A 60,847-nucleotide genomic window follows, 5' to 3' on the forward strand; every position below is an offset into this window, starting at 1 on the left:
TGCGGAAGCAAAAAAAGAAATAAAGGGACAAATGGATTTTGATGATGATTGTTTATCAGATGACAACGAGCTTTCAGATTCTGAAGGAGAGAATGTGAAATTAGATCGATCAGAAGGGCTAGGAAAATCCAGGAGATGTGAGGAAGATAGTTCTCTATTACAGATTCTTGACTCATGGTACGGCAGCAAGGATGATACTGGTAGCAATAGTCAATCAGAGAAGGTCGAGGAGGTTGTGGATTGTTCCAGAATTGGTTCGGAGTCTTCAAGTTCGTCTGGGGCTGAGATGAAGATCAAAGCCTCTGTGGCAAACAGTGGGCACAAAATAAAGCCAATGAAGAAATATTCTTTTGTTTCAGATCCAGTAGGTGATGACAAGGAAAAACTAATTGATAACATACTGGGTAGCTTGAAAAAGTCGGCTGAGACGAAAATGCAGAGTTGAGGGTTGAATGTTCTGGAAGAATAAATAAATAGTTACCATTCCCTCGGTTCGACAATTCAAAATTAAAGGGGACTAGGATACCCATCAGTTTGATGGTTTGATCAGATGAAGAATGATAATTTGAATCTCCAATCATCTTGTAAACTTGGAAACTCTACTGAGCCTCCTGTTTTGCCTTGCAACCTTTCTAGTTCTCCATTTGATTAATTTTCCCCCAGAGGTGGGTCCACAGCATAAATCATAGCAAGAATTTTCAAATTCAAAGTTTTGTTCTTTTCAAATGTACTATAGGGCCTGTTATGGTCATGTCATATTAATTCATCCCATGATCCTTGCTCTCATCTATTCCAATCCCATGTTTTTGTTTTCACCGTCGCCAGGAGGATCTTTTTACTGATTCTGCCAGCATGGCTTGAATTGGGGTGCAGTTCATTTTTGCTCTAGTTTTTGTTTACAGTATTAGAATGCCTTATAGCCTAAATGTGTTCCTTGTAGATTATGGTCGTACCTTTCTCCAAGGAATTTATCTACAAAGAACCAGAAAGGGACAAATGAATAAGAGAAATGTAAAGTTTTTGGTGTATGTATTTGTCGGAATAAACATCCTAACGATGATAATGGGGTCCTTATTACTCCTTAGTAGTGTTTCTATCATATCCATTTTACTTGTTTCATGTTATTTCTAGCATTGCTTTGTTCTTGTACAGATTGTTATCTAAATTGGCAGATACTCTGTATAACTTCTTATTTGCAAGGGGTTTTCCCTTTTCCTTCCTTAACTTATAAGAAAAAGGTTATTTGATAATTATTACCTGAACTGAGTATTTACCATGCTCTAGCTTCTTCATCTTAAACAAGAAACACCAAGGTAAATGGAGGTTCCAGAATTTCGTGGTTGATTGTTGAACTCTTAAGAGCTTGTTTGTAGTAATGCTTTTTTTTGGTAGTTCATTAAAAGCTTATTATTGAGTGGACACCTCTTTCTCAATCATGTTAGTTTTTGTCAATGAGACCACAATGACCATGGGAAAAAATTTCTCTTTCTCAGAGAGGAGTTGGTTGGGGATATGGATTGGTAATTTGATATATGTGTTTTAAAAGGTGAAGGAATGAAGCAATGCATTAAGATCACCAATGTAGAGAGACATTAAGAACCTTGTGATCAGTAATACTGGATGGTGGTAACCTTGCGACTCAATGTTCCATGGTGCAATATATAGATGGTGGCCTACTACTTTTTTATTGCATCAATTTAAAATATCTCAAAAATAAGAAATCCAAAAGGGCGTTGATGGTGGTGGCGGTGACGGCGGTGAGAGTCTGTGTGAGATCATAAGAAAAGAAGAAAGGTGATATTTTATTTTTAACATGAAATTACTGTTTTGCCCATCAAATATACCTCGGCTCAATCAATTTTAATTTCAAAATCAAAATGACTTCTCACCTATTTCAGAATTTTTATTCAATTTGATTTCTAGTTCAGTGAAATAAAATGTAAAATCAAACAAAATAATTTCTGAAATAGAAATCATACCAAACCGGGCATTAAGTATGGAATTATCGTTTCTTTTTCTTTCTAAGCAATTGAATTACGAGCACTATAAGAGAGACGAGGAACGATCCCGCGAAGAGACTGGGACACAACGGCAGTTTTCGCGATTTACACTTCTCTGTTTGAGTCGATCTGTCGCAGACTCTTTTCATCGGTTCTGCCTTCGAAGATTCTTCTTTATCTGCTTCCTCCAATTCAACTTCCTCCAACGGAGGTTCTCGCGAGTGCCACTCCTCTGTTTGAGTCGATCTGTCGCATACGCTTTTCTTCGGCTCTGCCTTAGGAGATTCTTCTTTATCTGCTTCCTCTGATTGCCACTTCTCTGTTTGAGTCGATCTGTCGCATACGCTTTTCTTCGGCTCTGCCGTTGGAGATTTTTCTTTTTCTGCTTTCTCCGATTCAATTTCCTCCTCTCGGACCTCTGGTACTTCTTCATGCGCTTCCTCTGCTACGCCGAGTTCGTGATCTTCAATTTCTTGAGCTACTGGTTGATCTAGATCAGGAGTCTCTGGTGGTCCGATTTCTGGATCTCGATGCTCTTCTTTTAGTTCTGGCTTGGGTTCTGCAGCAGGAACTTGAATTATCTCTTTTTGAGGAAGCTCTTCATTTCCAATCTGTCGAGTTTGAGGCGTCTCTGGAGTTTGTGGTTCATGAAGTCGTTGTTCCGGTTCTGTAGTATCTGGAGCGAGATCGTGTTCATGAGCTTCACATTCTGGTGCCTTGACTTCATGAATTTCGTGTTCCTTCCTCTCTTCTGGTTGTACTGTAGGAAGGTCTTCGCGTACCATCTCTTCCGACGGCAGTGAATCTGGTGCTTTTGATTGGTTGAGCTCTCCATCTAATTCAACTTTGAGTTCCTTCCTCTCTTCTGGTTGTACTGTAGGAAGGTCTTCGCGTACCATCTCTTCCGACGGCAGTGAATCTGGAGCGTTTGATTGGTTGAGCTCTTCATCTGATTCAACTTTGAGTTCCTCTGGTCTGACGACCTCTTCTCTATTATCAGGTAATGCTGTAGCAGGAACTTCTATGGTCGCTGGTGAGGTAAGTTCGGATGATTCTTCTTCATGTGAGATTTTTGGTGATTCTGATGAAATTTCTCCAATCCGATCGTCTTCTGTTTCTGACTGAAGCTTCTCTTGAACATCATCCCTTTCAGATGTCTCTCCATCAATATGTTCTCGCTTCATTTCCTCAATCTTAAACCCTCGAATTCCTGTGGTCTTCTTCGTCTCAGGAGTTTGTGGTTCATGAAGTCCTTTTGTAGTATCTGGAGTGAGATCGTGTTCATGCGGTTCACATTCTGGTGCCTTAACTTCGGGAATTTCGTGTTCCTCGGTCTCTTCTGGCTGTACTGTAGGAAACTCTTCGCGTGCCATCTCTTCCGACGGCAGTGAATCTGATGCTGTTGATTGGTTGAGCTCTCCATCTAATTCAACTTTGAGTTCCTTCCTCTGTTCTGGTTGTACTGTAGGAAGGTCTTCGCGTACCATCTCTTCCGACAGCAGTGAATCTGGAGCGTTTGATTGGTTGAGCTCTTCGTCTGATTCAACTTTGAGTTCCTCTGGTCTGACGACCTCTTCTCTATTATCAGGTAATGCTGTAGCAGGAACTTCTATGGTCGCTGGTGAGGTAAGTTCGGATGATTCTTCTTCATGTGAGATTTTGGGTGATTCTGATGAAATTTCTCCAATCCGATCATCTTCTGTTTCTGGCTGAAGCTTCTCTTGAACATCATCCCTTTCATATGTGTCTCCATCAACATATTCTCGCTTCATTTCCTCAATTTTAAACCCTCGAATTCCTGTGGTCTTCTTCGTCTCAGGAGTTTGTGGTTCATGAAGCCCTTCTGTAGCATCTGGAGTGAGATCGTGTTCATGCGGTTCAAATTCTGTTGCCTTAACTTCGGGAATTTCGTGTTCCTCGGTCTCTTCTGGTTGTACTGTAGGAAGCTCTTGGCGTACCATCTCCTCTTCCCACGACAGTGAATCTGGTACGTGTGATTGGTTGAGTTCTCCATCTGATTCCATTTTGAGTTCCTCGGTCTCTTCTGGTTGTACTGTAGGAAGCTCTTCGCGTACCAGCTCTCCATTTGATTCAACTTTGAGTTCCTCTGGTCTAACGATCTCTTCTCCATTACCAGGTAATGCTGTACCAGGAACTTCAATGGTCGCTGCTGAGGTAAGTTCTGATGATCCTTCTTCAAGTGAGATTTTAGGTGATTCTGATGTATATTCTCCAATCGGATCGTCTTTTTCTGTTTCTGGCTTAAGCTCCTTTTGAACATCATCCCTTTCAGATGTCTCTCCATCAAAATGTTCGTGCTTCATTTCCTCAATTTCAATCCCTCGAAATCCTGTGGTCTTCTTAGTCTCGGGAGTCTGTGGTTCATGAAGACCTATAGTAACTGGAGTGAGATCATGTTCATGCGGTTCACATTCTGGTGCCTTAATTTTGGGAATTTCGTGTTCCTCGGTCTCTTCTGGTTGTACTGTAGGAAGCTCTTCACGTTCCATCTCTTCCAATGGCAGTGAGTCTGGTGCATTTGATTGGTTGAGCTCTTCATCTGATTCAACTTTGAGTTCCTCAGTCTCTTCTGGCTGTATTGTAGGAAGGTCTTCGCTTACCATCTCTTCCAATGGCAGTGAATCTGGTGCGGTTGATTGGTTGAGCTCTCCAACTGATTCAACTTTGAGTTCCTCTGTCTCTTCTGGTTGTACTGTAGGAAGGTCTTCCCGTGCCATCTCTTCCAAGGACAGTGAATCTGGTGCATTTGATTGGTTTAGCTCTCCATCTGATTCAACTTTGAGTTCCTCTGGTCTAACGACCTGTTCTCTATTATCAGGTAATGCTGTAGCAGGAACTTCAATGGTCGCTGATGAGGTAAGTCCTGGTGATTCTTCTTCATGTGAGATTTTAGGTGATTCTGATGTAATTTCTCCAATTGGATCGTCTTTTTCAGTTTCTGGCTTAAGATCGTCTTGAACATCATCCCTTTCAGATGTCTCTCCATCAGAATTTTCTTGCTTCACTTCCTCAATTTCAATCCCTCGAATTCCTCTGGTCTTCTTTGGCATTACAATTGTTAAAATTGAGTCTTCCTCGTTGAACTTGGCTTTGATTTGATCCAGAATTATGCCATCAGGGATCCAAAAGGCCTTGCGGAATTCCCTGATCTCTGCTTCCTTCTTATACATTATCCATTTCACCATCACCATCTCCTGAATGGACTTCTCTCCGCTTATTGCGATCTGATTTCCGTCTTCATTTATCGCGATCTTGATTCTTTCTCGCTTGAAGCCTGCATTGGTTTTAATTTTGAGCTAGGAAACTAACTCACACAGGCACCCACAACAATACAGGAAACGGGAAGGGTGACAGATTTATATGGATTGGGATTTCTCATACCTTTGAGGTGGGCAGTGAGGACGAACATGGTCTCTGTTTCTCTAGAAAGGAAGAGAGGACCGGCGCGATCTTTGATAATTCGGATTTCGGAGGTGAGATCATCTCTGGTTCTGGTGATTTTGAGTCCCAATTCCAACTCCATCGATGATTTCTCCCAGCCTTCCTTGAGGTTGAGCGGATCAAATGGAGATGAGGAGAGAATGGATAATAGATGCCTAGAAGTAGGGCTTAAATCTTAAGAGAGACTGCTAGATGCTTGGATACTAAACGTATCCATTGCTTCATTTTCTGGACTCTGGATAGCGGCTCTCGATTAAAGCGGGTAGGTGCCTTTTTTTTCGATTACTTATTTCCTAGAAAAAATCCCACCAATGTATGGATTGGTAAAAGGTATTATAAGGACAATCTCCTAAGAACGGTGAGATTCAGGTTTAGAATCAATACTATAACTATTTTCCAGGTTTGTTCCAACTAGAGATAAAAGATACCTTCTCCGGCCAGAGAGTCCACCAGTCCCTGTATCGCTGGATTTTCCCTGAGAATCCCGGCGAGAACGAACACCAGACCTTCTCACTTTGCCGCTGGCTTAAGTCTGCTGTTGATTTCCACTTTTACCTTTTTCTCTTCCCTTGTTACTTTGTTAGAGAAGCTCTGTGTGTCCGTGATACGAAATCCTCCTGATACTGCAACTGTGTTTTTTTTTTTTGTTGAAATTTTGGTTCCTTTTTGCTCAGAAACAAAATCAACGGTTGTCCTTGGTTCTCACATAAAAACTGATGTGCGGGCACATACAAGGAAAGTTTAAACAACTCTCAGTTCTCTTCTTTACTAAGATGTGGTTTCAGCTAGGAATGGGTCAGAGAAAGAAAGCAATCGGATCCATTATTTTCTAGAGTTTTAAAGCATTGGTGTTGGCCGTACCCACAGTAATGCCAGCCGGGCCCCAGCCCCAATTTATGCAATGGATCGGCCAGTCCAGATTCAAATCAAGCTTAAGACCGAATCACTTTTCTGCACTCTTTTGGGAGGGTGAAAAAATAGTCTACAGAGGCCATGCAATGGTTAGTCGAAAGTGTTAAACCCAGCAAAGAAGTACTACTGCTATGGGAGTGGGGGGCGGTAGGGAGTTAAAAAAAAACATAAAGAGAATACTCCAACGAAAGCTGTATCTTTAGCTGAAGCTTGTAATTCCAGGTTCATGATCAAATGAAATTGTAAGGTGTTTGTGTAGGTCTAAATTCTAAAATGAAAGGAGGTTTGGGTTTTAGAGATTCCGCAATTTAAAATAAGGCATTACAGGGGAAATTGGCATGGAGATTATGGAAATTTCCAACAAGCAACTGGGCAATTTTTATGAAGCAGGCGTATTTTCCTAAATCTGACTTCTTGCAAGCTCGATTGTGATCCAATCTTTCCTGGGGATGGCGGATTATTATCGAAGGCCCCAAAGTCTTCCTCAAAGGAGTTATTTGGATTGTGGGTACTGGGGTGTGTATCAACATCTGGGACGACTAATGGATACCTTCAAAACCTAATGTCAGACTCAAACATCCTCCTCTTTGCATTCCTCATGTTTTGCAGGTATCCGAGTTGATCGATGTTGACAATCGGACTTGGCGCTCCGACTTGGTTAGACCTTCTCTTCCATCATGAAGACTACTTCAACCTTCAACACTTACGACAAAAAAATTCATTCCCGACTCATGTTCCTTGCTAGTAATTTGAAGGAGTGTTCCTTCACTTTCATTCCAAGAGAGATTAACAGCATGGCTGAGTCGGCTGACTCTCTTGCTCGGAGGGCATTGTCTCTTACATGTGAGATAAATTGGTCAATTTTCATTCCTTGGTTCGCAGAAATTTGTAACTCATATTCCATGGGTTGGACAGGTCTTAATAAATAAGTCTACTTTGTATCAAAAAAAAAAAAAAAAAAAGGTAATGTAGGATCTCGGAGTGATGTACCATGGATTAAAAATTCGAATTGGAATCAGTAGAATCACCGATTCTGATAAATGCCGATTCTCATAAACCATTTTAGAATCAGTCATGAAAATACTTTGTTCTTCACTTTTTTTTTTCTTTTTTAAGGTAAAGCTTCTTTGAATTTTAAAAAAAAACCCCAAAATCTTAATGTTTGTTTCTTCTTTGTGATTTCATTCTCTAGGATTTTGATAGATTATAATCAGAATGAAATTCCAATTAGAATCCATAGAGACTGGTAGTGGTGGTCCCTTGTCTTGGATGGCATTCTCAATAGCGGAAAACGGTACCACTATATGCCACTCAATGTGTCCAGTGCATGCAGCACCTAACCCTCATAACACTTGAATCCTTCCAATTAACGGTTAAGGACTTAAGGGTCTTCTCACTAAGACCTAACCCAGAAACCATGACAGTATACTGCTACTGGTAACAGTAAAGCTGAGTCTAAAGACATTCAGAAAAGAGAAGGAAGAAAGAAAGAAAGTGGGTACAAGGCGGGCTTAGAATTTAGAACAGAAGAAAGATGAAAAAATGCTTGCAATGATTACAAGATAGGGAGACTGGGGCACACAACTTTAGCTTTTCTTTCCCAAATCCCCGTCCCCCCATCAAAGCTAATCAAGCACAGAGACTATAAGTTCTACTTAATTTCTCATTAATGGAGTACAATACATCATAAGCTCTCCTAAACTATCACATAATTGATTACAGTGGGGGAAGGGGGGGGACTAAAGCAGTTTTAAACAGAGCCCCACCTCTGTCTAATCTCTCTCTGTCTGTCTCCCTCTTTTTTCTATTTCAACAGAAGCATCTCTTTCCTGCCTTTCTTTGAATTAACCAAACCCTACCCATGACCCCCCATCACTCTTTTTACAGAGTAACCCAAATCAAGCACCAGAGAGTAATTTGAACTGCAAGCAACCACACCACATGCACCTGCACAGCCGCAACCAATCCAATCAAAACTCCATTATCATCATCTCTCTCTCTCACACATTCTTATTGTTGTTGCCACTATTTTTTAAGGGGGAGACCCAAGATAAGAGAGAACACATTTACTTTATGGTCAAGAAAAGAAGAGAAAGGCTTTCATTTAAAAAATAAAATAAAAAGAGAGAGAGAAAAGGGAATTTGAGTTACCTTTCCTCCTCCATGACCAGACATGGCCAGCGGGTGATCTGTTGTAGAGTCCGGTTTACCAGTAGGGAGAGGCATCGCCGGATTACTGTTAATGAAGGGAATGCCGCCACCCGTGTCCGGCACTATGGACGGAATCTTGGGCGGAGGGATTACGCTTGGTGCCGGACTAGGTGAACTTCCTTGATGTTGATGACGATGAAACGGCCACCGGAAAGCCGGAGTGGAAGGGACAATTCCACCGGAGATCGGAGATGGTGCAGCTTCTGGTGAAAGTTCCGGCGATAAAGCCCATTTGTCCGTTGCCGGTGGTGGAATAACCTTGATGGCTAGTTTCTTTCCTTCGTTACAGGCCTTGAGAGAGCCATTGTTGAAGTTGTAAGAGAAGTAGAAAAAACCAGACCGATTTGGGCTCCACTGACCACCAATAATAAAACAAACAAACATACAACATTGCATTAAAGAAACGAAACGAACAGGAAAATAAACCATTTCAGCATGGATATATATATATTGCTACTTTATACCATGAAAGAGGTGGAGTTGGGTTTGCGGAGAAGCGTGGCTTGAGTGAAATTGCAGAGACTGAAAGCTTTTCTGTCGTGAAAAATATAGAGGTTGTAGCCATTTTCGTATTTGAAAGCTGGTGATCGAGACAAAAAAAAAATGAGAGAAGAACAGAGAAGGGTTATATGTTACTTTAAATCGCTAAGAAGACAGAATGAATGAATAAAATGATACATACACAGAGAGTCGCCTATATGAACACTTGGGTTTGTCCATACTGCAGCTTCATCCACATCTATAGTTTTGGAATTCAAAGGTTGGAGTAAACTGAGCACAGTGAGGAAGATGACGAGAATGGAAGTGTTGCCCAACTCCATAAGTTGCTCTTATTTGGGACTTGGAAGTGGAAGAACTTATTTATGTTAACCCGTATCCTTGAGTAAATGGGGATAAAAGATTTTCAAAATTTTGAGAGAGAGAGAGAGAGAGAGAGAGAGAGAGAGCTCTTTTTACGAGAAGGGTCAGTGGAGGACAAACATACACAGAACAGAAGGGTCTAGGAGTGTGAACAAATCTGTTTTTCCTTACAGTCCTACTCTGTTACACATTGAAAGAGGCATTGTTTTGTTTTGAACCAAAAGAAAAGCAAAACTTTCACCAAAAGGGTAAAGAAACTAAAATAAAAGAAAGGGGGGAAGTCTAAAATACAGACTAGGGTGAAGAGAAAAAGGGCCTATAGCGATCTTGATGGAAGTGAAACACACTATTATTCTAAAATGATTAGTTGGTCTATGAGTAATCTTACTTGGAAGGAGAGAGAGAGAGAGAGAGAGGGAGAGAGAGAATAAACTTTTTTTATAGTTTTGGGAGCTATTCATTAGAGTATAATGTTTGATCTTTGAAAGAATAAAATCTCTTCATCTTGATTCTCGGTCACTCGATTCTCTTTCTCCCCTTTCGTATCCCATCACTAAAAAGTTGAAATTACACTTTAAAGCAAAACCAAGCGTACTGGTTTTGTAACTGTATACGATCAAAAAAGCTTTCAGTCCAGATTCCGGACTAGAGAACGTTCTCGTATGAGGTACAATTACAGATCCTTGTATTCATCAACCTCGTGAACTTGATGGGACCATTGTCTGTCTGAAGCATGCCAATCATATGGGCTCTCTTTAAAATCTCCATTAACAGTGTCACTTTTTTACTGGAATTTTAGTACATGATTTGCAAGATGCAGAGGGGGCCACAGTCACAGTGTTGTAGCCTGTCATCTTATTTTAGTGTTATAGCGCAGGTTTCACTATATATGGCATGGCTGTAATTGATGATTTGTTTCCATCTTAAACCATAATAGGATTTTCTAAATGACACATTTTTAGGTGTTTTTAGAACTTGGAATCTTCTTTTTTTTTTTTTTTTTTTTTTAATTCCACCTTGTCTGATTTTACAAGTTCTTTAAAACAAGGATTAAAAATTTTTTTAATAATTTGAAGGAAATTTATTATGTCATTGTCTGTGCATAATTTTGAAATACAAATGTGAAATGATAGGATTTACTATCACTGGAGGAAAAAATTATTATACTAAAAGGGTAAAAAAAATAAGATTAAAAATTATTTGACACCTTCAGATGTTAATAAGAAAATCTCAACTATGTTATCCAGATTTTTTCACTCTTTGTTGAGGTGAAAGTTAGTTGAAGAGAAAATCTCTTTATTCAATGTGATTTGACGTTTTGATTGAACTTGGGATTAGGGATATCAACCGGTTGGTCTTGATCGATTGATTAGGCCTAATTGATCCCCACCACTTTAGCACCTCGCATCATTATCAAAAGGTTTAGTTAATCGGGCCTTATATGCCAGACATGGAGACACTTATATTTGGTCAATAGGTAACTGATCTATAATCATGTCACGTTAGTTGGATTAACTGAGCAATAATCTATCTTTACACAAGCTAATTGGGCTATAGATAGGCTATAAACAGGCCATGAACGAATTGGCCTTCTCATTTGGACCTCATGAACTAAAAAGTTTTCTAGAAAAGGATAGTGCAAAATGGTGCCAACATTTGTCCCTTTTGTTTTTCTAAATACTCCTATTCATCTTTTAAATGACAACAAATGGGACAGGTGCTGGCACCTAAAGTGTATGTGCAGGGGATTTCAACTCAGTCCTCTCTAGCGTTGCTCAAAGTTTTATTTTCCAACTTCTAAAATTTCTCTTCTTAAAGGAAAAGAAAAAAATTTATTGTAAATCATGATTTTTCATACTGTACTTAACCATTAACTGTGGAAAAAATATTACATAGAAGAACATTTTTATGTAAAATATCCTTTACATTGGAAGTTTTACAATGAAATGACCTTTAAGTGAACAAATCTCTAGTTGTGCCTTTTGTTAAATGTTAATACTTCACTGTGATGATATTACAGCGTATTGTTTGGCAAGTGTAGCAAAATATTTTAGCATGACTATTCATGTACCAACCCTGGGTATGGTTTCTAAAAATCTGTGAGCCCTTCTCGTCTCCTTCACTCTGGACATCTTACCATTTCTGATTCATAAAATCCTGCTAATATGAATACATTGGAGCATCCTGTGGGACCTCAATCCTCGAGGTTCCAAGACTGTTTTTAACTTCCTTTTTCCCTCATAAAAATGGTCCCCAGTTTAACTTGTAAACCTAGAAACTTTTGTCTTCTCCTCCCATCCCCAACCCCTGAAACGTCTAATAGACCATTGGAGCATTTCTAAAAACGGGAGAGGATTTCCCACGCCATACCAATAGCATTTCTAAAAACGGCATCATCCATATGGAGCCCATATGGTCAGCAAGAGAGAAAAATTGTTTCCCTTTTAATATTTTATGTTTATCAACTATCCTTATTGTTATTTCCTGCAACTAAAAGATTCCAAAGCCTGCCACAGCTCCTAACCAAAAATATCAGGAAACAGGACCTGGGAAAAATGGAAAAGCGTGCAAGTGCTGAAATGAGACATAACAGGTGCTCCTCTTGTAAACTGAAATTATTTTTAGACAACCATATATTTTAATAATAATACATATAACAAAAATCTATTACTCCATTCTTTACTGCTTCCCCTCACAGTAACAAATGGGGAAACAGGTTTCTATGACTGAAATGGTTCTCTATTTACCTTCCCCCTACAAACTAGACAGCTCTTATATGTTAGTATTACTTTGGAACAATGCATAGTAGGAATGAAAGAACACCTCAGTCCAGCGTCAGTGAAATTGCCTTCCAAATCTCTCATGTTGAACACTCAGCTTCTTCTTATACACAATGGAGGAAATACCTGAAACGTCAGATATTTTCTAGTAAAGAAAAAAGTTGCACTTACAGGTGTTAACCTCCTGTACCTTCTGAGTGCCATTCTATATATATATACCTTCATCCTGGACCATTCCTACCATTGCATAGACAGAACTCTCCGAAGAACACGTGGAGGTCTACGCTTCTCCAGTACTGGGATCACATTTACCATGAGCTGCATAACGCAATCGGACGATTAGCACATTAGCTACCATGAAATAATACTCGGTTACTCTTAAAAAAATGTAACAAAACACTATCAATTGATTCTGCGGGCAATGAAATTATAAGAACGATACGTGTGTTTGTGTGAATATATAGATAACAAAACAGTCTCAAATGGCCTTCAGGAAGCAAACTTACCTCCTCTTAAACTACATCACAGGATTTAGCCATATGAGCCAGATAAGATGACAGAACAGAAGGAAACCTCCACCCTTTGATGGTGAAGGTGGGATTAGATCCCAAGACAAGGCGACAACAGACCATCAAGCTGGCACCTTCAATCAAAAGGAATTCAAGAAATTCCTGACAAGCCAATTCAGCTTTGTCAATGGCAATATTTAACCAAAGGACCCTAGAGATGCTTCTTTTCTCTAAAGAAGATAATCCCTTCCTGAAGTATGGGAAAACTTCTCCCAAAGGAATATCTCTTCCACCAATAAGGTTTCGTTTGGTTGCAAGGGGAATTAAAGGGAATGGAAGTAATATTTTTGAAACTTTGTAATTATCACCTCACATGATTATATAAATCCAAACCATCTCATATTTAGTTATTAAATTTCCCTTTGCATCCAAAACCCTTTTGTTTGAAAACTAAAATAAAAAATACATCTAAAAAGTATCATTACTAAATATGGTAAGAAGTTTAAGTAGTTTATACAACGATGTTGGGTAATAATTACAAAATTTTTCTTCCTAGGTTTGAAACAATGATGTTGGGTAATAATTACAAAAATTTTTTTTTTAGGTTTGAAAATTTTCACTTCCCTTCCCTTTCATTTCCCTTGCAACCAAACAGAGCCCAAGGGTCAAGTTAACAGAAATGCTGCAAAGGTACAAGGAAATGCTAGTTGTTATGGGAAATCAAGCCCCTGTTTATAAGAATTTCGTTTGGTGAAAAGTAAACCAGAGCAACATGGCCATTGAAAAGACAAGTTGGCAAAGCACACCAATAGATCCTACTGACAAAATTACAAACTTAACATTGTTTAAAACTTCCAAGGAGTAAATTAACCCACAAAATATAAGTAATTGCAGAAGCCTAACTTGTCTGCTGCAACTTTAAGCAAATCTAAATGCAAACATGTTTAGAAGAATTATAAAGATTGTGATTCCTGAAAATTAGGAATCTTATCACCAAGTTCCTGTTGTAGGGGATTCTTATTTGGTTTGTTATTATTTGTTTATTTAATGTTTTATTTGTTCAGTTATGGTAAAAGTCTGTTTCTTGTATTTTATTAAGTTTCCTAGTCAGCACATGACTCTCTATTGTATCCTATGATTGGAAGGTTTAGCTAGACTTTATTTGTTTAGGGTTCTTTTTTAAGCTGGTTGACTGGACTAGTGTTTCCCAGTCATATTTTGTGTGTTTTGCACTTTCATTTAAATATGTAAAAGGCATAGCCTACTCCACGATTCGAATGAACAGAACAGTATTTGGTTGGTTTTCCCTCCCCCCCTTTCACTTCCCCCCCTCTCTCTCTCTCTTCTAAATTACTGTTCATGTTATATCTTCTCTTTCTGCTCTTATTCTCTCTTAAGCCCGTCGTAGCAGATTATCCTTCCGATTTGCAGCAAGAGTTACCCCCCCCCCCATGCTAGCTCTCCCTCGCCTTTATTTTTCAGAGTCAGGTTTCTCTTTCATTATTTCTCCCATTATCTCTCTCACATCCCCCAAAGTAGGAAGTTTCTCACTCCTCTCTCTCCAATTGATATCTTGAACTTCAGATGCTATTTCCAGGAGAGATTTAATCTCTTTCCCTCTCACGTTTTTTACTTTTTTTACCTCCCTCCCTCCCCTATCAATTGCAAGTTGACCTCATTTTCTCCCTTCTTTCTTAATCGAAAGCTAATTTCCATATCATAAATTTTAGGATCTAACATCCCTACTTTATCTCTTCGACCACACCCATTGATCACCCTTTCTCTCTCATCAATCCCATCCGTCGACCACGCATATTCTAATTACTCTTAATCTCAATTTGAAATTTCAGTTATTAAAATCTGTTAATATTCCTCATAAATTTTGAACCAATATATCTAAATTCAGATATGGCCATATAAATCATTAGTTCAAAATTTGATAGTTAGTTCAAAGATCAGATCTGGTCCATAACTAGCCATCAGATCGAAATCTCTTCCATTCCATTATTGGGCACATTACTGCAGGCCAATCAAATCCATAAAATCTGATCGATCTGCATCATTCTCATTAAAAAGCAATCAACTAACAGATTTAAATGAGAATTGATGCAACTAATAAAGTAAATGTACAAATTCAGCTTGGATGATGAATAAAAGAGTTTAATGTGAGCAATCATAAATTGAACAAGCAGCAACAAAAGACCACAGTGACTGAGAGAAATTTAAGTTGGGAATAAAAAGCTCCAGTTTAATAAATATGAAAAATAAGCTGAAGTGTAAAAATCTTATACAAGTGTAGGAATGAACTCTCCCACTTCAATACATATTGAGACTTTCGCTTCTAATTATTTAATTATAATGCAAATTTTAGCATTTTAAGGGGTGCCAAAATCCTCTCCCAAGTAAACAGAAACAGAAATTAAGTACATATATGCAACCCAGATTCGGAATTAAGAGAAAATCTCAAACCAAGAGTTGAATCACAGCCTAATGACCTGACAAGATCTTAACTTTTCTAACATGGCTCAGATTTGTGCTAGATCTCAACCCCATTAGGAAACTGAATGAACATTAACATACCACAGAAATCAGATCACAAACATGGCTCAGATTTGTGCTAGATCTCAGCCCCATTAGGAAGCTGAATGAACATTAACATACCACAGAAATCAGATCACAAAGACAGGCTGTGTTTGGTATGCATTCCCATTCTCAGATTGCAGAATGCGTTCTTGACTAAGAATGAGAACATCATTTGAACACATGCTGGCTAAACTTCATTCTTGATTTTAGAATGCATTTCAACATTTCATCAAACAACTCCTGGGCAACTTGAGGGTTTGCTTGAGTAAGGCCCAATGGAAGAGGATCTGTACTGTAATTTATCAAGTAAAGATCGAGAAAATAGGGAGAGAAAGAGATTAAGAGAACAAAACAAAGAGCTGACCCTCAGATCCAAATCACTAACAACCCTATTTTATTTAAAAACAAAAAGACTTCCAGAACCAGGAGGAAGTTAAGGTTCTCCGTCTCGTGGTAAACCTTGGTCATAGTTTCAGATTAATAGAGCCCATCGGTATAAGGAAACTTCGAGAAGGCTCAAGCTCAGATGACCACGCCCATGTCCCAGGATTTGAGCTGGCTGCTCTGTGAGAGATTTGAAGAAGTGAAGCAGAGGGTAAAAACTATATGCAATATTGCAAGAAGCCCTTTGTTCACAAGTACAACTCTTAAAAGTTAGACATTTGACCTCTCTTCTGTAATCTCCTCCACTGTATGAACTTCCTTATCAGTTGATCATCTCTTCAACCTCTCCATCACCAAAACCCTTACTTCATCAAGGTCACTGAAATTGGTGGTGGCACTAACAAATGTTATTAATTAGTTGATGGTGAGCGGTATTCAGGTTCACCCAGAGAGGTAAGGGGCAAGCTGAGCTGCGAATGGGAGGTGAGTTCCCGGAGTAGGAACCAGAAGAAAGGAGTTACCGGTGGAGCTGGTGGAGTTGCAGGAATGCTTCTGGAGAGCCGGAGAGGGCGAGACACGATGAGATCAGATATTTAGATAGTACTTTAACTTCGTACTTGCGTTTTTCAAAGTTCCTGGATGTTGGTGAAGACTCACGACTGCCATCTCCTTGTATCTCATTTTTTGAATGCAAATGCAGAATGGACTAAAAAGCCCGTTCCAGAATGGGCCTCGTTCTTGGGCGTGTTCCATTTTTTTAGAATGAGAACACATACTAAATGGCTTTTTGGCATTCCGGAATGCGTTCTTGACCCAGAATGCATACCAAACGCAACCAAAATAAAAATGCACCAAAAGGAGTTATAAAGATGGTCATAATACGACCCTTGCTTCACCTACAATAGCATTATATCTTTCAAATGAGAGGGAGGAATAAAGAAAGCATTATTGATGTGATTGCCATGGCGGCCGCCTTGCCGCCATGGCAGTGTCGCCTTGATTTTTGACTCTCTAAAACGCCATGGTCGCCTTCCCACCTTGATAACCATGGATCCCGGTTTCCAAAACCCCAATTACCCAGATGAAGATTCCAATTATAAGAATATAACGGCAACTAAGTAAATGAATCGAATTTTAGATCCTCGTCTCGGTAAGATAAAATGATGAGTTGAGGACAAAAGAATAATAATGTCAAGAGAGAAGCATAAAACTAGGACTTGCTTAAGAAAGAAGGGAAAATGGACTTAAGTCATGAAGGTAGGTCGAAAAGGTCATTTAACACAGCTGGTCTTTAGTAGAAATAAGGAGGAAAGGTCTCCTTCTTCAACCTCTGGATGCCTACGAACAGAAGTTAAAGGAAGGGAAGGAGTTAGGCCTCTTCAAACAGAGCAAGCACCCAGTATCTTCAGCCAAGTTTCATGAAATTTCAAGATTATAACCCCAACCCACACAAAGACAACTCGAGAAAACAATCTGGCAAATGAAAAAAAATGTCTGAAATTAACCCAGGCAGTAAGCGAGGGTGTTTCAGTTCTGGATCTCTCAAAATAGGAGGTTGCAGGAGCCAATATCTAGGGTTTTTTATTGTCTAGGGAAGGGGATCTCACACCCCAAGTATCAATTTAATCGGGAATGGGACGAAGGAATCGTAACCCTTTCTTCTTGATCATCTCACATCCCAATATCTAGGGTTTTTTATCACCTATAGGCTGAAGAGCATTTGATCATCTCTTTCAAGTGACTGTACTTTTCTTCAGCAGTCCTGGCATCTGCAGCTGCCCCATAAACTTCTCAGAACTCCTTGTTAGCAAGCTCTCTAATTGGATCACGATGTTTATCCCACTAATGCACCTCAAAACCCGCTACTAGTCCGTCCCTGAAATCTGCATCTAGAGGACAGCTTGTGAAACTCCATGGTGCATGTATCCATATCTCTACCGCCCCGATGTAAGTAGAACAACTTGTGGAAGAGCACTTTCTCATACTTGGGAAGAACAAATTTATCATTCAATATTTGCTTCATAGCCTCCCAATTGGTGACAAGTCCAAGTAGCCTAATAAACCTCGACTGTAGCACGTCATCCCACTGTGAGCAAGCAAACTTAGTAAACTTAGTGAGGACGAGATCGCACTTCATATCTTCCGGAAAGGATTTGTAGGTGAAAATGCTTTGAACTTTTGGTCAGCGAATCAAGGAATTCCTTGGGTCCTTTCTAGCCGTCAAACTCAGGAACCTCAATGATGTAGATTTGGTCAATCGATAGGGCTACAAGATAGGTCAAAACCTGGCCCATATTATGAGTTGTTTTAAGCCCATCGGTTTCAGCATATACCTGGCCCATGATTTGGACCATATTCAGCCCCATCGATTCTGCCCAAAAGAAGATATCGAGCCAGCAGGGAGTCTTGGGATATCGAGCACATATTCTGCTCATATCAACCAGCTGAGTTGTAGGGAGGAGTTTGAGAGAAATCAACAAGAACCTGCCCAAGTTCATCCCTCCCCACCCCCCAATCAAACCAACATATTTAGGAGATTTTCTTCCAATTTGGTGGGCCCCATAGCCACTTTGCATGGAGATATATTGGAAGCCAGGCTGCTATTTTCTTGGAGATAATTCAGGAGAGTTGCAGCCTTGTGCGGAGATGACTTTTAGGGGATTATTTCCAGATCTCATGGGCCCCACGGCCAGTTGATGGAGATTGTTTAGAAGACCAAGTTGAAGACTAACACATGGAGAACTACCAAGGATTAGGTTTAGATAGATCTTATCCTTGTTTATATTTTAAACAGTTATGTAATCTGGATTTAGTTGCTTTTATTAGACGTTTTATTTTGTTTCTAGAATATTCGTTATAGGTTGTACCCGATTGCTATTTAAATAAAGAAGGCTGAATACAGCCAAGTCGAGATTGATGGAAAATGGAGTTTTGGTTTTTGATAACCATGTTATGCTGTGAGATGTAGTGGGGGGAGGGTGAGATACTGAGATGCGTATACCTATGAGTGGTGAGAGACCTGGGAGAGAGTAAGTGATGCAGATCCAAGCACCCACAAGAAGAAGAGGAAGATCAAGAAGCCCTAAGACTAGGGCTTAGTATTTGGTGCCTTAGTTCAGTACTTAGTTTATTTCAGCTTTAGTTTTCCCATACTTTGTTTATTTTTCAGTTTTTAATGTAACTCAAATTGAACCGGTTCAGTCTTGGTTCAATTTAAGTGATTACTTCTTATTGGCTGTTAGGCTTTATTTCTTATTGGTAGATTAGGAATCTTTTAAGCTTTTATAGTTTTAAGTAAAGTTACACCCTTCCACGATTTAAGTGAGGGAAGCAATTAGATTGTATTAGGATTTGGCCTATGGCCATATTATAAATAAAGATAAATCGTGGGAGGCTCCCCCACAGTTCAGAAAAATATTTTCAGTCATGTTTGGTGAACTCCGATCGACTACTTGCATCTGTTAAGAACGGGAGGCCCTCTTCTTTGCATTCAAGCTGCTTCAAGTTGTTTCAAGCTACTTCAAGCTGCTGTTACTGGAGTTCTGCAACATCCAGTAAGTTGATTTAATTTTCCTGCAACTTTCCTTCTTCTTTCATCCTCCAACCTAGCCCTAACCTGTCCCAATCGATCTCCATTAACCCTAACTCCATCAAACCCTAATTTTCCAATTCAGACCAATTCCACCATCAGAATCCATTCATATTTCAATCACAGCCCCCTCTCACCATTCCCTGCACTCAACCCTAGTTGCAGCCTCATCCCAATACTTTTAAATCCTAATTCCCCTCATCTCTATAAAACCCTAAAACCTCTCTAAACCTATTTAGCCATCCAAATCCACCCAAACCACAACGGAATACCCTCCTCACTGTCCTGAACATTCGACCAGAAGCCCTTCCCCAAAATCCCATCCTAAACCCCAATTTCATCCCCTTTCCTATTTCCCAAAACCCTAACCCTAATTTTCTGAAATTCAAATTTTCAGTTAAACATTACTCAAACCTACATTGTTAGGTTCCCCTAGGCCTGCCTGACTTTACTAAATAAAACCCAACCCTTTACCCTGAACCTAACCTTAGTTTTTTGACCTAAAACTACAATCTTGTCCAATCGGCCAGCTGTTTTAGAAGATCTTGACTTACCTGGCTCCTAGTAGACGTTTGTCTATCTGGGACTACATTAGTAAGAGTCTCAATCCAATTATCCTTCTTCAATCTTTTATCTTTTCTTCTTTGTTGTAATTTTTGTGAGTGAGATCTACCATTTGCTACTGTTGAAACCATCACTCAATGAGTAACACTGTCATACATTGGTCCTACTGTAGAGTTGGTTCTTAGTTGAACCAACTCCTACATTACTCAACCTTGATCCCATAATCCCCGTCTGAGAATTGTTGAGTGACGTCCTGAGGAATAACTGGTTTGGGTTGATGTCTCGAAGGTGCAACCGAAATTCGTAAAGTACAAAGCTGAGGAACTGGTGAAGATGGTCCTGCTTCATTTCTCTTTTCAATTCTCTTCATAAAAGCAAGAACCTTAACGAAAGTACATTGAGTTTCTTTTATAAATTTGCCGTATTTTGCTTTACTTCTCTATTGGTTTCATGTAATTCCTTGTACAACTTGTAGAGTTCAGGATTCGTGATGTGAGAGGATCATGTAATGGTTACAAACTGCAAGAAATTTGGCTTTGATTCCAACTGATGTGATCCTAGGTTTTAAAACCCAATTAGGGTCACTATGGGCCCACCCGGATGACAAAATTCCAAACATAAGAATGTAATGGCAACTAAGTAAATAAATAAAATTTTGGATCCTATTCTTGGTTTAAAAAAAAAGCAAGCGTACATAGTGCACGAGGCTCCTGTCACTGCAGGGTCTGGGGAGGGTCATAATGTACGCAGCCTTACCCACGCTTTGCGGAGACGCTGTTTCCAGAGACTCGAACCCGTGACCACTTGGTCACAATGGAGAAACCTTACTGTTGCACCATGGTCCACCCTTGGATCCTCTTCTTGGTAAGATAACAAAATAAGGGAAAAGAAATAATAGTGCAAGAGAGAAGGGTAAAACTGGAACTTGCTTAAGAAAGAAGGAAGAATAAGGCAGGGGCAAAAAAGTCATTTAACACAATTGGTCCCTATTAGTAGTAAGGAGAAAAGGTTTCCTTCTTCAAACTCCTGAGGCCTACAGACAAAAGCTGAAGGAAGGCGATGGAGTTGGGCCTCTTCAGATCGAGCCAGCACCTAGTATCTTCAGCTAACTTTCATGAAATTTCAGGATTAAATCCCTAACCCACTGAACTCTGAAACCCACACAAAGACCACTCGAGAAAACAATCTGGCAAATGAAAAAAAAATGTCTGAATCAACCCAGGTGGTAAGTGAAGGAGCAGGTTTCTCTCAAAATAGGAGATTGCAGGGGTGAATACTCTAGGTTTTTTTATCCCCTAGGAAGGAGATCTCACACCCCAAGTTTCAGGTTAATCGTGAATGGGACGAAGGAACCATAACCCTTTCTTCTTGGGACAACAGTACCACTAACAAGGGAACCAGTATAACATGATAGGGAAGTTCAACAAAAGTAAGGAGAAGTAATGAAAGAAAAAAAGAAAAAGATACGAGAAAAGTAAGGGAAGGACACACCTGAGAGAGATGAACTCAAATCAGAATTAAGTAAAGAACAAGAGAAAAAGAGAACCCGCGCAGTTCCATAACCGTAAGAGGTAAACCAAAATCAAATTTATTTCATTCTTCAAAAATCTTCCTTAAAATCAACAGGTACATGCTTATATAGATAAAGGAACGAAACAAAGACTCCTAATCTGAAAATAGAAACTGTAGTAATTAGGTAACTAAACTACCAAATCCCCTATGCATATCCAACTTCCCAAATCTCCTACATGTAGCTACATCAATAGGGGGTTTAGTTGCCCGCCTGATGTTCCATACCAGAACACTATCCATTAATTGGAGAGTTCTGCTCTGCCTCATCTGTGGTCCTACCTTTGGACCTAGTAAGCATCCCTTATACTCTTACATTTTAGTTTCATCTATTCTCCATATGCATCTTCAATTCCTACCACTGGATTGTTTCACAAGAACAAGCAGAAATTCTTAAAGATAATCTTGTTTATGTAGATGAGTGTAATGACTTGTACTCTCCTTCTTTACTCTCCCATAATAAATGTAGGATCTAGTTTCATAGTGATATTACTACGATTCCAGAGGCCCTGCTTCTTTTCTCACGAGAAAAGTGACAGAATTGAATTCCTTCTACCTTGGATCACAAGGGAAGTTTCTAACAAGTCCATATCCAATCATAATAATTATTCAAGCTTTGAAACAATAAATTGAAACTTTAAATCCATTTTGAATAGAAAATTAAGTACTATTAACTAATAACTATTGGATCAGTCTGATGCATTTCCATGAATCTGAATACAAGTAAGCACCCCAAATTGTTAAGAATACCATAATTTAGTCCAATAAGGAGCTTGAAAAGGTGCATATGAATCCTAGGAAATATGTTGTTCAAAAATCCAATGTTACTAAACTTAACTCAATGTTAATTACTGTTAAGATGTGTTACAACTTACAAGTTGAGTCACGATGGGAGAAGTGTCCCTGTCGTGGACTAAGTTGAGTCTGAGTTTACTTTCCTTTTAAATTTGTAATTAGGCATTGTATTCCTACTAGGAATACAATTGCCGTTGGACAGATTTATATACGTAAAGGCAGGCCACGGTGGAAAGACATACTGAATCCATCGTGGCTTTAGATATCTCCTTTCCAGTGTTCTTTCTCTTCTCTCCTCTCTCTTCACTACTTGCAGGTGCTGGTTACAGATCATTGGTGATGTAGATTCATCACCAAATAGGGCTTATTTCTTTAGAAATAGGCCTAGGGTTGGGTTATATACATGTTGGGCCTTTGTTCCCAAAGGTTTTCTATGTATTAGGCCACTTTAATGAGCCTAAACTAGAGGTATATAGGTTGCATACGGGATTAGCCCAATACTTAGTTTATTTTTATTTTTTTAATTGAACCAGTTCAAATTGGTTGCATCCAATTGGTTCAATTTAAGTGATCATGTGACTTGGTTAAGTGGTCATGTGACAACTTAAGTGGTCATGTGATGTACGTTGAGCTAGATTAGGACTCTATAAGTCCAGCCATGTTTTGAGTTTATTTCCTTTAGTATTCTAGTTTCCTAGTCAATTTAAGTTATCTAATAGGTTAGGGATAGGGTTAGGCCATTCTTTTTTAATGTCTAAGTCTATTTTTGAGTCTTCTATATAAGTTTGTAAGGGAGGTCAGCATTAGATACGAATTTGATTAATAAAAATTAGCTTTATGCTTGCTGCCATTGCTGCTGCTCTTTGTGAGTGTATATCCTTGAGAATCTCAAGGTGGATAGGGTGGGTAGACTCCTGTGACTCCTTGCGTCTGTCTAGTACCGGGAGGTTCATCTTCTTCTACAATCGAGCTTCTTCAAGCTGCTGTTGCTGCCTCTGAAGGAGATCAAACCAGTAAGTAATCTTAGTTTCCTACATATATCCTTCCCCTCTTCATCCTCTAACCTAATCCACACCACCCTCCATCCATCAAACCCTAATTTCCATTAAACCTGCAACTCCTACCTTAACTAGGACTCCTTCATAATTTCAAATCTGTCAATCAATTCCAAACCAAATTTCTAGCCTATACCCCCCACACCTCTCCCCACACTTATTCAAAATCCAGCTCATAACTCCCACTCTATCCCCTCCATTCCTCCACTCCATTAAACCCAAAACCTGCAACTCAATTCTGTCCAGAATTGCAGAACTTTAAAACCTTCCCAAACCCTATTATTTATATGCCATAAAGGCTCCCTAGACCTGCACATTAAAACCCCATAAACCCCATTGTCATTGTCCAACCCTAACCCTAGTTTTTGCCCTAAATTAGTAAACCCTAATCCAATCAGCCAGCCCTTGTGTGTGACCCCATTACCCTGGCTCCTAGTGGGACTACTCCTACCTAGGACTACATTAATTGGTTTTGTCACCTGGTATCAGAAAAAAAATATATTGTTCAGGAAGAGAAGATCGTTGCAACTTGAAACCCAATTCTGTCGGGACATGACTGAGAGAGATGGAGTTTGCTTCGAGCGAAGGATTTGCGTGTTTCTCTGCGATAACTGCCGTGGTTACCGCCTCAGAAATTCTTCCTATTTTGACGCTGCCTTCCATCTGTTTATGTTCCACCGCCTACAATATCGCCCTGGTTCACGAAATAGTAACCTATGGTATCCTATAGTAGAGGGTTTTTTTTTTTTTGGGCAAGGGTAATTTTGTCATTTCATCCCATGTTTTTAACACTGTTAGTCATGAATTGACGGAATGGGCTTATTTGTTACTGTTTGCAAACCTCAGGGGGGTACGCAGAATTTTCCAAACTTGGGGGGTAAAAATATCCTTTCGTCAAACCTCAGGGGGGTATGTGTAAATTTCCCTTCTTTTTTTTTTTTAATTCCATAATTGCAAGGGTGAAGACAACTCAAATCGTGAGTTGTCTTTTCTCTTCTAACATATTGTATATTTTCAATTGTACTCTTTTTCTTTACCTCTAATCCACTCCTGTCCTTGATTTACTTTGCTTGCAAGTATATCTTTAATGAATAATTACAATTCCTTTCATGTCCCATTGTGAACGATTGAAGATTACCCCATGCGTGGCTGTTGGTTTTAATTCTCTAATTTGTTTCCTATCTTGCCTTCTAACGATTGGAGCATGCTTGACATCGTATCATAGAAGTAGTTAATATTGGCAAGCTCCAAAAAACCTGTCTTCAAATTAAAAAGTTTCGTTCGCAATTTACGGAACACAACGCTAATCGAAAGGAGCAATTTGTATCAATCAACCTCCACGATGTAGTAGGTTTATGATAACAATGGCAGAATTGTAATTTATTGGACTGCAAACTAAAGAAAAGAAAGTGTGGAGTAACGTAGGGATGAGGACTAGAGAAGGGTAAACTTGGAAGAAAATAAAATAAGAATAGAAGGGAGGGGCAATTCTGGAAAGAAAGAAAAAAGAACAAATGAATGTTAAGGGGGGTAATCTTGGAACAAAAGATAATAAAGGTAAGTTAAAATTGGACTTTAGGAAACAAACAAAAGGGAAATCGTGGGATTACCGAACAGTCAGTCTCCTACTTGGATTCTGATTCTGTCGAACAAGAGAAGAAGAACGGAGGAAGGAGGGGCTTCTCGACTTTGATGGACAGCGACGATGCATGGGAGCCGATTGATAGCAGAGAGAATCACAAAAGCTTCTGAAACAGGTATGTACTTTTTTTTTGTCTGCTCTGTCTCTCGCTGCTCTTTTTTTTTTTTTGGCTCTGGTAGTTGCTAGCCGAACCGAAAGCTGGGGGCCAAGGGTCAATTGATTCACAGGGGGGAATGGAAGAAGGCGGTGGGGAGAGTTGTTGCTGGGAATCGACAGTGGGGTTTCTTTTCTTTTTTTTTTAGTCGAAGGGGTGGGGTGATTTTCAGTGAAAATCGAAGGCGGTTTCTGGTTTGAGGGATTTGGGATGTGGTAGGGTTTCGCCTTTTTTTCTGTTCGCTGTTACAGTGAGATAGAAGGGGCATGAAAAAGGTGTGGTTGGGGTTTCAGTGGGATCGAAGGAGAGGGATGGAAGATGGAGGGTGATACGCAACCCCTTTTTGTTTGCTGTTATCGGACGAACATTAATAGGAAGGGAGAATAGGGAAGAAGGAGAATGAGAATGAAAGAGATTGACAAAGAAGGATGATGGATCGTTCGGCTTTGATACCAAATTGGTGGAGGGCCGGGTAGGGCAGAAGGGAAAACCTTGACAAGAAATCAGAGTTGCAGGGTAGAAGGGGGAGTATTAAGATGTGTTAGGAGTTGAGTCACGATGGGGAAGTGTCCCTATCGTGGACTAAGTTGAGTCTAAGTTTACTTTCCTATTTAGTTTGTAATTAGGTGTTGTATCTTACAAGGAATACAATTGCTGTTGGACAGATTTATATAAGTAAAAGCAGGCCACAATGGAAAGACATACTGAATCCATCGTGGGTTTAGATATCTCTTTCCCATTGTTCTCTCTCTTCCCTACTTGCAGGTACTGGCTACAGATCCTTGGTTTTGGCACAATTACAATCACCATTACATTAGGTATTTCCTGGAAACATGTTGTACAAAATCCTCATGAGGTCAGAGTATGATATCATCTCGATCTAAGATCCACTGACCGAATATCAGCCTCAAAAAACACATGTTAAAAACAACTCAACCAGAACAAGATGCAAACAAGAACCACAAGCTAGTTTACTTCCATTTTGGAAGAATTAGTGACATTTCACAACAATATAGATATACTGTGACATGGTGTAGGCATAAGCAGCTTCTTAAAGCCTCGGAAGTAAGAAAAGCAAATATGATGTGACTGGAGTTTTATTAAAAAAAAATTAATAAAGGGATGTCTTGAGTAAAAAAGCTTGTGAAGAGGACTGTAGAAACAAATTTTCAATGCAAAATGTGAATTTCACAGCATTCATGGGTTATAATTAAAAAAAAATGTTATTCAAACATACCTGCTTAATCCTTTTCTTTTTCCCCTCTTCCTGCAAAATGGATTTTTTATCAGCTCAGAACTTTATTGAAGAATATTAGAGCAGAATATCCTGTAAGGACTCAAATTATGAAATAAGAAAAGGTATCTTGGGGTTGTTTATTAAATACAACGGCACACCCCAATGGAATTAAAATCGCAGACTAGTTCTTATACCCCATGCATAGACTCGCATCAAAATGTTAAAAGTACCATATACTACTGTAGATTTGCAGTGTGTGTACTTCTTGAATTTTGATCAACAATAAATAACAAAGGCAACATTTAAATTTGGAGCAAAGAGAATAACAAGGAATGCTGCCGTAATAATTTTTTATTTTGAGGTGCTGCTTCCATGTCCCCTAGGTTATAGCCAGCAACAATTAATATCACATCAAATACATAAGCAATTTCAAGACATACCTTCAACAAAAAACTAATCAAACCAGATAAAATTAAGGAAATAGTCAATTCAATGTAGCAATGAAAAAATTACACAATGAATATTCATGTAAGCATGTCATCAATGTTTATGTAACAATGAACCTGCAAGACATTTAATTCATGTTGAGCATTTTCCAGTGGAGCTCAAACTGGTTGTTACAGTTGGTAAACACTGACGAAGCATGTCATTCTCTAAATAAGTGATTACTAACAGACACCCAACAAGCTTGATCATGTATCACTCATATTTTCACATCGAACCATTCATCCAGCACACAACAATCATCAATTGAAGAGATACAGAACTTGCTGGACAATTGAATCACTGCAAGTTTCACAAACACATTAGACTTTTAACTCGCTCTTAAAGGCATAACCTTAAGCTATTTTGTGAGATATGTTTCTATCAACATGAGAGTTGAGGCAGCATAACAAGCAAATTTTAAGATCGATAAGCGATAAGCACCCATGAGGAAAGCCCTGTCAAAAAAACATAATTTCCCGCAACTTGTTTATGCATAGACAGAGTCATGCGGACCACCCGCTCAAGGAAATCTCAACAGTTGACTAAACAGTACGACTTGGATGAATCAAGTAGGACCTCCAAATAACCCCTTTATCAGGTTGGACAAACCAGATAGACTAATTCCAAGCAGCAGAATCGGTTGCAGTCAGTCTATGGCTAAGTTTAGGTGGACTGAGTAGCAAATCAAAAATCTGGAGACACAAACTTTATTCTCTTAAGTACATCAAATGTTATCCACATTTCATCAATGCGTCCTACGTATTCTAGCAAGAAAAATGGAAGTCGGAACCCACTCAGTGGGTGTCTCAGTGTACTCCACATTAGACATACTTAACAACTGATGCATGGACAAAAGAAGATCAAATGCTCACTAAACAAACTATTTCACATCAGACAATTAAAAACTCGAAAGACCCAGAATCATAGCTAAATTGAACCGCACTGCAGTACCTGCTCTCTGGAAAGTATAGCGTTCTCCTCTTCAAGTTGTGACACGAGAGATTCAAGCTCAACCGTGTAGGCCTAAAGACAGATAATTAAGAAGTCATCTCAAAGGAAATGACACTTTAAAAAAAAAAAAAAAAACAAGAGGCACCGAAAATGACCTGTTTCCGTTCTCTCGACCTAGCCGCAGACTCTCTGTTCTTAATCATCCTCTTCTGTCTTTGCTGAGTAACCTTATCAACCGGCTCCTCCACCACTCGCCTCTTCCCCCTTCCTACTCCTGTTCTCTCCACTCCATTACCAAACACAGCAACCGATCCATCAATCTGTGGCTGCTGCTGCTGCGGTTGCTGAAATCGATTACTCAACATTGAATCGACAGGAAAAATACCTTGCGCTGGCCCCGCAACCTGCGTAACCCTCACATCTTCCTCTGTAACAGCTCCAGCCTTCGCCAGAAAATCCTCTAAAGTCATCTCCTCATACGCTGGCTCCTTAAAAAACTGGCCATCATCAACCCCTCTGAATTTCCGATCAACGCCTCCACTTCCAGAACCGGCAACAATATCTTTCCAAACTTCTTCGACCGACTTGTTGCCAACATTCGGAATCCCACCGTTCGATTCACAATCTCCACTGCTGGGGCCGGTAGCAGCGTTGGGAATGATCTCGGCGGCCGCCGGATTATCACCGTATATGTTCTTAAAAAGCTCGTCCATGTTCATAGATCCAAAACTCTTACTCCGATCGTTCTGAAGCTCAGAGACTGTTAACGGATACATAGAAGGCTGCCGTGTCAGATCCGAATTGGCCGAACTCGAAGATGCCATTACCTTTGACGACGCCATTTCCGCTGATTTCTAGGGTTTTTAAGATTTTAGTTTACCTCTCTATTAGGAGAAATCACCATCTCAATCACCTCTGAGCGCGTGAGTCTCGCGAACGGTTTGAGGTTACCAGAAAAATGGAAGTTGGAGTCCTTGAACAGTGGTTTTGGGCAGTCCTTTTTTTTTTATAACCATTTTGGGCAGTCTTCAAAAAGATGTATTTTGCTTTTAAGAGTCAGACCCCCGACATCGGATTTGGTGATACTTTAACTTCTCCCCTTCTTCCACCGACTGTCCAACTCGTACGCCACCGCGTCCTTTGTCTCTCTCTCTCCTCCAGCGATAATGGCAAAGATGTCATTTTATAATTCATATGGATGAGACTTGAGAGATAGACATGGAGCGTCAACGTTGGCCACGCTCTTCACAGAATACATTGTCCATATTTTTTAGAGGGACCAAAATAGTATGCTACCTAGTCACGACTCACGAGACTCTTGTACCCTGGCCCACCCAAACACAAGAGTGCTTGAAAGTACCACTCTACCTCCTATAAAATAAAAAACTGCATCAATGTTGATCTCACACATGTGCTTTCATTGGCCCGCGTTGGTTGGTGGAAGCTGTCTACGCTCTACATAACTAACAGCTATCTCTTGCCCTATTTAATGAGGAAGATCTCTCCTTAGATTTTGTGGAGCGCACATCGCATGAGTATACGAATTTATTATGCCATCTTCTGTGAAATAAAAAATTTATCCATGTTGATGCTCCTGCGATCAGTCTCATTGGTCCCAACAATGGTGTAAGCCAGACAAGCACACAGTAATCTCTTGTCCTGTTTTTTAGAGAAAAGATTCTCTCAACCACTCGTGTATGGTATATCAGCACCTCAGCGTCATTTCTCTATTTTTCACATGAAATGACCTCCCTACCCTCCTATTATCAGTATTGTTTGTTGCAGTCCATTGTTACACTCCTAATGTCACTTGCTTGAAAACCTTCTTCCTTTTTGTCTTATTTTTTTTTGGTAAGAGATAGATTTTATTGATGATTTGCAGGTATTGTATCGGAGGATTCCAAGTTACAAATGTCTTGGATCTAAGGAATGTGGAGAGGCCAAACTGTCACACACATCAGAAACAGAGCCTTATGGGTTAGGGTGTCAACGATGTTATCTTAAATTACAATCAAGACAAGGAAGCTTCGACATCGGTCTTTTTTTAATAGAAATGATATCTATTGATAGGAACGGATTATACTCCTGTAATCTGAAGCAAATGATTGAACATTTGTCTTCACATAATCCAAGAGTTTATCAACTCTCACATTAATTACCTATTTATGACCAATAGAAATATCCAGTTTAGACTTTTTAACAATAAAAACAGAATTAAATGATTTCATAAGTTGAAATACATTATAAAGTAAACTAGAACTTTCTCATGGGCATCCTACATTAGCCAATTTACAATCTCTTGATAATCCATCCAGATTTCAGACTATATTGCATGCACCCACCTATTCTTTTGTTCCTTTTAGACCCTTAATCCCTGTATTTCTGACTCTAAGAATTTCTTACAAAACCATTATTCATATAGACTACATGAAATTGATAAAATAATATAGCAGCCAATTTTTCAAAAAATTGGTTCAGTTTTGATTTTGAAAAATAAAATTTCATTCAGTTCGTTATTAGTCCATTAATTAAATTCATTTTCAGTTTTATATAGAAACTATCAGTTTAGATCGAACTGAATGAAGTGTTGTTAACTTTATATACTGTGTCCGTACCGAATCAAACTTGAACACTCCAAACCCTATAATTTTGTGTCTTTATTGAGTTGTGAAATTACATATTGTGGGTTTTTTTTTGTTGAATTATGTTAAATGGTTTGAAAAGGTATTAGATTTGATATTGCAGGACTGTGTTTTCGTGTAGTTCTAATTTCCTTTCCAATTTTATTTGTTTCAGCAAGCTAGTTAACTTAAGCCGAATTTGAATCAAAGTATCGAGACCGGATACAAACCGATTGAAACTAAATACATGAATCGATTTTGTATTGAATAAAACTGAAATTGATTCGATTCAGTTTGAGATTATGAAAATTATTCGGTTATGGTTCAATTTTAGTTCATATATATTATACCTTAAACCAAACCAAAAACCAAAACCAAACCAATTGACAAAGTTGAGTGAGTGAGGAATGCAGAGTGAAGACCCCCATCAGTGCTTTATGTGGTGGGATCCCAGCGGTCCATCCACTTGTGCATTTACTTTATCCTTATCTACTCCTCTTAAGCCAGTGTTTTACTCTTCCACCTGCACCTCAAAATCTCACAAAGAAAGAAGGGGTGCTGTTCTCTGCGCCGCAGTGTAGACTGCGTCCAGACACATGGGGGTGGGCATAATGACCACCCTGCCCCCCGAGTGACAAGCCTATGTACCTGGGCCTAGCCTGCGCTGCAGCACAGAGAACATTCTCCCAAAAAAGAAACTCCAAATGGGAACAAGGTTATCTAAAGACTAAAAGCTAAAGGCTGCTCTGCTCATATTCCATCGGGCCTGCATGCAGTCCCCCTTATATTATTGGTTAATCAATAGAAACAAGCCAATGGGACCATCGAACATACACCAATAAGTCATGTTGGAAACTGGAAATGGCCCAATGGGGACTTCTAATCTACTTCTCTGACTTGCACCCAAAAAAAAATCTACTTCTCTGACTTATTGGGATAATAAAATGACATACTGAGAAAAAAAAAAAGCGAACAGAAAAGCAATTATTAAAATAATTCATTTTACCAATTGCAAACAAATCCTATCTAACCTTGAATTTTTATCTCCTATAATTCTGACACCCTCCAATTCCCCTACAATCCTTCACATGAGAGTTGAAATGACCACTTACCCCCTACAATGTGTGTGAATTGGTGACTATTTTTTTTTTTTAATGAAAGTGTAATCACACAAACCACACACCAATCCTCATAAGGTAAATTGGCTTTAAAATCGTATAATGACGGACATACACAACACACTTCATACACACATCCGATGTGGGACTAAACCCATACACATAGTTGGGTGACTATTGATCCCAATAAACCTTATACAAAGGTGATCCAAGTTGTCAAAGGTTGACTATTCGGCCGACAATGAATGACTGCTTGATGGATAAATTTGTCATGACCCTGTTTTTTGTCACCTATGATCTATGATGAAGAGAGACTCTCTTCACCATATAGATCTAATATTTATTTTCTTGTTAGTATGGGAAAGAGTATTTTCAATCTCATACAATAAGAGTTGTTCATGAATCATGATGACATAAGAGTTCAATTACATGGTGACTGGTCAGATGATCAGTGGTGAAGGAATTATTCCTCCTCTACGAGTGAAGGAAAACTTAATCCAATTTGTTATTTCATTAAGGAACCGAAAGAAAACCCCTAGTTGGATTCTTTTTTTACCAAAAATATAACATATAAAAATTAACTAGTTAATTCTTAAAAAAAAAAAAAACCTAATTAGTTAAAAACAAAGTCATGAACGTTTTCAAGAGAAAAAACCTCTCCATCTCTCTTCCTCAGCTCGCTATGATAGATAACGAGCTAACTTTATCACTAAATTGTCATATTTCTTAAATACAAAGTTCTCAAACTTAATACAACACCAATGAATCCCGTGCATAATATTAAAACAATCGCAAGGCCATATAACACCATTAGCCTTAGGAGTTAGGAATGAATTTGCCCATCTCCACAGATTCCGCACATGCTTCTCCTGGTTTGAATCCTATATAGTTGCCACCCAGCTTCCGTGGCGATCAAACGGTAAAAATTACCACTTTACCCCTAACCAATTTTGTATACCTAAATCCTCCTAAATAGATCCAAGACCCCTAGGATAATTTTATTTAACCATTTTAAGCCCTTGCATGAAATTTCATCTGAATCTAATACATTTTGTGAAAATGATCATTTTGCCGTTGGTATATTTATCACGTTCGAATCACCTCCATTTGAGTCAAAATCTTTAAGTAGTCTTATATGGATGTTTTAAACACGGACGTAAAATTTCGTTCGAATCCGATGTCATTTGGTACTTCTTTAATCGTAAAATATCATTTTACCCTTGAAAAATTTCTCGGTATCTAGACTTCTCAATTTGGCCCGAAACACTTTGGATGATCTTATTTGGTCTTAAACTTACACATAAAATTTAATGAAAAATCGGTATCATTTGGAACTCAATCACCATGAAACATCATTTTTACAAATTTCATGATTTTCGTGTCACTTTTCAGCATAATCTGGTTATGGACGCCATAAAAGATGGAAAGTAATTGTGAAGAACTTCACAACTATATGTGGTGTGCCAAAATTGGTCGAATTGATTGGGAGAAATTAACATTGTATTTAATTTCTAGCCTTTAAAAACCAATCTTTAATAAAAATATAAAAAAATTAATTAAAAAATATAATTCTAGGCCAACTTGGGTCAACCTGAGTCAACTCGAGCTGACCCGAGCCAGTTTGGCCTAGGCAGACCTTCCCGCACCCATGCCTTGGCACGCTTACGTGCACGCAACCGCTCAGGGCTATGCGTGCCACACACATTCACAACTCACCCTTTCATGTTGCGGCCACATTCGCAACGCCCTGTCCCATTGTGCGCCCATGCACCCGCATCTATGACTAGCCCTAACCCATAAAACTATATGTGCATTGGAGCATGTAATTACCAAAGTATAGAATGAGGCCCAAGCTATGGTCTTCATATTAGACCATTTTCCATCATATGGGAATACGGTATTAACTATTATAGTACATGAATGAAATAAGGATAATTCTTACCAAAAAAAAATAGAATGAAATAAGGATAATAAATGAGACGCTAATGCTTTTGGTCTTCCATTTTTAGAGGAATTGAGTGCTCTTTGGGTCAACAAATTAAGGACCCAAATTTGCATTGTAAAGGCTCGATTTTTATATTAGATTTTTATATTAATAAAGATGTTTATAAAATAAATAAAAAATAAAGAATAGGGTACATTTTTTAAAAAATTGTTTAAAAATAGATACCTATTCTACGAGGCTGGGAGAATTTTTATCACCTGTGGTTCGCCTGTCCGGTACTGTTCCCTAGTGCCTCTAATAAAAGGGGGTGGACCCCACCTGGGCAATGTGTTCGGTCAGGGGGTGGAATTGTCATTTCAGTCCCCCTATGAGAGGAACCGCACAACCGTACCGATCAACAAACCTTAGGGGATAAAGGTCCGAGGCTGGGAGGGAAGATGAGTAGTAGGAAGTAGGAACCCAAGACCTCCTAGTAGGTTGGGCTTTTATGCACCACACGTCTACCAACTGTTGTTAGAACAGAGTGTGGCTTGAAACTTCAAGGCGCGTTACAGAGTCGCTTTCCTTAAGATGAAATTCGTCCCTACTTCCAGATGCAAACAGGTTGCAGACGAATTGTCTCCCAGGATACAGTGAAGCCTCAAACTATGTTGATTATCTTGGTTGCGTTTTGCATAAACAAAACCAAGAACCATTCCAGAAAGCCTTTTGAGAAGCAGAAAAATCAGAAGCAGAGAAAACTATTCCTACAACAAAACAGATTCCCTGCAAGACCACTTTTGAGAATGAGGAGAAGAAGAGAACGTTTTGGGATATTTCTAAATTTGAAATATCTCTGGATATTAATAAGCCACTTGGCACCTGTTCCTAACAGTGGGATTCTTTCATCTTTGAATCTAGTCCGTCAGTTACGATCTAAACCATCCAAACACATAACAGTCATAACTGTTAATCAATTTGAATCTGGTCCATTAGATCGTAATTGTACGATCAAAAAGAACGGTCCAGATCAGATCTTGCTCGAAGCGTGCTAAGTGCTAACTGCGTGCGCACTAACGCTTCTACAGCCCACGCCGCACGTGAGCGCTAGGACGAAAGCCCTCGCACATACACCGTAGCATTCACCTTGTTTATTAACTTAAACAATAGATAGAGCTTTATTAAATAAACCCAAGTATTCACTTTTACGTTTTTGATGTGGGACTATTCCCAATATCATTATGTTGAAAAACTCCAACAACTGCGCTAGGTAGTCCAATAAGGAGCAACATTATCAGTGTAGATCCTATATTTCAAAAAAAAAAAAAAAAAAAATTTTAAATTATAGGTAGTCTATTTCATTTGTATAAGTACAAGGGCAAGATGGATTGTGAAAAATTGTCATAATATTTAAGAGACCAAGAGTGTAGGGCTGACTTCATATTTATAGTTTAGTAATTTGGTTTTTAAAATGTATGGTTTGGTAAGTATTTGATTTGATACCTATTTCATCTAAGTGCAGAAGCCAACTTGTGTGATTTACACATTTTCTCTTTATCTATAATTGAAAAACTAGTTTTTCGACTTAACTTGTCATTTTCAAAACCTGGTGACTTGGGCGAATCAAACCTAGTTAAGGCAAGTAATGATTTTTTTAATATCTTCTTTCTTCTCTTGATTGAGGAGGGAGGGAGTGAGGCTATGGTTGATTTTGCAAGTGAGAAGGGGAAAAAGAGAGGCTAATATTGAAGACAACAAACAATAATTCTAGGGTTTTGTTGAGTTGTCAATCAAAATTTTAGTCTATGAATAATATATGGCCCAATAAAAAAATAAAAAAAAAAGACCCAATGAGTTTCACATAACTTGGGCAAAAACACCCAATCAATGAAAACTGAAACTGACTCGGGCTTGGTCTAGTCATTTCTGAAACCTAAGCAAGTCTTCATGCCTCCTACTAGGATGTCATGTTTTTTTTTTAACTCTACGACTCAAAACCTAATTTTCCAACTAAGTTTTGTTTTTAAAAAAAGCTTAGGGAGTACTTAAAAAAAAAAATATATATATATATATATATATAGAGAGAGAGAGAGAGAGAGAGAGAGAGGGTGCATACATGCCCAAACCATTATTAACTTTGATCGCATCTAACTCAAAACTCTGAGCTTTAGGGTGAGTAGACTACTCCCAAGGTGAGAGGCCATTTCCAAGGTAATATATCCAACAACCACACACTACTCAACATGGGAGTGGGGCTAAAGCCCCTTATTCTTGAGGATAGAGCAACACTCAATGCACCAATTTCAGTCATGGACACCACATAGTTGATACACAGACGACCATCTTTGTTACCAACTTGGAGGAACCAACCCAAAACCTTTAGGTTTTAGGTGGAGATAACTCCTTTTAGAATATGAAGGCACCACGTACCTAAACAAACCAATACTATAACTCATGTGTAGCTATAACATACTAACTCTATAAGTGGACAGAAACTTAGGAAGGATAAGGGTAAAGGGATACCCCAACCCAAAACATTAGAGTATTGAAGGAAAAGGTATGGATGTAGCAAACACCAAAGACCTCAACAAACCCATGTAGAATTACAACTGTATAGCTCCTAGTATCTCACCAACTCCTACATAATTAGGTGGGGAAAGGTTTTCCTACGGTGTGGGCAAAAGAAAAATACACTTATTTAAGATCATAAATGCTTTTACCCTTGGAAAATTATCTCCTCCAATTCTCTGTCGATTCAGTTTCAGTTCCTCTAACAGAGAAGGGTGGATCCCACCCAAACAGACTGTTAAGGCAGAGGTAGGATGATCATTCCAATCCCCCCTTGTTATAGAAATTGGAAAACTAAGCCGGACAAGGAACTGAAGGAGATAAAGATCTTACCCTACTGTAGATGATACCCCACTGTCCATACCCATGTGTGAAGGAAAACTGCCTTCAATATACCTATACTATATTAAAAAATAAATATCCGGGCGTAATCGTTGCCATTAAGATTGCAGAGTATCTACCTCTCATCCAGATAAGATTGCAGCTCTAACTTCCAATTCGAATAAAGTGGTCAATGAGTCCAACACTCCTTGGACCTACTTATCCCTCCCCACCCCACTCCCCTCAAAAATATCCTAATATCCAGAGAAACAAACCGAGATTTAGTTTACTGTTGGAGCAAATCTTTTTTTTGGTAGAACTGTTGGACCAAATCAAATGGGAAAAACTCAAATAGTTACGGTTATTTTACTCTTATAATAATCACGTGGTTTCTCATAAATACCAGATTTTAGTTATCAACACCCTACATTCACCTCAATGATTTATTGTTTTCTTTGTTCTTTGTATTTCTTATGTTTTTAACCGGTCAAAGCCACGTGGAGACCAATAAGTCTCACACGTTACTATAACCCGCCAATGAGAACTTAATTTTTATATTTTCCAATTAAATTCCATTTAAACGGAGATTCCATAGAGAGATTGGAGAGAGCAAGAGAGACACGTAGCGAGAAAAGAAAGTCGATCAGTGAAAGCAGAGAGTTACAGGGTAACCGGTTCTTACTTTCCCGGTTTTGCCCACTGGAACGAACAATAGATTCTATAATTAATAAGAAATCGTTTTTCTTTTCCTTTTTCACCAATTCCTCGCCTGAAAACCGCCCTTGTTCTTCCCAAAAAACGAATTTTTGGGCTTCGGTATGTCGTGAAGGTCCATAACTTGAATCTTTCTTTGCCTTTTGGCTTCACGAACAGACAAAACAAATCAAATTATTAATGAAAAAAACCCAATATATAAAGTAAAAATTAAGAAGAATATGTCGTAGAGATAGGAGAAAGCAAACCATTTTGAGCATCTTGGTAGTTTTCTTGAAGTCGTCTTCTGGCCGAAGCGAGCCTTTCAGGATCAATGGTGCTGTCCTTTTGTTCCCTCTGTTTCTGCATATCCCCACCATTTAAGTAACATACAAACAACAAACGCGAGAAAGAAGGATAATAGAACATTAGAGTATTTAAATTAAAGAAGCTGAGTTGTATCTTTGGTCTTCATACATTTGGAGGTGCAGAAGCTTTTGCAGGAGCGGATTGGGGTGTCTTGGTTTGAGTTTCCCTTCGAGGAAAGACTTTCCCTTTTGGCTCTGACTCTGAATGATTCTTATCTGACCCAGAGCTTCCATCTGTGATTAAATGACAACATAATTATTAATTGACTAAAAAGAGAAATCGAATAGCATTTGTTCCCCTTGGATCCACAGTATTTTAAAGTTTTGAACTTTGAATACATCTTTTGATAATTGATACTTACTATGTGGATTTGGAGAGTAGGCGAAATCAGGCACCTGAAAAATTATATACATTCTCATCAAAAGTTGGGATATTTTAAAAAGAACTGTAACGTGTGGAGGCAAATCAAAGTGTGTTCTTCACCTGGTGATAACCATTTTGCATGCTTCGTTGGGGGTTCTGTTGAGGGGAGTCTCCATCAGCTGCCACCATTAATGAGCTTTAATCGTTAAGCATTCAAAAGTGAATAACAGGAGAAAATTGAAAAGAAAAAATTTTCAATTTTGTTGCACCAATGAGTGAAGAGTTTGCTGTTTCTCCATGTGTATTATTCAACTTCACCCACTCGTCCACTAGATCCTTCCATTTCCTGCAAGACAGCAAACTCCAGATATATCAATTCTATCCTTATTTTCAGCTCAATTTACAAAATTAAATTTGGTTTTGAGACCCTCGAACCTGACTAGCTGCTTAACCAATCTTCGAACTTCGTTTGATGGATGCTTTCTCAAACGATTTACATGCCTCCCTATGTCCGTCTCCTGAACAATGAAGGGTTAGAAACAGGAAAAACAATCCCAATTATTAAACATAAAAAGAACTTGAGGTGAGAGGGAATTAGTCTGCTTTGTTGTCTTTCACTTACCTTGAGAGCTTTGAATGTTATATCCATATCTGCTAGGCTTTGTAGTAGATTTATCAGAGAATCTTCAGACTGCTAAAGAAGAAATTTGTTATGACAGAAGTATAGAAGGAAGAAATGAAGAAATGAGGAAGAACCAAATTAAAAGGCAAACCTGATCAGGATCTTCCAGACGCTCCTTGATATTGAGAATCTTACTCTGCTCTTCGTCAATCCCATCTAGGTCATCATCTCTATCAAGTGACTGGGGAGTCAAAGGAGAACCTCCCTTTCCCTCATGGCTGCTGCTTTCTTTTTCAACCGAAGCTTCTGTCCGTGATTGTTGTTGCACCTTATTAATCTCTCTGTTATTTGGCCTCATCGAATCCAGATCACAGTTCCGACACCGTGGAACAACAGTAGGCGAGTAAAGTCGCTCAACGATTCCATCTCTTCGATCCTTCAATTCGTTTATGTAATCGAAGGAAGCAACAGAGATTGCCGTGTCTATCAAAGTCCAGACATCCACACCTGAATTCCTCAAAATGGATCTAAAATCATCATAATCCATTATATGAAAGAACCTCTGCACTCAGGAGAGTTTCCGATCCGCAGATATCACCTGGTTTTTCCCATCCACCAATATTTAGATTTCGTACACAAAATTGATTCAAAGTACCTAAAAATTCGATGTCACACAATCTACAAATCGATCAGATCTAAAATTACGACGATTTAATAAAGTATTTCTCAATCGTACCTAACCAGGAATTACAGGTGTGGAGAAAACACAAACAGATACACTCTTCCCGTCTCTATCTCTACCGGTAGAGAAAGCATTCAATCGTTCATCATCAACCACCGATAACAAAAACTGGAGATAGACATGATAGATCTAGCCGTAAAGCAATCACTCTAAAAGACGCTCATAATCGCTGTCGATATCCACCAAAAAAATTCCAAATTCAAGAAATGCGTCACGGTTTGGAAAACATCAGGCAACACACTTAGAAATCAAAGGCGATAAAAACCGCAAAATCCGCCAGAAAAAGGCCGAAGAACCTTAAAAATCTAACCTTAGACTGAGAAAGCTAAATCAGCTTTCCAGATTGCTCAAATTCTTCTATTATTGTTTGTTTGCCTTTCGATTCATCATCATCTGGTATGGAAATTTCAGAGAATCTCTAAGAAACCAGACCAACATTAGCCTACTTAGTGATATAAATTCCTTCCCGAGTTTAATACCATTCTTGCTGACCTCAGAGGTACAGATGTAGAAACACCTTTTCCATCCATGCGCTCCCAAAACAGTCTTCGTTGTTCCCTACTTCCCTTTGTGCCCTTTGTCCAGTGGGTGAGAGGGAAGGGAAGGAATTATCGGTCTCCTTCCGCGATCAATATTAGAATAAATTCTAGGGCATTTGTTGCTTGGCATATTCTATATTTTGTATGAAATGACCAGAAAACCCTTCATGTCAGCTCGTCTATAAATGATTACTTTTTTTGGAGGTGCATTCTACACCTGAATTTTGAACCAGTGGTTAAGTTCATTGGCTCATCGTTCTTGAAGTCGGACCAGACCAAGGTTTAAGAGGATGAATCGGGATCAGAATCAGTTCCAATCAATTTCGATTCGAATTGGATTAGAATCGGCCTGGTTTGGGATCAGTCAGGGATCAATCGCTGAATCAATCTAGTTGTCCTTCCCCCTCCTCCTGTTGCAAGTTGTAGTCTGCTATATTCCCAACGTCTATTTTTCGATTCAAATTTGTTCAAAATTTGGCTTTGGTTCCCGATCTCTCTTTTTTAATTTTATATCACATGATGGTGACACATGTCCATGCATCATGCTATTGCATGTTGGCCACATGTCTATCATATTGACACACATGATATGAATATTTTAACCTTTGGATAGAGAAGACTTGGTTTAGATTAACCATGTATCAAAATTTGAAAGCATGATTCATTAATTCAAATACTTTCTCATGTATTGACATGCATCTCCAAGCACGCCTACAATATAGATCAATGACTATTGTACATTCTCCTAATAGCTAAAACTTGATAATGAGTAGGAGACCTAGGGGTTTACTTGTGCACAAATTTGGACCCCATTTGATCTACTATGTGGTAATTGGCATTGAAAATGGGTATGTAGAAATGATTCGTACTAGGGGTGTGTATGATCCAGGCTACTTCATTAACTTTGGGAAAAGAATGTTATTAGGCTGCATAGCCTAAGCTTGCACCTCCCTCCTATAAAATGATATATCTGCCTCTTATTGTGGGATGAAAAAGATAGATACAGGGAGGTACTATCGTACACTACGTAACCAAACAGGAAACTCAATCCCATTAAGTTTTTAGTCAAAGAAAAAAATCTCCTACCAATCAATTGGATTCAAATTGTGGCCATATGCTTAGGGGTGCAAGTTTGGCCCTGCCGGCCCAAACCCACCCTGAGCCCGAATAGGGTCTGGGCTGAGATATTTGGCCCTGAGGGCGGGTCAGGGCTGGAAACTTCTGGCCCTGAGTTAGGGTCGGGTCGGGTTAGGATTGAGGCCTCGAGCTAAGCTTGGCCTGGCCCGGCCCGACCCTGATTTAAGTTATACTATAAAATATATATTGATATAAATTATACATTATGAACTTTAAATTTCACCCACATTTTTTTATATAATATACTATATATGAAGACAATAAGTGTTATAATATAATTTATTATATTGTTATTTTATGTAAAATTAATAAGTTCTTCCCAACCCATTCCAACCCATGCATTTCTTTCCCCCTCCCCATGATCAGGGCCAATTAAGGTCGGCCCAGCTCGACCCTAAGGGCGGGTTAGGGTTGGATTTTTCTGACCCTGAGTCAGGGTCGGGTCTGGCTTGGGCCTAGCTAAGGGGACTTACGGTTGGACTAGGGTTCTATAAAGCCCGGCCCAACCCGACCCTGTTGCTGCCCTACATATGCTATTCTATGAACAGACAAAAGTAAAAAAGGCATGGCTTGTCTAGTTCTTAAAAACTTTGCACCAATTTATCCCAAGTTAGGGTTAAAATCGATGGCACACAATAGGGAACAAATCAGATCTAAATTCATGTATATTGGCACATATCGGATCCATTGTTTATTCTATTAAACTCAACTCAGCCTTATCCCCCCCCCCCCCCCATCAATCCACTATATTTAAAGTCATACTTGTTACTAGTCCAAGTTATGCATGTCTTTCTGCAACACTTCTCATAGAGTCATTTTAGGTCTACCCCTAGTTCTTTTAATTCTTTAATTTGATTCAAATCACCCTTCGATACTGGAGCATTTAAAGGCCTCTATTACACACGACCGTGTAAAATCAAATGACTTTCTCATAACTTATCATGTATTGACTCTATGATAGATACAAATCCTAAAAATGGATTCGGTTTGTAGAGGATCTAGGGTTCTAGACATTGATGCTCATCCAAAGCATGTTTAACAGGATTTGGATCTTGATTCAGTCCTTAATGCCAAACCAAGACCAGACCCGAACATTTAGATGTATATACTTGAGACCTTGAAAGAGATCAATCTACATGCCTCTTCCCACTCCTTTAATGATCCCAAAATTAGCACAACATATGCGAATTGAAGTGATACATGTATTATTGAAGAAAAAAAAAAAGGTGATAGATGTTGGTAAGGTTGTTTTCATTGTGGGGACGAGCTTCTAGCTTAGTGGCAAGTGGCTAGAAAGTTGGGTTTAGCGTAAGTTCAAGTACCGTCAAGAGTTTGACCTTTCTATCCACCACCTTTCTTGAAATAGTAGTAGTATAGTAGTTTAATAATTAATGTGTCCCAATGGGTCCTTGTCTAGCCCTACATTGGGGCCTAACACCAAAAAAAAGGGAAAATATTTCCTACAATTGTACAAGGGTAGTGTAAGAAGGAAAATGCATACTACACCAATGAGGGGTTTGAAAATGGTATCATCCACATGGGGCCAGACAAAGACCCACTGGGCCATATTAATTATTACACTACTATACGACTATTTCAAGAAAGGTGTGGCCCAATGGGTCTTTGTCTGGCTCCTAATGGGTCCTTGTCTAGCTCTACATTGGGGCATAACATAAAAAAAGGGAAAAGATTTCCTACAACTTTACAAGGGTAGTGTAAGAAGGAATATACATACTACACCGATGAGGGGTTGAAAAATGGTATCATCTATATGGGGCCTATATGGTCAGAATAGAAGATAACTATCAATGTGGATCCAATTATTTATTATGTGAGGAGAGTATAAAGGAATTTATACAATGGATATATAGCAATATTTTTTCATTGCATGGTATATTGTTACTAATACCTCACAATTTCCATAATTAATTATAACCATTAAGTTACCCCACCCCAAAAAAATAATAATAATATGACCATTGGAATATATGTTTGTTCTAAAAAGAGTTTTTTTTTTTTTTCTTTTTCTGTTGTCATAAGAGGCCTCTTTCTTATTCCATTCTGTATTATATAGCTATTCCATTAAAATTCTGTCAAAGATACTTTGCTCTTTTTAAGGTAAAAAACGGAAAACGTTCTCATGTTACCATGTCCATTTTAGGATGTGAACCACCCATTAGGGTGTTTTAGAACTCTCGTGAGCATTGGGTAACACCATAGTTGTTTTTTTTTTTTTTTTTTGAGGGGGGGGGGGGGGTGGTAAGGGTAACACCATAATATTTAGAGCTCTAAGTGAGTATTGGGTGATTTGAGTCCTCCCTCACAACCATTCGATTTGGTTTATTGGTTTTATTATTTTATTATGATAAAAGGTTAAGCACACGGCCATGCAAACTTGCACGCTTACCATGGTTCATAATCTTGGTATCGGGATCGGACCGATGTCTTGTTTCTGATTGCAATCGCCCTGAATCGAGTCAAATATGATGCATTTGCCCCTATATTTTCGTTTTTTTTGTTTTTTTTACTTTTTTACCCTTGTTGGTACAGGTGTATTGAATCGATCTCAAGCGATACCAATCCAATCCAATTAATATTGGCTGATCCGATCCAAGGTTACAAACCATAACGGTCACACACGACCCTTAGATGGGGACAAGAGGGGTTCAAAATGCAACGGTTCATTTGGTTGAAGCGGTACCATAACAGAATTCTGACAGTTTTTGGTTTGCGTCTGTTCCGATTTTGAAAACAATGATTCACTTTCTTGGAAGTGCAAATACAGTAGGTGCAGGTGCGTTCAGACTCTATGGTGGCAGTGCAAATGATTGTGGGAATGTTCCAACCACATTGGGAATTCCTATGGTTACTTGAGGAGATTCGGAGTTTATGTGATAGTTTTCGCAGCTGTAGCTTTAATCACCATGTTAGAGAGATTAATGGTTGTGCAGATTTCTTAGTAGGTATTAGGGGTGTCAATACCCAACCCGAATCGATGAAACCGGCCCGAACCAGCCCGGACCACACCGGACCGAACTCTTAATGGTTCGGTTCGGTTTGTGGATCCAGAAAGGCAAACGGTTTGGTTTGGCTTGGGCTAGCCCGACGGTGCACCTGTAGCCCGAACCGTTAGGCCTGAACCCAAACCGAATCGACCTAACCCGATAAATGAGTAAATCAGTAACTGCCTAATGCCCCATTGCCCCCTAAATGTGTTGTAATAGTTTCTCACTTTATCTCATATCCTTTGTTAATGATTACCCAACCAATTGTATCCATAGGCCATAGGACATAGGATACAAAGATGCATTGTATTTGAAATATTTTATGTACTTAAAAGAGAAAAAGAAGAAAAATTAGCACTAACCGGACCTTACTAGTTATATAAAACTGGTACCAAACCGATATCAACCCGTTATATAAAACTGGTACCAAACCGAATCCAAACCGATATCAACCCGTTATCATAAACCGAAACCGACACGAAACCAAACCGCACCAAAACCGAATATTTCTTAATGGTTTGGTTTCGATTTCTATAAAAGTCACACCGAAACCAAAAACCCTGAATCGAAACCGACCCGAACCGGCCCGTTGACACCCCTAATAGGTATTGTACATCATGTAGAAGAGGTTGACTTTAGTATTTCTGGTCTTCCTAAAGCACTTTCCACTCATATTAGGAATGATGCTTCGGGTATGACTTATTACAGATTGTAATTTCGTTATATATATACTAATATAAGCTCCTTTTAACCAAAAAAATCGGTGAAGGGTTTTTTATTTTCGAGAAAGGATTCTAACAGAAATTGCTGTTGGCAGGAAATTTAATTTTCTAAATTGATTAGGTAATTTTCATTTCCTTTTCAACTTCTAGTTTCTATTTTTGCAAGCACTTTGTTTCTCAATCATAAGAATTATTTCTTCAAACAAGCTGCATATGCAGAAAATTGTCCACTAGACGAAAGACTTATAAGTACCAACACAAATGCTTTTTAGAAGTAACCACCTTATCGAATCTCAAAATCAGAAGTAATGCCCCACATACACTTTTGATAATTTTATCATGGGTAGGGATCTTTATGCGACTCGCATGTAATGGCATCTCCCACGCCGAACCTATATATGGAGCACGTAAAGGGGGTGCCTCATGATATATGTATAGGGGTCATGGTTCGTAATCTTGGATCGGATCAGTCGATATCAGTTGGATCGGATCAGACTGGTATCGATCGAGGCCAATCTCGAGATTAGACCGATACAACAAGATTTGACTGGATCATTCCCTAGATCGGTCAATCCTATCTGATTGAATAATTTTTTTTATTTTTTCAAAGTTTTAAAATTTTTTTTATATTATCTTGATTGATATTGATTGATACCAACCGATATTCACCGATCCGATCCAAATAATATTGGTCGATCTGATCCCGAGATCAAAACATCCATCATCTTTGGTTGATACATGACCCAATCCATAAAAAAACGATTTTGAGGGTTTTTGATCGATCCTGACTGATTTGTACCGACTCAATCCCAATCTGAAAAAGTTTTGGCAGTGACCGATGCCGAATCCGATATTTAGATTTTAAACCTTGACAAGAGTTCAGATGATTAAGAAAAAGAGAATGCCAAGAGGAGAGACAGTATAAGAGCAATGTACACGCCTCCTTTTCCTTATAATCACTAAAGAAATCCATTGATTTGCTGGTTTCCAAATAATGGATTATCCCTATCTTTATAATAATAAAAAAGGATTCTAGTGTTGCATAGTGAGTCAACTTTGGTTATTAAATATAAACAGTTAAACACGTTTAAAAAAATAGATAAATGAATGGATTATATTATCCTCATCTGTACAATATTGATTATGTTCTCCTTTGAATTCTCCAACCCCACCCCCCCTTTTAATTTCTTTTCTTTCTTTTTTTTTTTTTTTATTATTGGGGGGGGGGGGGGGTGGGGTGGGTGGGTGCGGGGGAGAGGGGGGACCTGCTCTTTTCTGTCCTCCCTTTCTTTTATCTTCATTGACCTGTTATGATTTCTGAACTTGACTTAACTTCATTTAACTAGCACAACTCATACAATCTCTTCTCCTAACTTTGTTGATAATTGAAAAAATATGTTTTCCTCGAAAGCTAATGAAACTTAAGAATGTTTGGTATACATTATCATAATGCATTATGGGTCTAGAATAGAATGCATTTTGAAGTGATAATAAATGTTGTTTGATACACATTATAATTTTGAATTCATAAAATTGGGTCAGGAACGAGTCTCATTGTGGAGTGTGCCAAAATCTATTCTGACAAAATATTGTTTGGTATATTTTTATCGTTCCAAAATGCATTCTGAGAATGCATACCAAACACAGCATAAATTTTCAATCTTAAGCTCAACAAGAATCATCAGGAAACTAACTCCATTAAACCTTTAAGCCTTGTCTCTTTAGTCTCTTGTGATATTGTTAGAAACCTCCACGAAACCTTAACCCCCTTAAAACCATGATTGTGGACCCAAAATTGAAGCATGAACACTATTTTGAATGTGGCTACTAGAGAGAAGAAGTCAGAAATATAGAGGATCCCGGCAGAGATTAATCATCAAATTTGAAAGGCCACCAGATGATCTGACTTTGGTTGTAGATCTGTCAAGTCAAGGCAGAAGAAATTTGGTGGGTCTCAGCTCAATAGCTTCCAATCCTTTCACTTATACAACTATTAGATAGAATCCGAAGTCCAATACTGATCGATCCATTTATAACATTACTAATGTGCTTAAGTTTAAGGCAAGCCTAGTCCAGGTAGGCAAAGCTCCTGTGCTCCTTGGCCAGCCGAGCCTTCTACCCTAAAATATCCAAGCTCACATTGTTTATTGGATCTAGTTTTCTTTTACCAACGGTGAAAATTTCACTTGTGGTGAAGAGAGAATCTCTTCATCCATCCAAGGGATTTGACCCTTTGCTTATCTTGAGTGACAAAAAAGTTTCGCTTAGTTTATTTATGGTTATACCTTGATGATGTTTAATTCAAAAGCCCAAGCTTCAGGGTGGAGAGACTCTTTCCAAGATCATAAATTCATCAACCACACACTAAACTCCCCTCTCATTCTTGGCCATGGAGCGAACGCACTCACTGCATCAACTCCCTCCTAGTTTTGAGTCATTGGCCACATATGGCCGGTGCCCGAACAACCTACTTTGTTACAAAATTTATGCAACATAAAAAGGAAAAGATCCAAAATAAACTTGTAAATATAGAAAAGTACTAGACAACAAAAATCAAAGAGTTAACTCAAGTGTGTTAGAAATAAGTAGTAGTCAAATAACCACTTGACTCTAGATCGAGTCTATTGGGGACTTAGTCATCCAACTGAGGCTCACTCATCACCACACGAGGACATGGAGTAGACAATAAATGCTCATCATCATGAACCCAACGCAAAAGTTCGAATTTCAAGGTGGATAGATCATTCCAAAGGTCATAAGCCCAGTAACCACACTCTTCTCAATCGATGTGAAACTAAACTCCTATCTCATTCTTGGCCATGGAACACACTATTTTTTTTTTTAAAGTAAATGCCATGGAGCACACTCACTACGTCGTATCCACACATTGTTTATTTTGTTAGCATACCCATTTGCTCAGTGGATGTTGGATGCAATAAATTAAGGAGGAACTCATAGTTCATGTTTCGTGAAGTTTATCCAATTGTATGCATTCCAATATTTTTTGGATTATGGGAGATATTTTTTTAGTTATTGTCAAACATACTATAACAATAGACTATGATAAACGTGTAAGGGTATTGATGCAATAAATTAAGGAGAAACTCATAGTTCATGTTTCGTGAAGTTTATCCAATTGTATGCATTCCAATATTTTTTGGATTATGGGAGATATTTTTTTAGTTATTGTCAAACATACTATAACAATAGACTATGATAAACGTGTAAGGGTATTGATGTAATATTCTTTCATATGTTCTAATATAATCCTACTTGTATTAAAGCTCAGGCTGTGAAGGGCAATCTAGTAATTAGTCCATCTGACCTAAACCCTAGTTTCTCTATAAATACTAGCTGGAGGTAGCAGCTTGGTATTCCAAACTTGATACACAAGGTGTAATGCTTTAAGCAACTAGTGCTTAAACCCTAAACCCTAACAAAGCGTTGTTGTTTTTTTATAGGAATAACACAAAAAAAAAAATTGTATTTAGTTATTGATTATCCATGATAAGCTTCTATTTCAATTAAGAAATAGAGGTTAATTGAGTAAAATGGTCTCTAATAAGTCAGCCTTAAAGAACTAAAATATTTAAAAGGTATGGTTCATGCATTCTTCAAAATCCAAATTGACAAACAAAGAAACGGAATTTGATAATTTGATGGGCCTATTCTGAAGGAAAGAGATTCTGGATCCTCCAAAATGATTATATATTTAAAAACCCATTAATCAGAGTACCAGAAAAAGGCCCATTTGGTGTCTAGTTTATGAACGCCATACCAATACAAGGCTCCCGCATTTAGCAGGGTTTGGGAAGGATCAAATGTACGCAGCTTTACCCCTGTTTTCATAGAGGCTGTTTCCAAGACTTGAACCCATGACCAAACATTGGCGCGACCTTATATTCAATTCAATTCAGCTTAGTAAGTAAGTATGACATGAAAGGGATGGTCGTGACTGTGATCTACCAAGCCATGGCTATTTGGCACCCAAAAATTTCTCCACCAAACAAGTGAGAGAAGTTTATGAAGACAATTAAACAAAACCCAGGGTTATCGAATCGGTCAATACCGACTCCGATTTGAATCGATCAGAATCGGCTGGATTTGTCACGGCCGATTACGACTTGAATACGCTTATTCTAATTTTTGAAACAGTGATGTAACCTAGAATTACTATTAGATTCTACTATTATGAATTGGCATCATTATATTTTACTAAGGTCATGGTTAGTGTCACACTATTTAAAAAAAAAAAAAAAAAAAAAGATCAAGACAGAGGAGCAGCTTTTTCGTTGTTGTATAGATTGTTAATTTTCAAAGCTTGAAAACATCGTTCTTCCTTGGCAAGATCAATAAAAAATGCCATGAAACTTGAACCTAAACCATGAATTTTGAAATCCTAATATTGAATGAAATCTTAAAGGAGAAATGGTAATATTCACTAATGTAGGTGAATTTTGTAAGGTTCACACATTGCTCTCATGTTAGAAGTTGCAGGGAGTAGAGCAAATGGAAAGAACCATATCATATCAATGGAGTGCATTGATAGCGAAATGATACAGATAAGAATTGGTCGAAATTGGTCTGAATCGATCAAAAATGATACTAAATCTTTTTGATTGACACCAATAATATGTATTGATATCATATAGATATTGGTTATGACTGATACCGATATGGATTGGCACCGTGCATCACGGGGCTAAATATGCTTCCCGTTCATATCCAAATACAAATTATATTACAGAACTTTTTAAAAACTTGTAACCCAATTTTATTATTATTTTAAAAAAATAGAATACAAAATAATCAAATAGTCATATATAAATACACAAATAACTAAATATCTATCCATAAGCATACAAATAAATATATGAACTAAAATACTTAAAAGAAAATCTTCATTACCAAGCATACCAATAAATCCAAAATTCCAAAATCTACATCACCAACACCAAATATATGATTTCAACAAAAGAAAGACAAAAAACCAAATATATGATTAAATGCAAGTTTGAAATGGGTCTTGGAGGTTTTGGTTCTAGCCAATTTCTAACTGGCCCTTTAGTTCTGAATCCTTTGGGAGATCCATTCCATAATCGAACCATTATTCCAAAATTTAGATTCAGAATTGGACCAATAACTTCGCAGGTGGGTCTATTCTGATTGGATGGCACCCTTAATCCTAGTTAAAAAAATACATAAAAATGTCCCACCTCTCCCCATTAACAATCAAATCCCTGCTTGCTATACTGCAGATCGTTTATGCAACCTCAGATCCTCGATCAAAGCCGTCAAATCTGCATATGACGACCCGCCCTTTTCAACAGCTCTTCTTGCCGACTCTTTTAGCTCTCCTACCTTACTTCTCATCTGCTCTGCTTCTTCTCCACTGTCCATCAAACTAGTAACAGCCTTCGTTATTGCATCTCTTTTCACCAATTCTTTTCCTTCAGAAAATAAACTCCATGTCTTAATCCCTACTGCAATTCCTATCTTCAGCACCATTGTCACCAGCTTCTCATTGATGAATTGCTCTGCAAAGAGTGGCCAAGTGATCATTGGCACACCTGCACTTATACTCTCAAAGGTTGAGTTCCATCCACAGTGAGTCACAAAACCTCCAACAGATGGATGCTCAAGGATCAACACCTGTGGAGCCCAACCCCTTACTAACAAACCCTTTCCTTCCATTCTCTCCTCGAACCCATCTGGTAACCATGGTTCCTCCTCAGCCTTTCTCAGTACTGCCCAGATGAATGGATGACCTGAGTCTTCAAGACCCATAGCAATCTCACGTAGCTGAGTTGAATTGAAGCGAGGCATGCTCCCAAAACACACAAAGAGAACCGAATTAGGTTCCTTAGAGTCTAGCCAACGCAAGCACTCGTGTTCATCTATGGCAGCTCTGTTTCCCCTTTTTTGTGCCTTCTCTGTAAAATCCATATTGCTGAAAGAAACTGGACCTATGTGCCATGCCTTCCTTCCCATGGCCTTCCTGTAGTGCTCTGCATAAGCTGGCTCCAACTCATAGAAGCTGTTCATCAGAGTTCCATAACACCTTTCATCTGAATTCCAAATACTTTTATGGAATTCACCGATATTGTTTGGATCTTGAAGGTCATCCGGAAGCTGTGAGCTTGTCATCTCTATCTGGTCAGGGATGCAAGGCACCACAAACGCCTCCAAATCAGAAGCAATATTGGCATGAGGTTTATAGCGACTCAAGCTATCTTGTACACACAGAGAGAAGAAACTTGATCCATGGAAGACAATCCTTGGTATTCCAAACTTGCCTGCAACATCAGTTGCCCAAGGGAAGAACATGTCTGCAACGACGCAATCGGGGCGTTGTTCTTGAAGGATTTCCTCGAATGGTTGTTGAAGCATGTTTATAGCTTTGAGGAATTTCAGTAACATTTCAGGATCACTGATAGAACTGGCGTTCTCACAGTTTTCCGGTAAGCCGACTTCGACGGAGGGGAATCGGATTTGTTGAATTCCGATCTCGACACCAAAATTTCTATCCCGTTGAACAATCGGGGAGATGTGGGGTCTGTTGAGGGGAGTGGTGAGGATGGTGACCTTCACTCCGCGCATGGCAAATAGTCTGGCAGTATCTATAATTGGGATCAGATGGCCCTGAGCCATTAATGGGAAGAAAAGAACATGAAGTCGAGCATCAGCTACAGAATCCATAAGGACTTAAACTGGAAGAATCAGATCTAGAGACAGAAGGGAGAGTTGAGATGGGTGTAGCTAGGGAATGTAAGCATATATAGATGTTAATTAATGATTTTTATTTTTTAATTTTTTTTCTAGGAGAGCTCGCTTTCACCGGTGCAGCTGCCCGTTTGGCTTGTGCTGTGTAGAATCGCAGACATGACCATGCACAATGACTGCCTTACCTTGCTCGGGCAAAGCACTCAGGCAGGGGTAAGGTGGTCATTGCATGGGTCTTGTGTCTGTGCAGCACAGACAGGACAAGGCAGCGCACTGTAGAGGATCTGTTTCCAGTATTCCATATTATCTCAGATGTAATGGACTGCCAACTTTCATTAAATAATTATTATTTTTCAAAAGTTGCTTGACTATACTTTACTTCAATTTTTTTTTGGTAATTACTACTTTACTTCTCGTGGTTATCCCTTTTATTATTATTTTGGAAAATTTATCTGTCTAGCTGCAGTTGGATTGTTAAGTGTGCCACACTTGAACGGCTGGAGCATGTTGTCCTTAAATGTGTGTCAGCTAGCTCAGCCGTCCGGACTGGCTCACTGGAGAGGATTTGAATTGAAATAAAATTAATTATATGAGTTTCCCCAATTATTAACTAACTCAGATGGACTACATTCAAGTGTACACTTGGACTCTGATCATCTCCAATGACATTTAACCACCAGAGTCATCTCCAACCATCCATCCCCATAGATAGATATGCTTACATGATAATATGTGTCTTATTTTCAAGGGTTTTTGTCAAATGCTCCCTTAAAATGCCCATTTGTCCAAATGCATCTTTACAATTTTACAATTTACACGTGTCTCCCTACTTTCAAAACATTGTAATACATTAGTTCAATCCTTTAAGATGTTAGACATTAGTTTTAAGGAGTTTAATGATCAAAATACCCTTGTGACAAAAACCCACCAAAAGTAAGGAGTAAAGTGATCAAATTGCCCTCATCTTCCCCAAATCGTTTAGAATTTTAAACTGAAAATCAAACCTTAAACAATTTGGGGAAGATGAACCCTAAAATCAATCGATTTTTTGCAACAATTCTTCTATTCCATCTTCGTATTCTCTCTACCTATAGCAACAAAGAATCTCAAAATTTAATCTCAATCAGGCAATTCGCTAATCTCTATGAAAGGAATGGTTGTTGCTAGAGACTTACAAGGAGAATAATCATGTAAATTCTGTAATTGGGGATGGAGCCATGACGGCAGGACAAACATTTGAAGCAATGAATAATGCTAGTTATCTTGATTCAAATCTCATCATCATCTTGAATGACAATAAACAAGTTTCTCTTCCAACTGCCACCGTTGATGGCCCTGCTAATCCCATCGGAGCTCTGAGCAAAGCCTTAGCAAAGCTCCAATCTAACAGAAAGTTCCGACAGCTTCGTGAAGCAGGAAAAGTAAGTCACTGATTCAATATTTGTATTTCTTTTAATCTTTAGGCCAATTTAACTTATGACCCGAAAATGTTTCCATCCATCCATGCCAGAGCAGCTAGTATTACAGCTCATGATTTTGTGGGTCACACTCAGTCTCATAAGCCCAGAGAACACATATTGGTTGTTTGGTACCCTCCTCCTCAGTCCTACTGCAAATTCAATGTGGATGGTGCTAGTAGAGGCAATCCGGGACCAGCAGGCATTGGTGGAATTTGTAGATCAGCAACCTCCTTCATCGGCTGTTTTTCTTTTGGAATTGGCCACACATATGCTTCGGTCACAGAAGCCAGTGCTATTCGGCAAGCTCTCCTTTTGGCCATCAACTGGAATATCTCTCGCCTCATCATCGAGAGCGACAATCTTTTACTAGTACATAGTCTCACTAATTGCACAACTCAAATTCCCTAGCGTGTAGCTTCTTTGGTACAAGATTGTAAGAGTCTCTTCAGATATTTTGAAGATATTCACCTCCAACACATCCTCAGATAGGGTAATGCTACAGCGGACATCCTGGCTACCACTGCAGCTGACACTCAGTCTTCACACATATGGATGTATTATCCCCCCCCCCCTTGATCTCTATCCCAATGTTTTTAGACTCTTATGAAACGTTGTTTCAGCGACAATAAATTCTGGTTATCAAAAAAAAAAAAATCCATGCCAGAGCAGTATCTTAGACGCCACCACTAAAGAGCAATCTTCTTCTGGTAATGACAAAACTTTTATGATCCACTCTCTCTCCATTGAAAATTTCTTAAAACATTTATTGGTTTTATCGTCTCTGGAGATACTTCGAAGTCGAAACTTCGGTATCCTCTACGATCTGCAACTAAACCTAAGGATGACAAGACAGTCATGGAGGAATCGATCACTTATGTTCCTAGGAGGTACTTCCATCCCTTCTTCCTTGTCGCTTTTTGTATATTCTTTCACTTGCTTCAATATTTAATTTTCCTTAATCTTGTTTCTATACTTTTCTACTACAATATCGATCGCTTTTGTTCCTAAGAGCGAAAAATCAATTGATTTTAGGGTTCATTTTCCCCAAATCGTTTAAGGTTTGATTTTCAGTTTCAAATCCTAAAGGATTTGGGGAAGATGAGGGGGATCAGGATCATCTCCAGGGAGCAAGGAATGCCCAGGGCACTGCCAGCCATTGAGCTGTGTCGCACACATTCCTAGGCATGCACCGAGATGTGTGTGGCACAACTCAATCGTTGGATGCCCCTTGATAGCAACCTGGGCGCATGCCTCCCTAGAGACTAGCTAAATTTAGATGAGGGCAATTTGATCACTTTACTCTTTAATTTTGGTGGGTTTTTGTCACAAGGGCATTTTGGTCATTAGATTCCCTAAAACTAATACCTAACATCAAAGACTAATGGATTGGACTAAAATGTTATAATGTTTTGAAAGTAAAGACACATGTGTAAATTGTAAAGTTGTAAAGATGCATTTGGACAAATGGACATTTTGATGGGGGCATTTGACAAAAATCCTATTTTCTTTTATAAATGCCTTTTCACCTAATCTTAGTGGCAACGTAGGGACATTTATAAAAACAAAAAGTCACATGTCATCATCGACCTAACTTGACGTATGATTAGGTATTAAAATGTGTTTCTTTGCTTTCGTAATTGTCTTTTCATGTACTCTTAATAACAGCATTGATAAGGGCAGTTATAAAAGCCAAAAAACACATGTCATTGCCTAACTTTGCATACGATTAGGTGATAACATGTGTCTTTTTTGCTTTCTTAAATGTCGTTTCATGTACTCTTAATAACAACATAGAAAAGAGTATAAAAGTAAAAAGATATATGTCCTCGACCTAGATTTCTGTTAATTTGGATGGAATACTTTATGGATCGAGTATTCGTTCAACAAACGGTTAGAGTGCAACGATGACCCAAGAGTTTTCACTGCTTAGATTTTCTCTCTCCATGTAATTGTAAGAAATTTATAATGTAACGGGTAGTAGTATAAGACTTATTTGTTTGTTTGGTAGTTTGTACATAACCGAAATATCCTTGTAGATGTTGAAGAGGGATTTACATCACCAATAGGTCCAATATACATATTGTATCACTGGAATAGAAGATAGTAGAGTTGAATCGTACCGATACTATTTTTAAAGATTTTTAAACACCTTAATTTGTGCAATCCAAATTGACCATGCCTCTATATCTCTAAGATAAAACAATTCTCTAAGCACATAAGTACAACTATTAAAGGCGATTACACTCTAAATGTTAAATTCAATAACTCATTGACATAGACAAACTACGGTAGAGAGAAAAACGAAATTTACAATTACTTCCAAAAGATGTTGATGAACAAACGCAAGACCTCTTCTCCTTATATAAAAGAGGAAGAGACACAACCAAGATGGAGAGGTTATTTCATCTACCGACGGATTATGCATCCAAATGCAATTCTCCATCTACGAATTGGAGATAGAACTGTAATTTTGAGAATTTCCTGAATTGAAAGAATTTAGAATAACAATTGGATCCACATGCGCCTTAAAGATATTCTTACGTTCCCCCCTCCCCCCCCATTTTAGGGGGAGGGGTGTTAGATACATGTACTAAATTTACGGCTATTGCAAAGAATGAACAGTGAGGAGGATCCTGAATTTAAAAAAAATAAATATTTCAATCCTTAAGGTGTTATTGAAAACAAAATAAAACGAAAACAAAAGGTGTATTAATGTAGGAGACACATGTAGGATCCATGTGTATATTATTTTTTTATTCACAATTTGACTAGGTATCATAAATCACAATAAATATTAAAAACAAAGTCTTCCCATCAAGAGAGGTGTTCTCAAATTCTCAGATCATTTGTTTATCAGAACAGAAAAAAAAAAAATCTCAAATCATTTCGTAGGTAAGAACCATGGAATATACTCATTATCTTCTTTTCTATGGGGTAGACATCCTCTGTTTTTTCCATTGAATATGCCTTTGTGTGCCACTATCCTTCTTAGATTATTTGTTTGTGATTTCCAAAGAATCATATTCTTATAGGAAAGGTTGTTTGGCGGAGGGTATGGTAGCACTCTCTCTCTCTCTTTCTTCTCTTCATATGAAATGATTTTTTTATCCTTTATATGAACCCGTTTCGTCATTCCATGCATTTTCTATGCCGTTTTCTCGTAGAATACTCTCCCTATTATTATATATGAACACTTACTTATAAGCATTGTTATATGCCATCATTTATCTTTGAGAGAGGATTGTACCAATGAGGTGTGACAAAATAGTATTGTATCTAAGAGAGCAGCAAGGTCATTTCATGTTGGAATGAGAGAGATAGATACACAGGTAATAGTGTACCTTACCCCAATTGCTCAGAAAATCTTCTCCCTTTTTCTTTTTAATTTCTTTAAAATTAGTCTCGATTTTATAATTTTTGAAGGGTCCAGTTTTTATACAGGGTTTTTGTCAAATGCCCTCCTGAAAATGCCCATTTGTCCAAATGTCCCTTTAAAACTTTTCTAATTGTAAATTCCCTTTTACTTTCAAAACATTGTAGCATTTTGATCCAGGCCATTAGTTTAGGACGTTAGAGGTTAGTTTTAGTGTATGTAATGACCAAAATGCCCTTGTGACAAAAACCAACAAAAATTAAAATATAAAATGACCAAATTGCCCTTATCTTCCCCAAATGGTTTAGGGTTTGAAACTGAAAATCAAACCCTGAGGGAAGATGAACCCTAAAATAATGCTTTAAATCATTCTTTATTTCCATAAGGCATTAAGGCATGTAATTTCTCAACTCTCTTCATCGAACAAGAATCAACCATGGCAGAGATGCAATGGAATCCTAGCCAGGCCAATAATGAATACTCTGATCTGGTGGAAGAATTAGAAATTTCTTTAACAAATTTCGATTGTCAAATCGTATGAACTCTGTATCTGAATTAAAGAGATTCAGAATCCAGAGGGGTTGTTTTGCTCATTCCTTATGTGTGGATTGCATTGTAGATTATATCGAAGTGATGATTGAGAAGAAAAAGATGGCTTAGATAAGATGCCCTGATCTCTACTGTGATAATCTTTTGGATCCTCTTTCTTGCTCTCTTATACTTTCAAAGACTGTTTGAGAAGTGGCAAAAATTAGAGATTTTGTAGTCAGTACCGTTGGCCTCTTGCCCTTCTAAGGATTGTTCTTTAGAGAAGAACATTGATTACTGGGTCATTGCCATTACAAGAGGAGAACAGAGAAGTCTATTATTCGGTAGTTGATTGAAATGTTTCAGAAAACTTCAACTCTATGAGTTTGACATTGACATTGTTCTCAGACTTGGTTTTCCGGAAACTATTGGGTATAGGGGGAGGGGGATTCGTCGATTTTTGTCTAACTGGGATTTGGGTTTTTTCAGTTTTGTTCCTTTTCATCTCTTTAATTTGTTGTTCCTCTGTTTTCTATTACCCAGTACGAAGGAGAGCTCGGTATCGAACATAGTGCTGAGAATGATCCACGTACTGTTCATTGCATTCATCATACTGGTTGGGTTCTGGAGAGGTGATTGGAAGAATTATACACAACCATCGGATCCAAAGAACGCGGGTGAGTTCTTCCCGGTTGGAATCGCAGGGGTTTTCAATGGAGCAGCGATGGTGTATCTAAGCTATCTTGGATACGATGCCGTGTCAACTATGGCGGAAGAGGTCAGGAATCCTACCAAAGACATCCCAATTGGTGTTTCCGGTTCAGTCGTGCTTGTGACGATTTTCTACTGTTTAATGGCCGCCTCGCTTCCATGGCGAAGCTTGTTCCTTCATTTTGAAACCCCATTTCAATTTTGGAGGTTTGATTTTAAGGATCATCTTCTCCATATGGTTTAGGGATTGATTTTCAGTTTCAAACCCTAAACCATTTGGGGAAGATGAGGGCAATTTGGTCACTTTACATTTTAATTTTGTTGGTTTTTGTTACAAGGGCATTTTGGTCATTATATACCCTAATACTAACCTCTAACGTCCTAAACTAACGGACTGGATCAAAATTAGGGATGTAAATGGATATTCGTAAATCCCTATTCGATCCGCGTTCTTATCCGTTTAGGAGAATTCAAATCCGTCTGAAACTAATCGGATACGAATATGATAATCCCCCTAGCCGACCGATTATTATCCGATTCGTTTAGCAATCCAACGGTAATAAAATATCTGAAATATAACTCTGTGTTTGTCTATCCTTTTAAGTTACCTCATTGGATTTTGTTATCTTATTTTTATAAATTTATAAGTTAAGATAATGTGATTCTTTTTCTAGATTTGTTGTTGGTTTATATATATTGTTTTATGCAATGTGATACATGGAAATACATATCTATTAAAAAATCAAAAGTAAAAAATGTAAGAGAATAAAAAACTAAAAAGAGTAGAAGAAAGGGTAATTACTGAACTCTTAAGTCTCAACCTCAACCCTCATCATAAAAACGGTAAATAAGTCAATGGATAGTCGAAAAATCGTATTCAATCCGTATTCATATCCATATAGGAGAACCTATATTCAAAAAATCACTATCCGGAAATTATCCGAATCCGTTCGAAAATCGATAGAATATTATCCGAATCCGTCCAAATATAATCGGATACGAATATGATAATGCCACTATCCTACCGAATTCGATCCGTTTACATCCCTAATCAAAATGCTACAATGTTTTGAAAGTAAGAGGGAGTTTACAATTAGAAAAGTTTTCAACGGGCATTTGGACAAATGGGCATTTTCGCCGGGGCATTTGACAAAAACCCTTTTATAAAATGCGATCGTTCAATTCATCTTATAGGGAGTGGGTTTTGGTATTACAAGGGAGATTTTTGTCTCCATCCAAATGTTCAAGCACGACCATGCACCATGCATGGTGGTATATAAAACTTTGTCCATTTTTTTCTTCTATTGAAAGGTTTTATTTATGACCTTTGCTGCATGGTCATCCATACCCTTTTGGCAATTCTCTTCATGAGCAATGAAGCTTACACCTCTTTTATTCATCACAAACAATAAATAAAAGTAGGGAAAGAGAACGTTACCAGGTTGCGATCGTTCAATTCATCTTATAGGGAGTGGGTTTTGGTATTACAAGGGACATTTTTGTCTCCATCCAAATGTTCAAGCACGACCGTGCACCATGCATGGTAGTATATAAAACTTTGTCCCTTTTTTTTTTCTATTGAAAGGTTTTATTTATGACCTTTGCTGCATGGTCATCCAGACCCTTTTGGCAATTCTCTTCATGAGCAATGAAGCTTACACCTCTTTTATTCATCACAAACAATAAATTAAAGTAGGGAAAGAGAACGTTACCAGGTTGCGTGCGATGCATAATTCTTATGCCCAAACACAGGGCCACATGAAATGACTACTACACCCCCATGAAAATGTGAAAACTCTTAGAACGTGAAAGTCATTTCTGGTGGTCCTGCGTCGAGGCACAAGAGCCGTCATATCCTTTCTCCCATAAAAGTAACACCTAGGAGGCTGGGACGAAGGGATAACCATAATTTATGAAGAAAGATCCAAAACAAAACATCAAGCTGAGCTTGATACCATCCTTTAACTATGTAAGAAATCAGTACAATAGAATGGGATAAAGCCAATTGGGATATTCTTCAACTTCAAAGCAAAACATCAAGCTGAGCTTGACCCTTGGTTTCATCTATACCACTAGTCTGGATTTTCCTTGTTGGCATGCCAATGGCAAAATAGGGTTTTGGAACGATTCTCCATGTCTACATCTTGACAAGCTTCATCCTTTCTTGCAATCTTCTTATTTTGCCCCCATTTTAACTTTCTGTGATAAAATGAAACAAAATCACAACTTTGTAGTTAGTATTCCTGAATTTTTATCTCCTCCAATTCCTTGCTCGATATAGTTTCTACAGTTCCCTAACAAGAGGGCACAATGACCATTCCACCCCTGATCGAACACTATGGCCCGGGTGGGGTGCACCCCTCTCTTATTAGAGGCACTAAGGGAACTGTACCGATCAAGGAATCACAGGAGATGTTTTTTCCCAATATTCCCAAGTCCCAACAACCACTTAGGCTTCTATTGTCATTGGATGCCCCCTTGTACTTACTTTTGAAACACCTTTCATACTTACTTGAGGGCCAAATTTAACCAATGCGATAGCTATGGAGGTTCCTCCATCACATGATCTCATTCGTCTCATGTTTTCTTTTCCTCTTACACTTAACTAGATTCAAGATATACTATCAAATCCATTATAGGCTTCTCTTACTCTTATGTCAAGTTTGAGCATAATCAAATTATTTCATATGTAACAAAAAGGAAAATGATAGAAAAGCACTGAACTTTGAAAAACGCATTAGTATTAAAATTATAAAGATAAATATGCAGTGAAGGGTAGACCATATTCCCATATAATTGAATTAAGATCTCAAATTTTGCACATGAGCAATACATGATTAACCTAGGCACTATTAAGATCACAAAATTCTAAGGGTTAATATTGATTTAACTATTTACCCAAAAAATAAAATATTGGTTTAATTACAATAGATTGCCACCTATTGTAGAAAGTGTGACTAAAACTTGATGATGACGCTCTTATTCCAATCTAATAAATTGTTCAAAAGAAATTCAACGTTTTAAAAACAAGAAATCGGTATCTGGATCAGGTGTAGTCGATTGATGATTCTGTTCGGACTCGATTGGAAAAGATCGGGAATCAAGTGAAATCAGCCTAATTCCGCATAAACCCTAGAAACCGAATGTGAATCGATTCGAATCTACGGATTCACGTTCTTCACCCGATCCCTTCGGAATTTTATATTTAAAGAGTGGGAAGCATCTCTTAAGCGTTAAGAAAAAAAGGGCAAAATCTCTAAAATGGGTTCCACTTTGAGTCTTTCAGTCTTTGACAGTTGTCCGAACGTTTTCCTCACAAGATTGCAAGATTTGTGGTATCCATAACTGTCTCATAGCCATTCCTAAAACCACAGTTACATGCCAAAAATGATTACGTCACCCATCTCATGGTTAACGCAAAACCTGGAGTGGAGTTTATTTACCTAAACACCCCTAGATTCCATTTTCTCTTATTTGACTTGATCGAGTGATCCACCCGCGGGCTTCTACGTGTGAGCCATCGGCGGCGACTGACTGTCTTTGTTTCCCGCGCGACGAACTAAC

The 60,847-nt window shown here is 38.4% G+C and overlaps 6 protein-coding genes across 7 annotated transcripts in view; 1 reads left to right on the plus strand and 5 right to left on the minus strand.

Annotated features, from left to right (window-relative positions):
- The window catches only part of LOC122649008, an 8,813-nt gene extending 8,042 nt beyond the window's left edge, over positions 1-771 (plus strand). Inside the window, exon 3 of the mRNA XM_043842352.1 lies at positions 1-771. This exon is cut by the window's left edge and continues 759 nt beyond it. Coding sequence (XP_043698287.1) covers positions 1-445 — 445 coding nt within the window. The 3' untranslated portion in view covers positions 446-771.
- A 1,231-nt stretch (positions 772-2,002) lies between these two features.
- On the minus strand, positions 2,003-5,623 carry LOC122642090 (microtubule-associated protein futsch-like). Its single transcript, XM_043835509.1, has 2 exons — positions 5,403-5,623; positions 2,003-5,295 (listed from the first exon to the last, which is right to left on the minus strand). The coding sequence occupies exons 1-2, from the start codon at positions 5,542-5,544 to the stop codon at positions 2,003-2,005; spliced, it is 3,435 nt and encodes a 1,144-aa protein (XP_043691444.1). The 5' UTR covers positions 5,545-5,623.
- Positions 5,624-7,900: 2,277 nt separating this feature from the next.
- Positions 7,901-9,437, minus strand: LOC122649200. Its single transcript, XM_043842581.1, has 5 exons — positions 9,268-9,437; positions 9,050-9,165; positions 8,526-8,939; positions 8,197-8,321; positions 7,901-8,151 (listed from the first exon to the last, which is right to left on the minus strand). Exons 1-4 carry the CDS (start codon positions 9,404-9,406, stop codon positions 8,256-8,258), a joined length of 735 nt encoding a protein of 244 aa, XP_043698516.1. The 5' UTR covers positions 9,407-9,437; the 3' UTR covers positions 7,901-8,151; positions 8,197-8,255.
- A 2,614-nt stretch (positions 9,438-12,051) lies between these two features.
- LOC122649199 (ABSCISIC ACID-INSENSITIVE 5-like protein 5) lies at positions 12,052-28,687 on the minus strand. Of its 2 annotated transcripts, none has more exons than XM_043842579.1 (5): positions 27,900-28,687; positions 27,745-27,816; positions 26,308-26,337; positions 12,468-12,544; positions 12,052-12,352 (listed from the first exon to the last, which is right to left on the minus strand). In XM_043842579.1, the coding sequence occupies exons 1-5, from the start codon at positions 28,584-28,586 to the stop codon at positions 12,331-12,333; spliced, it is 888 nt and encodes a 295-aa protein (XP_043698514.1). In that variant the 5' UTR covers positions 28,587-28,687; the 3' UTR covers positions 12,052-12,330. The 2 variants fall into 2 exon arrangements, with proteins under 2 accessions (XP_043698514.1, XP_043698515.1); XM_043842580.1 differs by having other exon boundaries at positions 12,446-12,544; positions 27,900-28,686.
- An 8,242-nt stretch (positions 28,688-36,929) lies between these two features.
- LOC122649198 (probable mediator of RNA polymerase II transcription subunit 26c) lies at positions 36,930-39,738 on the minus strand. Its single transcript, XM_043842577.1, has 10 exons — positions 39,396-39,738; positions 38,495-39,193; positions 38,344-38,412; positions 38,157-38,239; positions 37,991-38,067; positions 37,842-37,900; positions 37,720-37,753; positions 37,467-37,591; positions 37,259-37,352; positions 36,930-37,157 (listed from the first exon to the last, which is right to left on the minus strand). The coding sequence occupies exons 2-10, from the start codon at positions 38,888-38,890 to the stop codon at positions 37,051-37,053; spliced, it is 1,044 nt and encodes a 347-aa protein (XP_043698512.1). The 5' UTR covers positions 38,891-39,193; positions 39,396-39,738; the 3' UTR covers positions 36,930-37,050.
- A 9,997-nt stretch (positions 39,739-49,735) lies between these two features.
- Positions 49,736-51,207, minus strand: LOC122642127 (scopoletin glucosyltransferase-like). Its single transcript, XM_043835551.1, has one exon. The coding sequence runs from the start codon at positions 51,185-51,187 to the stop codon at positions 49,736-49,738; it is 1,452 nt and encodes a 483-aa protein (XP_043691486.1). The 5' UTR covers positions 51,188-51,207.
- Positions 51,208-60,847: the final 9,640 nt, after the last annotated feature.

Source organism: Telopea speciosissima, chromosome 1 (genome assembly GCF_018873765.1).
Source record: "Telopea speciosissima isolate NSW1024214 ecotype Mountain lineage chromosome 1, Tspe_v1, whole genome shotgun sequence".
NCBI lineage: Eukaryota > Viridiplantae > Streptophyta > Magnoliopsida > Proteales > Proteaceae > Telopea > Telopea speciosissima.

What these genes read in the sequence shown, in the direction of transcription:
- LOC122642090 (XM_043835509.1), bottom strand. Translation starts at nt 5,544, where the DNA reads ATGGAGTTGGAATTGGGACTCAAAATCACCAGAACCAGAGATGATCTC. An exon ending in CCTCACTGCCCACCTCAAAG is followed by an intron (nt 5,296 to 5,402) that starts GTATGAGAAATC and finishes AAACCAATGCAG; the next exon opens with GCTTCAAGCGAGAAAGAATC.
- LOC122649200 (XM_043842581.1), bottom strand. Translation starts at nt 9,406, where the DNA reads ATGGAGTTGGGCAACACTTCCATTCTCGTCATCTTCCTCACTGTGCTC. An exon ending in TCATATAGGCGACTCTCTGT is followed by an intron (nt 9,166 to 9,267) that starts GTATGTATCATT and finishes CTCGATCACCAG; the next exon opens with CTTTCAAATACGAAAATGGC. An exon ending in CCAACTCCACCTCTTTCATG is followed by an intron (nt 8,940 to 9,049) that starts GTATAAAGTAGC and finishes ATTGGTGGTCAG; the next exon opens with TGGAGCCCAAATCGGTCTGG.
- LOC122649199 (XM_043842579.1), bottom strand. Translation starts at nt 28,586, where the DNA reads ATGGCGTCGTCAAAGGTAATGGCATCTTCGAGTTCGGCCAATTCGGAT. An exon ending in CTATACTTTCCAGAGAGCAG is followed by an intron (nt 26,338 to 27,744) that starts GTACTGCAGTGC and finishes TCCATTTTGCAG; the next exon opens with GAAGAGGGGAAAAAGAAAAG. An exon ending in AGAGTTCTGTCTATGCAATG is followed by an intron (nt 12,353 to 12,467) that starts GTAGGAATGGTC and finishes CTGACGTTTCAG; the next exon opens with GTATTTCCTCCATTGTGTAT.
- LOC122649198 (XM_043842577.1), bottom strand. Translation starts at nt 38,890, where the DNA reads ATGGATTATGATGATTTTAGATCCATTTTGAGGAATTCAGGTGTGGAT. An exon ending in TGCAAAATGGTTATCACCAG is followed by an intron (nt 37,754 to 37,841) that starts GTGAAGAACACA and finishes ATAATTTTTCAG; the next exon opens with GTGCCTGATTTCGCCTACTC. An exon ending in AAGCTTCTGCACCTCCAAAT is followed by an intron (nt 37,353 to 37,466) that starts GTATGAAGACCA and finishes GGGGATATGCAG; the next exon opens with AAACAGAGGGAACAAAAGGA.
- LOC122642127 (XM_043835551.1), bottom strand. Translation starts at nt 51,187, where the DNA reads ATGGATTCTGTAGCTGATGCTCGACTTCATGTTCTTTTCTTCCCATTA.